This window comes from Oncorhynchus clarkii, chromosome 31, assembly GCF_045791955.1.
Source record: "Oncorhynchus clarkii lewisi isolate Uvic-CL-2024 chromosome 31, UVic_Ocla_1.0, whole genome shotgun sequence".
Classification (NCBI taxonomy): Eukaryota; Metazoa; Chordata; class Actinopteri; order Salmoniformes; family Salmonidae; genus Oncorhynchus; species Oncorhynchus clarkii.
In genome coordinates, this window is record NC_092177.1 from 16,125,849 (window position 1) to 16,196,381 (window position 70,533).

General features: G+C 43.4%; 6 protein-coding genes across 8 annotated transcripts in view; 4 read left to right on the plus strand and 2 right to left on the minus strand.

Moving 5' to 3' along the window:
- Positions 1-1,154: 1,154 nt before the first annotated feature.
- Positions 1,155-20,546, minus strand: LOC139391213 (phospholipase A and acyltransferase 4-like). The gene is made up of 6 exons (XM_071138831.1): positions 20,392-20,546; positions 4,448-4,547; positions 4,085-4,193; positions 2,958-3,094; positions 2,016-2,147; positions 1,155-1,813 (listed from the first exon to the last, which is right to left on the minus strand). The coding sequence occupies exons 2-6, from the start codon at positions 4,460-4,462 to the stop codon at positions 1,682-1,684; spliced, it is 525 nt and encodes a 174-aa protein (XP_070994932.1). The 5' UTR covers positions 4,463-4,547; positions 20,392-20,546; the 3' UTR covers positions 1,155-1,681.
- Positions 20,547-20,608: 62 nt separating this feature from the next.
- On the plus strand, positions 20,609-24,617 carry LOC139391210 (integrator complex subunit 5-like). Its single transcript, XM_071138823.1, has 2 exons — positions 20,609-20,806; positions 21,033-24,617. Exons 1-2 carry the CDS (start codon positions 20,727-20,729, stop codon positions 24,004-24,006), a joined length of 3,054 nt encoding a protein of 1,017 aa, XP_070994924.1. The 5' UTR covers positions 20,609-20,726; the 3' UTR covers positions 24,007-24,617.
- A 324-nt stretch (positions 24,618-24,941) lies between these two features.
- LOC139391211 (neutral alpha-glucosidase AB-like) lies at positions 24,942-47,035 on the plus strand. Its single transcript, XM_071138824.1, has 22 exons — positions 24,942-25,213; positions 26,222-26,332; positions 26,539-26,647; positions 26,813-26,940; positions 27,279-27,458; positions 28,498-28,573; positions 31,697-31,775; positions 31,995-32,091; positions 34,238-34,418; positions 34,576-34,729; positions 39,232-39,467; positions 39,643-39,769; positions 39,901-39,980; positions 40,056-40,196; positions 43,301-43,499; positions 43,729-44,037; positions 44,157-44,233; positions 44,353-44,427; positions 44,595-44,708; positions 44,807-44,919; positions 45,020-45,120; positions 45,354-47,035. Exons 1-22 carry the CDS (start codon positions 25,194-25,196, stop codon positions 45,461-45,463), a joined length of 2,817 nt encoding a protein of 938 aa, XP_070994925.1. The 5' UTR covers positions 24,942-25,193; the 3' UTR covers positions 45,464-47,035.
- Positions 47,036-48,234: 1,199 nt separating this feature from the next.
- LOC139390438 (pre-mRNA-processing factor 39-like) lies at positions 48,235-54,613 on the plus strand. Of its 2 annotated transcripts, XM_071137563.1 has the most exons (14): positions 48,235-48,310; positions 48,884-49,125; positions 49,343-49,468; positions 50,222-50,340; positions 50,528-50,695; positions 50,905-51,067; positions 51,251-51,355; positions 51,497-51,763; positions 51,869-51,995; positions 52,080-52,351; positions 52,587-52,771; positions 53,272-53,346; positions 53,500-53,677; positions 53,763-54,613. In XM_071137563.1, exons 1-14 carry the CDS (start codon positions 48,247-48,249, stop codon positions 53,835-53,837), a joined length of 2,166 nt encoding a protein of 721 aa, XP_070993664.1. In that variant the 5' UTR covers positions 48,235-48,246; the 3' UTR covers positions 53,838-54,613. The 2 variants fall into 2 exon arrangements, with proteins under 2 accessions (XP_070993664.1, XP_070993665.1); XM_071137564.1 differs by lacking the exons at positions 53,272-53,346; positions 53,500-53,677; positions 53,763-54,613 and adding an exon at positions 52,925-53,036 and having other exon boundaries at positions 48,254-48,310.
- LOC139390439 (UBX domain protein 1) lies at positions 54,551-58,426 on the minus strand. Its single transcript, XM_071137565.1, has 10 exons — positions 58,359-58,426; positions 57,638-57,700; positions 57,480-57,533; positions 57,231-57,361; positions 56,988-57,072; positions 56,607-56,798; positions 55,965-56,016; positions 55,728-55,847; positions 55,350-55,533; positions 54,551-55,100 (listed from the first exon to the last, which is right to left on the minus strand). Exons 2-10 carry the CDS (start codon positions 57,694-57,696, stop codon positions 55,060-55,062), a joined length of 918 nt encoding a protein of 305 aa, XP_070993666.1. The 5' UTR covers positions 57,697-57,700; positions 58,359-58,426; the 3' UTR covers positions 54,551-55,059.
- A 5,241-nt stretch (positions 58,427-63,667) lies between these two features.
- Positions 63,668-70,533, plus strand: part of LOC139390440 (EH domain-containing protein 1-like) — an 11,091-nt gene continuing 4,225 nt past the window's right edge. Inside the window, exons 1-4 of one of the 2 annotated variants that reach the window (XM_071137568.1) lie at positions 63,668-63,733; positions 64,041-64,465; positions 67,274-67,371; positions 68,672-68,913. In XM_071137568.1, coding sequence (XP_070993669.1) covers positions 64,077-64,465; positions 67,274-67,371; positions 68,672-68,913 — 729 coding nt within the window. In that variant the 5' untranslated portion in view covers positions 63,668-63,733; positions 64,041-64,076. Of the gene's footprint in view, positions 63,734-63,986; positions 64,466-67,273; positions 67,372-68,671; positions 68,914-70,533 lie in introns of those variants that run through there. The other variant, XM_071137567.1, reaches the window with a different exon arrangement.

Sequence of the window (70,533 nt, forward strand, 5' to 3'; positions counted from 1 at the left end):
ATGAGGGGGAAAGGGACCAAATTATTAAGGTGAGGCACATGGGCTACTAACAGATTACTACACAACATACACTTAGTATTACTTTCTTAGCTACGGCATACAAATCTCCCTGGCATATTACATCATTTATGCAGCCGCATAAAATACATTTTTGGACTCACCTTGTTGTGCTGTGCTCACTTGAACAGGAAGGTGGCGCGGCGGTCTTTGTGGGAAAATTTTGTCATCAAAGTCTGGCATTCTCTGGATTTATGGGGCTTTCAAGACAACTGGGAACTCTGGGAAAAAAAACAAGGTTGAATCATGACTTCAGTGATCTTCAGATCAGAGCTCTAGAAAGAGGCCAGAGTTCCTGACTTGGAATTACAAGTTGGATGACCGTTAAAAACATATTTTCCCAGTCGGAGCTAGTTTTTTTCAGAGTTCCCAGTTCTATTGAACTGACTGACGTCTGAGATTTCCCAGTTCTGAGTTTCCAGTTGTTTTGAACGTGGCAGAAGTCATGCTGAATTGAGAGCATGGCCAATGTAGTACAACTTTTCTGGCCCATGGTGTTGAATGTTTATTATTTTAAGCTTGGAAAAGAGACCCTTAAACCCAGACTTGGACCACATACCCACTCCACTGAATAGCAGGCTAGTGATTGCTTAGCCACTGATTCCTTTTTTTTTTTTAAGTATGATGTTGTCATGATCAGTCCAATCAAAGCTACGGTAGATACACCGTGATTTGACATTTTTATCTGTGGCCAATGACCTTGAGCCTTCTTGGATGGGCACTTCTAATGTAACTCTATGGCAGCACCCAAGGGGTTTGAATTTTAAAGATCTAGCCGTAGATTTTGCAGTGAGGTAGTGTCCCCATGAGTGACAGAACACCGAGCCAATCATGGCGCAACTAGAGAACATTACCAACCCCTACGCTCCGTATTTTCTGCTGGCTACCCCACCACCACAGAAAGCACTGAGCTAGGCTGAACCACCTCCATTTTGGAGCTGCCTTACTCAAGAAAGCAAAAAAGAGACCATGTTTGTATTTTGTTTTATTAAACTCAATGATTCTTTAAAAATTATTATTATTTTTTTTTTGACAATGTTTGCAAACTGATATGTGATACGTTTAATTGCCAAAATAACATGTAAAACAGGCACACGTTTTTTAAAAATATATGTTATTTTTTTATTAGCTAAACAGGTGGGGGCTCAAGACAGCCCACTGGACGTATCCACTCCGACCCTAACCAGGAGTAGTTCTGTGAGTCCTAAAGTCAATTGAATTCATGATAGAAATATCAGAACTTCAGTGGAATACCATTTTATCCCATTATTAAAAGATCTCAGTCTAGATAAATATGTTGAAACTTTAGTAGGGAAACTTCATAGCTTATAAGTAAATGATAATTTTTTTGTTAAATCAGCTAGAAGCCTGCAAGGCTAGGACACCTCCAAGGCTTTAAACCTCGGAATTATAACAAGACACTGTTCCTCGTTTCCTTTGTGCTTTCAAATCACGTCTGTGTAATTGTAAAAGTTTTTTAAAAAGATGTACGGAAATACTCAATCCTCCCTTCTGAAAACAACATAATTATTCAAGTGACGAGGGCAGTAGTACTGTAGTTGAATAATTAATCTATATCAGGCCTATTGGTGATTGGCTGCTCAGGAAGCTATCATACAGGTGCTCACTTATATTCTCCCCCTTTATCCTTCTTTTTGCTTCCACCTCCAAAGATGGCTGCCGCGATACCTGCAACAGCAAGGACTCCAAAGCCCACCATTGCGGCCATTCCCACTGTTTCCACAGCCTGCTGAACCTGGCAGAAAAATACATTAATTTGAATGAATGACTGATTCAGAAATAGTCATAGATGCTTTGAATGTATAACAACAAGTAATCCAGTTACTCTACACTCTCTTGACACACATTCATAGCTTGAGAATGTCATTATGGCTCACAAGATAACTCTATGCTGAGCACAGTACACCTATTGATGAGCACCAGTCCAGTGTACCTACCTGTCGAGACTCAGCCTTCCCATATCTCAGCTCTGTGACAAAGTGCTCACAGTTCCCCTTGAAGACACAGAAGGGCAGCTCCTGGTCCACATAGGCCTGGGCGTCCTTCAGTATCTCACAGATGGGTCTGACCTATAATAATATAATGCATGACATTTAGCAGATCAGTTTATGCTAAGCAATTTATGCCATTTAGCAGACGTTTTTATCTTAAGCGAACTTACACTAGTGCATGCATACATTTTCATTTGGTTGGCCCCTGCGGGAATCAAAACACTATTCTGGCATTACAAGCACCATGCTCTATCAACTGAGCCACATAGGATCACACAGGCACCTTATTCCCAGCGGTAGAAAAAGTACCCAAGTGTCATACTTGAGTAAAAGTAAAGATACCTTAATAGAAAATGACTTAAGTAAAAAGTGAAAGTCACCCAGTAAAATACTACTTGAGTAAAAGTCTAAAAGGTATTTGGTTTTAAATGTACTTAAGTATCAAAAGTAAATGGAATTGCTAAAATGTACTTAAGTATCAAAAGCAAAAGTAAACCATTTCAAATTCCTTATATTAAACAAAACAGACAATCATTTTATTTTTATTTATTTATTCACAGACAGCCAAGGGCACACTCCAACACTCAGACATCATTTACAAATGAAGCATTTGTGTTTAGTGAGTACGCCAGATCAGAGGCAGTAGGGATGACCAGGGATGTTCTCTTGATAAGTACTTTTGGGTTTCAGGGAAAATGTATGGAGTAAAAAGCACATATTTTTTTTAGGAAAGTAGTGAAGTAAAAGTAAAAGTTGGCAAAAATATAAATAGTAAAGTAAAGTACAGATACCCCCCAAAAATACTTAAGTAGTACTTTAACACAGTGCACTATGTTTGGCCAGGGCCCCATGGGGTGCTATTTTGGGTCGCAACAATACTGTACTTACCTGGTAATCCTGATCAAGCTGGTTGTTGATGCACCACTGATCATGCCCCACCACGTCCCAGATCTTTTCCTTCTTCACCTTAGCCTTGTCACTGAGCACAGACATCAGGCTGTTGGAACTGGCTCCAGGGACCTCGGCTGGGGAGCAAAGAGACATGGGAGAAGGAGAGGGAAAAATTCCAAGGGAGGGGGTGCACAGACAAAACATGTCATAAAACATATCATCAGTGCCAAAGATGAGTTTAAAGTTGAGTTTTGTCACATTAGCTTTTATCAGAAAGTATTCACACCCTTAGACATTTTCCACATTTTTGTTGCATTACAGCCTGAATTTAAAATGGAAAAAATTGAGATTTTGTGTCACTGGCCTACAAACAATATCCCATAATGCCAAAGTTTTTTCTTCACCTTTCAGCAGAACAATATTCTAAAACACAGGGCCAAATATACACTGGAGTTGCTTACCAAGGCGACAATGAATGTTCCTGAGTGGCCTAGTAGCAGTTTTGACTTAAATCGTCATGAAAATCTATGGAAAAACTTGAAAATAGCTGTCTAGCAATAATCAACAACCAACTTGACAGAGCTTGAGGATTTTTTGAAAGAATAATGAGCAAATATTGTACAATCCAAGTGTACAATATCTCTTAGAGACTTACCCAGAAAGACTCACCACTGTAATCGCTGCCAAATGTGTTTCTAACATTGACTCGGGGACGAATACTTCTAATCAAAAAACAGTGCATTCAGAAAGAATTCAGACCTGGACTTTTTCCACATTTTGTTACGTTACAGACTTATTCTAAAATATCAATCTACGCACAATACCCCATAATAGCAAAGCAAAAACAGGTTTTTAGAAATGCTAGCAAATGTATAAAAATAAAAACTGAAATACCTTATTATTATTTTGCATCTTCAAAGTGGTAGGCATGTTGTTTAAATCAAATGATACAAACCCCCCAAAAATCTATTTTAATTCCAGGTTGTAAGGCAACAAAATAGGAAAAATGCCAAGGGGGGTGAATACTTTCGCAAGCCACTGTATGTAGGCTACTGTATATAAATTGTTGAGTGCACTATATCTTCTAAAATAAATATTTGATCGTACTCAATAGTATAACTCACAGGGTGGGGCCAGGTGAACGACAAAACCGTCACCAACGTACAAAGTCCAGTGTTGGAAGTTGCATCTGAATATCTCTATCAGGTCCCCTGGCTTTGGCTTCTCATCGTACTGCCAAGGGAGAAATAATAAGTAGGATTTAGCAAATCTGTGTATTGCCACATACAGGGGTGTTGTTGCTAGACACCCTCTTGTTGAAGTATGCAACCGCCAACCAACTGCCAAGTATGCCGTTCTGAAAGGGAAAGTGCTCAGATCTCGTCGTGCAAACACTACTTTGTACAAACAAAATGTAAACATTTGCATAAAAACAGATTACACAGAGACAGTGGACACAATCAACATTTGGATTGGACTTGACTTACCAATGTTGGAGCCATGGTTACCGTTATTTCCTTTCCACAGTTTTGATTTCCCTTTTGCTTGTAAATAACTTTACGTTTTTCCTGAGCTTTTATCTCGACCCTGTAAAGTCAGAACAAAATCTATGGGTTATATTTAGGGGGCCTGTTTTCCTAAGACATTAGCTAACAAAATATTAGGCATTCTATTGGCTAATAAACTAGATACTGATCTAATTTCACTATGTTCTGGTGTCTATAAAAAATCTGTGGAGTGTATTCATGGATGCCAAGGAGAGCCAGGCTACACCAAAAAAAAAAAATATATATATATATATATATATATATCATTTTCAATTACTTTTGTCTCTCTGTTTCAGAATTTTTCTTCAATTCATTCCCAAGAGGCTGAATGTATCTATGGAGCCAGATAGCTGCCAAAAGCTAAAACGTACGTATCGTTAGGATCGTAAGGAAATCGATATGTAAATGGTTAGGATCCTAAGAAAAGCCATGTGTGAAACAGAAAACGTAACCGTTAAATTAGATCTGTAAACGTACAAACCCTACGATACGACTATGGATGAACATTTACACGTCTCATTAGATGTGTAAACGTACAAACCCTACGATACGACTATGGATGAACATTTACACATCTCATTAGATCTGTAAACGTACAAACCCTACGATACGACTATGGATGAACATTTACACGTCTCATTAGATCTGTAAACGTACAAACCCTACGATACGACTATGGATGAACATTTACACGTCTCATTAGATGTGTAAACGTACAAACCCTACGATACGACTATGGATGAACATTTACACGTCTCATTAGATGTGTAAACGTACAAACCCTACGATACGACTATGGATGAACATTTACACGTCTCATTAGATCTGTAAACGTACAAACCCTACGATACGACTATGGATGAACATTTACACGTCTCATTAGATGTGTTAACGTACAAACCCTACGATACGACTATGGATGAACATTTACACGTCTCATTAGATGTGTAAACGTACAAACCCTACGATACGACTATGGATGAACATTTACACGTCTCATTAGATCTGTAAACGTACAAACCCTACGATACGACTATGGATGAACATTTACACGTCTCATTAGATCTGTAAAAGTACAAACCCTACGATACGACTATGGATGAACATTTACACGTCTCATTAGATCTGTAAACGTACAAACCCTACGATACGACTATGGATGAACATTTACACGTCTCATTAGATCTGTAAACGTACAAACCCTACGATACGACTATGGATGAACATTTACACGTCTCATTAGATCTGTAAACGTACAAACCCTACGATACGACTATGGATGAACATTTACACGTCTCATTAGATGTGTAAACGTACAAACCCTACGATACGACTATGGATGAACATTTACACGTCTCATTAGATGTGTAAACGTACAAACCCTACGATACGACTATGGATGAACATTTACACGTCTCATTAGATCTGTAAACGTACAAACCCTACGATACGACTATGGATGAACATTTACACGTCTCATTAGATGTGTTAACGTACAAACCCTACGATACGACTATGGATGAACATTTACACGTCTCATTAGATGTGTAAACGTACAAACCCTACGATACGACTATGGATGAACATTTACACGTCTCATTAGATCTGTAAACGTACAAACCCTACGATACGACTATGGATGAACATTTACACGTCTCATTAGATGTGTAAAAGTACAAACCCTACGATACGACTATGGATGAACATTTACACGTCTCATTAGATCTGTAAACGTACAAACCCTACGATACGACTATGGATGAACATTTACACGTCTCATTAGATCTGTAAACGTACAAACCCTACGATACGACTATGGATGAACATTTACACGTCTCATTAGATCTGTAAACGTACAAACCCTACGATACGACTATGGATGAACATTTACACGTCTCATTAGATGTGTAAACGTACAAACCCTACGATACGACTATGGATGAACATTTACACGTCTCATTAGATGTGTAAACGTACAAACCCTACGATACGACTATGGATGAACATTTACACGTCTCATTAGATGTGTAAACGTACAAACCCTACGATACGACTATGGATGAACATTTACACGTCTCATTAGATGTGTAAAAGTACAAACCCTACGATACGACTATGGATGAACATTTACACGTCTCATTAGATGTGTAAAAGTACAAACCCTACGATACGACTATGGATGAACATTTACACGTCTCATTAGATGTGTAAACGTACAAACCCTACGATACGACTATGGATGAACATTTACACGTCTCATTAGATGTGTAAACGTACAAACCCTACGATACGACTATGGATGAACATTTACACGTCTCATTAGATGTGTAAACGTACAAACCCTACGATACGACTATGGATGAACATTTACACGTCTCATTAGATGTGTAAACGTACAAACCCTACGATACGACTATGGATGAACATTTACACGTCTCATTAGATGTGTAAACGTACAAACCCTACGATACGACTATGGATGAACATTTACACGTCTCATTAGATGTGTAAACGTACAAACCCTACGATACGACTATGGATGAACATTTACACGTCTCATTAGATGTGTAAACGTACAAACCCTACGATACGACTATGGATGAACATTTACACGTCTCATTATATCTGTAAACGTACAAACCCTACGATACGACTATGGATGAACATTTACACGTCTCATTAGATCTGTAAACGTACAAACCCTACGATACGACTATGGATGAACATTTACACGTCTCATTAGATGTGTAAACGTACAAACCCTACGATATGACTATGGATGAACATTTACACGTCTCATTAGATGTGTAAACGTACAAACCCTACGATACGACTATGGATGAACATTTACACATCTCATTAGATGTGTAAACGTACAAACCCTACGATACGACTATGGATGAACATTTACACGTCTCATTAGATCTGTAAACGTACAAACCCTACGATACGACTATGGATGAACATTTACACGTCTCATTAGATCTGTAAACGTACAAACCCTACGATACGACTATGGATGAACATTTACACGTCTCATTAGATGTGTAAACGTACAAACCCTACGATACGACTATGGATGAACATTTACACGTCTCATTAGATGTGTAAAAGTACAAACCCTACGATACGACTATGGATGAACATTTACACGTTTAATTCTTACTTTACGTCTCCCTTTACTCGGGTTACACATCTTTTTTATACGCACAAACGTGTGACATCTGCAAAGGACATGAACCGGATGTAGCTAGTCAAAGATAGCCAGTCAATCAAGCAACTCTAGCCAAGACTTTATAGTTGATTTGCAGCTTCCGGTTTCATTTCCAGAATAAAAGTCTAGAGCATTCGATAAGGGCGTTATAACAGTAGATGACGTAATACAGGCTTGGGCCTTCAGCAAATTACTTGTGTGAGAATTGTATTATAAAGACACAGAAGACCCTTGTCTAAAATAAACGCCTGAGCTGCAAAATAGAAAGTAAATATGATTTAGGCTAGGCCTATTCCACTATCTAAATATGCCATACTGTTGTGTGTTATTTAACAGTCATATAATTGCATCATTTATTTTTTATAGCCGCGTGGGGGCTACTGTGGTGATCATGTACACTTTTTCCAGTATTTGGGAGCACGGACTTGTAGGCCTTATACTAGGCATTTTGACTGTTGTATTTGCGAATTCCACTCTGTATGTAGGCTTGTAGCCATTTGCATTGCACAACCCCATCACGCAGAGGCTATATCCATATCAATAAATTAGGTTAAAGAAATATTGATTAAGTCTTAGCTATAACCTGTCCTGAGCTAAATAGCCAAGGGATCCCAAATGGTCAAGACTATGAATAGCCTATTCTTATTGCCAGATTGGTTTTCCCTATCCTATTAGCCACTGCATGTGCTTCTTCAACTATTTAGTTTCAAATGTATTTAGAGGCCTGTAAGCTGGGTCCTCTTTTTAAGGGGAGGCCTATAATAAAAGCAGTAATAAAACACAAATAGAGTACTGCAAGACACCAGTACCCAAAATTAAAGCCTAAATTGCAATGCCTACAGGTTTGTAGATAGGCCTAAATGAAACATTGAAATATTAGTAATATAGAATGGAGAATTTTAACTTGAAAACATGCAGGATACCTCTTTCCGGTTTCCCAGACTTCTGTTTTTTGTATACTGTGTTATGCTTGTTCTCATAGTACTCCTCACAAGTTTTTATTGTTGGTGAGATGAAATTGCCAAAACTTGGAAAGGTATTATTGTACATCAGAATTGCAACACAAGATTTGTTCAAGACTAAACGTTTTCTCCGTAATCATAACATGGTGTTTACATGTTCACAGATGAAATTTCACATTTACGTTTCACGCATGGCTTTTCTTACGATCCTAACAATTTACGTATGGATTTTCTTACGATCCTAACGATTCATACGTTCAACCTTTTGGTAGCTATCTGGCTCCATATGTATCTCACCGGAGAAAGCATGTGAGCGACCAAAACAGTGCCCCTCTGTCTCTTTATGTGTAGGTCATCTATCTGATGCTGTCTGGTCCAAACGAGTATGACATTGTTGCCGCCCATAGCATTGAATGGAATGCAAGGGAAGCATGCGTGCATTGGGCTTACCTTGATTTTAAAAAAGCATAAAAAATTAGCCAATCAGCGTTGAGCTAAACTGAGCGAGCTCAACTGTGAATGGTCTTGGCGCACCAAAAGAAAGTGTCAAGGGAAGCCAGCTTTGATATTGGTGTCACTCCTATCAAATCACATTGAGCATACGTCATTGACAGAAACAACTTGAATTGTTGCATCTTGTTGTGTTGTTGTCGTCTGGTGGCTAGCTAGCTAGCTAAAATTGTCCCTTTCCTAAATTAGCCATGGATGGAGATAGAGATTTGAACATGTGGTTTAACTAAATTCTCCTTACTGGCCAATGATTGTAACGGTGATTCTGATCCAACCATTAATTCATACATTGTTGTGCCCCTGGCCTGAGAGGATGGAAGTTCAATATGTAGATAGCTGTAGAAGGCTAATGTTAACTAGCTGACGTTGCCCATGAATGGAAGTTAGGCTAGCAAACAACCATTTTAGCAAGGTAGCCTAGGACAACAAGAAATAAAAGCCTGTCCTGTATGACAGAGTGATAGACTGTTTTGTCAACATGAAAGAGAGGAGGATGGCATTGGAGTTTCTCGACAAGTAGGGTGTAAACATATTTTTCTACTTGCACAAACAGAAATCCGAACCATGGACAGCCGCATCTTAAATATATATAGAGAGAGAGCGAACAGACACAGAGAGCATGGCAACCTGAGTTCTTCTGCAAAAAGATAGAATTTAGAGTTGGATAAATGTAAATAAACTTGCATTTTTTCACTAGGACATCAAAACCTTCATTCCAAATCACAATTCCATACCTAAAACCTTAATTTTGAACAAAATTACCTGAATGGACTATTACTAGCAAGAATTATCAAGAAGAAAAAAAACTTCTAACAAACCAAAACCTGCATAAGAAACACAGCGGAATATGGAAACACCATCTAGCAGAAAACTAGGTGAGTAATGTTCAGTCTGAACTTACTTCTGAAGCCAAAAATTAAAACACAATCTCTTGGTAATTTTATTATATAAAGCTTAATAAATAAGGCTACGAAGCTGCTATGAAAGAAACTGACTGAAATTCACACAGAAGTGTGAAGTGAGAGGTGTGAAAATTCTTGAGCCTAACAATGGCAGGAGAGTTTCCCGTCCCATTGGTGCAGAGGTAACTGTCCACAAAATTAGGTGGAAACTGAAATGCACTTCCTAGCCTCCTGCCCAATGTATGACCATATTAGAGACAAATATTTCCCTCAGATTACACAGATCCACAAAGAACTCCAAAACAAACCCAATTTTGATAAACTCCCATATCTACCGGGTGAAATCCCACAGTGTGCCATCACAGCAGCAAGATTTGTGACCTGTTGCCACAAGAAAAGGGCAACCAGTGAAGAACAAACACCATTATAGATACAACCCTTATTTATGCTTATTTATTTTCCCTTCTGTACTTTAACCATTTGTACATTGTTACAACACTGTATGTATATATATACACGTAATTTGACATTTGTAATGTCTTTATTGTTTTGAAACTTCTGTATGTGTAATGTTTACTGTTCATTTGTATTGTTTATTTCACTTTTGTATATTATCTACCTCACTTGCTTTGGCAATGTTAACACATGTTTCCCATGCCAATAAAACCCTTGAATTGAATTAAAATATAGTACCCCCTGGATTCATCTCTATTTTTAACTGATATGCAGCCTTCAATTGTAAGTTACATCAATAAGAAACAATATTGTTGCTTTGATCACATCAGAAGATATCCTCCTCAGAATCTCCAAAATACAATAGCCACAGGACAACTTTATTCTGCCGTCTTAAAGGACCATTCGCCGTCACTCACACTGTTGGGGCGAGTGACTCTGAACTTACTATGGCTAGCCCCAAGTCGTTCTTGTTTCTCTGGTGCTTTATGCTATTTGCCTCATGACTCCTGCGTGTGTAACAGTATAGCTTCTGTCCCTCTCCTCGCCCCAACCTGGGCTCCGACCAGGGACCCTCTGCACACATCAACCACAGTCACTCACGAAGCATCGTTACCCATCGCGCCACAAAAGCTGCGGCCCTTGCAGAGCAAGGGGAACAACTACTTCTAGGTCTCAGAGCGAGTGACGTCACCGACTGAAACACTATTAACGCGCACCACCGCTGACTAGCTAGCCATTTCACATCGGCCACACGTGCTTTGTTGACTATGAACTTTCTTGTTTACCCAACCGTGGGTTCTAACCACCTCTCGCCAGCTTTGTATTCATGTTACCTGATGAAATTGCTTTACAATATGATCTTGTGCATGTATACCCAGGCCAATTTACTGTTGCTAACCCCAATTCTGGTTTCTGCTCTGATTTCTGCTTCACGGATTTCTGCTCTCGTAAAAGCCTGGGTTTTCTGCATGTTAACACTAGAAGGTTTTAACATAAAATGGATCAATTGAAAGTGTGGGTTCACAGCTCCAATCCAGATGTGTTGGTCATTACTGAGACGTGGTTAAGAAAGAGTGTTTTGAATACTGATGTTAACCTTTCTGGTTATAACCTTTTTCGGCAAGACAGACCTTCCAAAGGTGGAGTGGCAATCTTTACCAAGGCCACCTTCAGTGCTCGTTTGTCTCCACCAAGTCTGTCCCCAAACAACTTGATTTCCTGGTTTTACGCATTAAATGTTCAAATAACTCTTTGTTGACTTGTTGCTGGGTGTTATCGGCCACCGTGATCCCCTCTGTCGAAGACACCTGGACCAATTTTCAGTGGTATCGTTAACAAATACGCACCCGTAAAGAAAACTATCATTAAAAATAGGTTCAGTCCCTGGTTCGACCGTGATCTGTCAGAGTTACTCCACCTCAAGAATTCCATTTGGCAAATCGCTTGGCACACGCATACTCAGACTGACTGGCTTTCGTTCAGGCAAATTAGAAATAAGTGCACTCAGGCTATCAAGAAGGCCAAAGTTAGTTACTTTAAGGAGCAGTTCTCTCTCTGTGGGTCTAACTGCAAGAAGTTCTGGAAAACGGTTAAAGACCTGGAGAATAAACCCTCCTCCTCACAGCTGCCCATGTCCCTTAATGTTGATCACATATGTCAGAGTCAAGGCCCGCGGGCCACATCCGGCCCGCAAGAAGGTTTTTTACGGCCCCTGGGATGATCTTGATTTATTATTAGAACCGGCCCGCAGCAAGCCGGCAGCCCGCAGATCTTTTACACGCACCAATACTACATTTCCCACAATGCAAAGGTGACGCACCGAGCAGTAGGCTGCTTCATTTCAATATTTATTGGCACAGCAGTCGTCAGCATCACAGTAAAATTAACTTTCAGATACCCATCAAAAATGGCAAAACGGAAGGTGGATACTGAGAACCGGGGGTTTCAAACAAGGTGGGAGTCAGAGTATATGTTCACGAAGGTAGCTGGAAAACCTGTGTGTCTTCTGTGTGGAGAAAGTGTGGCGGTACTGAAAGAGTATAATCTGAGACGACATTATGAAACGAAACACGCGGACAAAAACAAGAATATGGACATGGAACAAAGGCTACAAAAGGCAGAGGAATTAAAACGAGGCCTCAAATCTCGACAGGCTCTGTTCAAAAAAGCCAAATCACAAGGCCAGGCTGCTGTCAAGGCCAGTTTTATTTTGGCAGAAGAGATCGCTAAATCAGCCCGGCCATTTACGGAGGGGGATTTCATCAAAAACTGCATGATTAAAGTTTGTGACGAAGTTTGCCCAGAAAAAAGGCAACTCTTTTTAAATGTGAGTCTGAGCAGAAACACCATTGCCGAGAGAGTAGACCAGTTGTCCATCAATCTAAAAGAGCAGCTTGTGAAAAAGGGAAAAGATTTTATTGCATATTCCTTGGCTGTGGATGAGAGCACCGACATTTCTGACATTGCCCAGTTGTCAATTTTCATCCGCGGAGTGGACTCCAACCTAAGCGTGACAGAGGAGTTTTTGGCTTTACGTCCTATGCATGGCACAACTACGGGGCATGATTTGTATGAAGAGGTGTCAAGATGTGTAAATGAGATGGAGCTGCCTTGGGAAAAACTCGTGGGTTTGACAACCGACGGAGCACCTGCGATGTGTGGACACAGGAGCGGACTGGTGGCGAAGATACGGGAAAAGATGCAAGAGGAAAACGCGACAGGTGAGCTGACAGCTTATCATTGTATCATACACCAGGAAGCGTTGTGCGGTAAAGCCTTGAAAATGGAGCATGTAATGAGCATCATCACGCGCACAGTTAACTTTATCAGAGCCAAAGGTTTGAATCACCGCCAGTTCAAGGCATTTCTGACGGAGTTAGAAACGGAGCATGGTGATTTGCCTTATCACACAGAGGTGCGATGGCTAAGCCAGGGAAAGGTGCTTCAAAGATGTTTCGAGCTTCGTGAGGAGATTTGTCTGTTCTTGGACAGCAAAGGGAAAGACACAACACAACTCCGAGACGAAATGTTTCTGTGTGAAATGGCTTTTCTGTGTGACATTACGAGTCATCTGAATGCAATAAACTTGCAGCTGCAGGGTCGGGATCGTGTCATCTCTGATATGTACAGTACAGTGAAGGCATTTAAAACCAAACTGACTCTGTGGGAGACGCAGATGCGGAAAGAAAATTTGAGCCACTTTCCCAGCTGCCAGACCATGAAAGAGAAGCTCTCTACCAGTGCGTTCCCGAGCACACAGTTGGCTGATAAAATAGGTATGCTTGCCGCTGACTTTCGACGCCGATTTGCTGACTTTGAAGCACAAAAAAGCAGGTTGGAACTGCTCGGTAACCCATTTGCTGTTGACGTGGAAAGCTCACCACCAAACCTCCAAATGGAGTTGATTGACCTCCAATGCAATGATGCACTGAGGGCAAAATATGCGGCAGTGGGTGCTGCGGAGTTCGCCCGTTTCCTCCCCGGCACAATGCCCCAGCTGCGCATCCAGGCTGCTCAAACGTTGTCTATGTTTGGCAGCACATACCTGTGTGAACAACTGTTTTCTTTGATGAACCTGAACAAAACATCACACAGAAGTCGACTTACTGCTGAACACCTCCACTCAATTCTGAGGATTTCTTCAGCTCAGAGCCTTACCCCGAACATTGATGAACTTGTGGAAAAGATGGGACACCACCAAGTATCACCCTCAACCTCAAACAAGTGAACATTTCTGTGCAATCACATATTTAGAGTTTTTACTCAGTTCAAGTTTAAAAGTTAAAATTTAATATTTGTTTTCACTGCATGTTACTTCTCCTTAAACAAAGTGTTGTTTTTGATTAATAGATTTTTGCACTTTATTTTTTTGTATTTCAATCCAATTATATTTTAAAAATATTTCAGTTGAGTGGATGATAGAAAATTGCTATTATTGTTTTTTCTTTGAAGTAAATTTAGCCCACTTTTGCTAAAATAGAAAATATAGTCTACTGATGGTGCCTTGAATACCGGTTTCTTTCATTTAATGTTCATGTTATGGGGATATTTATATAAAGGAAATTTGTCTTTTGTGTCTGTTGAAAATTAAAGATTACTGACAGAGCCATAAGAAAATATTGCTTTATTTATCTGATCATATTGTAATATATTTGTTAGGTTTTCAGTAGGTTCAATTAGGTTCACTAGACTATATGCGTCATTTAAAAATTTTTCAATTAACATTCGAACAGTCCGGCCCTCGTCTTGTAGCTGATTTTTTTATTTGGCCCTCCGTCCATTTGACTTTGACACCCCTGATGTTGATGATCTGGTTGTTACTGACAAGGAGCACATGGCTGAGCTCTTTAATCACCACTTCATTAAGTCAGGATTCCTATTTGACTCTGCCATGACTCCTAGAACTATTCAACATTTCATCATATCCCACCCCTTCTAATCCCTGATGCTGCTTCATCTTTTTCCCCTGCCACGTTTCAACGTTTCTCCCTGCAGGCGGTCACTGAGTCCGAGGTGCTAAAGGAGCTCCTTAAACTTGACCCCAACAAAAACATCTGGGCCAGATGGTTTAGACGCTTTCTTCTTTAAGGTTGCTGCCCCTATCATGGCCAAGCCTGTCTCTCCTCTCTAGAGAGGTTCCCATTGCTTGGAAGGCAGCCACTGGGCATCCTTTATTTAAGGGGTGAGACCAAGCTGATCCTAACTGTTATAGGCCTATTTCTATTTTGCCCTGTTTATCAAAAGTTTTGGAAAAACTTGTCAAAAATGAACTGACTGGCTTTCTTGACGTCTATAGTATTCTCTCGGGTACACAATCTGGATTCCGCTTAGGTTATGGATGTGTCACTGCAACCTTAAAGGTCCTCAATGATGTCACCATTGCCCTTGATTCTAAGCAATGTTGTGCTGCTATTTTTATTGACTTGGCCAAAGCATTTGATACGCTAGACCATTCCATTCTTGTGGGCCGGCTAAGGATTATTGGTGTCTCTGAGGGGTCTTTGGCCTGGTTTAACTACCTCTCAAAGAGTGCAGTGTATAAAGTCAAAACATCTGCTGTCTCAGCCACTGTCTGTCACCAAGGGAGGAGCCCCAAGGCTCGATCCTAGGTCCCACGCTCTTCTCAATTTACATCAACAACATAGCACAAGCAGTAGGAAGCACTCTCATCCATTTATATGCAGATGACACAGTCTTATACTCAGCTGGCCCCTCCCCGGATTTTGTATTAAACGCTCTACAACAAAGCTTTCTTAGTATCCAACAAGCTTTCTCTGTCCTTAACCTTGTTCTGAACAACTCTAAAACAAAGGTAATGTGGTTTGGTAGCAAGAATGCCCCTCTCCCCACCGGTGTGATTACTACCTCTGAGGGTTTAGAGCTTGAGGTAGTCACCTCATACAAGTGTCATACACTGTCCTTCTCTCAGCACATATCAAAGCTGCAGGCTAAGGTTAAATCTAGACTTGGTTTCCTCTTTGGTAATCGCTCCTCTTTCACCCCAGCTGCCAAACTAACCCTGATTCAGATGACCATCCTACCCATGTTAGACTACAAAGACGTGATTTTATAGATCGGCAGGTAAGAGTGATCTCGAGCGGCTAGATGTTCTTTACCATTCGACCATCAGATTTGCCACAAATGCTCCTTATAGGACACATCACTGCACTCTATACTACTCTGTAAACTGGCCACCTCTGTATACCCGTCTCAAGGCCCACTGGTTGATGCTTATTTATAAAACCCTCTTAGGCCTCAGTCCCCCCTATCTGAGATACCTACTGCAGTCCTCATCCTCCAACATACAACACCCGTTCTGCCAGTCACATTCTGATAAAGGTTCCCAAAGCACACAGATCCCTGGGTCACTCCTCTTTTCAGTTCTCTGCAGCTAAGGACTGGAACGAGCTGCAAAAAAACACTCAAACTGGACCGTTTTATCTACATCTGTTCATTCAAAGACTCAATCATGGACACTCTTACTGACAGTTGTGGCTGCTTCACGTGATGTATTGTTGTCTCTACTTTCTTGCCATTTGTGGTGCTGTCTGTGCCCAATAATGTTTGTACCATAGTTTGTGCTGTGTCATGACTCTCCTTTGAGGATCCAAAGATCAGGTTACAGTGGATCAGCGTCTACAGAGCCCTCTCACCCGCAGAGGGGGGAAGGGATTGATGTGGGGGGTTTTATGACACCTCATGTCGATCAAAAATTGTGGGCAGCAGACGACTCCTTTTGGTCTCTAGTATGGGTGAATGGAATGTCTCTTTGTTACAGAAGATGTTGCCACCCACAACATCCAACAAGGAACACTGGGACAATATATTTCAACATCTGAATGTTGGGAATGATGAAAGATGGAATTTGGAAAATTATTGTCTATTTTACCATGTCATTAAAAATGGTATAAACACGTTATAACGAAAAAAATTGTAACTTCAGGAGCTTTTACACTGTGTATATCAGGTTTACATCCTTTACGTGGTGTAGAAAATATCAACGATGAAGAGAATGTTTTTGTGATGATAGGATTGTGATTTTAGTTCTCTAACAAGATCATAGTAATTATAATACTTTGCCTCTTAACTAGCCACGCCCCAGGGAGCCCAGCGAGCATGTCATCGTGATGAAAATGCCCCTTTTACCCAGAAGGTATAAAAGATTGAGTTAAGAATTAACATACCAGACTAAACGGACCGTAAGCTGCAGCTAGGTCACGACCAATGAAAATCAACCTGACGTGGAAGAAGACGAAGTAGCCTCTAACAGTCAATGTTACAGTTGAGTAGCTATATCTAAGAAAGGGAATTTGAGTATGAACATCTGGTTACTCTTTTCAAATCATCACCGACTGCACTGCTTTCATCACCACTTGGGATCATTGACACGGCTGATTAGCCGTCCTCAGAAGACCACTCTTCAAGAACAAGTGCAAGTAAACAGACAACTAAGAAGGGCATTGTGACCTGTTGTGAACGATCAGAGCCTTACACCTGAGAACGAAGGAGAAGGCCCATCCAAAGGAGAAGGCCCAATCTAACCCTTTTCACGAAGGCCTGGGTCCAACAGAGATACACGACAAAGACCTTCAACACGTAAATACATGCATTACTTCTTACCCAAAGGGGCAGCAGTTCGGGGCAAGGTATTAGGGTTACTGTGAGCATAGTTCCCCAAAGTATCCAAGTGTTGTCTCTCTTTCTCTTTAACTCTCCATCTTTTGTAACAACTGTCATATTGTGTTAGTCCGCCAGGTACCTGTCATCATATTAAGTTTCTAATCAATAACCTATACTGTGTGTGTGGGTGCCTGTGTGTATCCTGTGTTTTTATTTAGTGTGTTAGTAAATAAATAAATAAATCAATTTATGTGGTACAAAATTATCAGTAAGACTCAGGTTTGTGCAGATTCAATAAGTCAGAATGAGACTGATATGAGGTAATGATTAATAAGTGACTGTTTTTGATATATATATCCTTTAGGTAATTCGGGAGATGGTAACTCGTTAAACAATTTCTCCCGTGGTGCCCCAAAGTCCTAATGAGTTAATTGTTACGTGATTAATTTAATCTGGTAAGAATTAGACATAGTAGGTAATTATTCGATAAATAACAGTCATCACATTAATGAGAGTCACGTCACAACTAGAGGTCGACCAATTAATCGGAATGGACGATTAATTAGGGCCGATTTCAAGTTTTCATAACAATCGGAAATCTGTTTGTTTTTTTACACCTTTATTTAATCTTTATTTAACTAGGCAAGTCAGTTAAGAACACATTCTTATTTTCAATGACGGCCTAGGAATGGTGGGTTATCTGCCTCGTTCAGTTAACTAGTCCAGCGCAATAACAACCTGCCTCTCTCTCGTTGCACTCCACAAGGAGACTGCCTGTTACGCAAATGCAGTAAGCCAAGGTAAGTTGCTAGCTAGCATTATACTTATCTTATAAAAAACAATCAATCATAATCACTAGTTAACTACACATGGTTGATGATATTGTCTAGCGTGTCATGCATTGCGTATAATCTGACTGAGCATACAAGTATCTAAGTATCTGACTGAGCGGTGGTAGGCAGAAGCAGGCGCGTAAATATTAATTCAAACAGCACTTTCTGCGTTTTGCCAGAAGGTCTTCCTTGTGCGTCAAGCATTGCCCTGTTTATGACTTCAAGCATATCAACTCCTGAGATGATGCTGGTGTAACCGAAGTGAAATGGCTGGCCAGTTAGCGCACGCTAATAGCGTTTCAAACATCACTCGCTCGCTCTGAGCCTTGGAGTGGTTGTTTCCCTTGCTCTGCATGGGTAACGCTGTTCGAGGGTGGCTGTTGTCGTTGTTTTCCTGGTTCGAGCCCAGGGAGGAGCGAGGAGAGGGACGGAAGCTATACTGTTACACTGGCAATACTAAAGTGCCTATAAGAACATCCAATAGTCAAAGGTTAATGAAATACAAATGGTATAGAGAGAAATAGTCCTATAAATCCTATAATAACTACAACCTAAAACTTCTTACCTGGGAATATTGAAGACTCATGTTAAAAGGATGTTCTGAGCAAGGAATTTAAACGTTAGCTTTCTTACATGGCAAATATTGCACTTTTACTTTCTTCTCCAACACTTTGTTTTTGCATTATTTAAACCAAATTGAACATGTTTCATTATTTATTTGAGGCTAAATTGATTTTATTGATATATTATATTAAGTTAAAATAAGTGTTCATTCAGTATTGTTGCAATTGTCATTATAAAAAAATATATATATATATATTTTTAATCGGCCTATTAATCGGTATCGGCTTTATTGGTCCTCCAATAATCGGTATCGGCGTTGAAAAATTATAATCTGTCGACCTCTAGTCACGACCGCTGCTAGCTACCATGTTGTGCTGCTACCATGTTGTGCTGCTGCCATGTTGTGTTGCTACCATGCTGTGTTTTTATGTGTTGCTGCCATGCTGTTGTTGGCTTAGGTCTCTCTTTATGTAGTGTTGTGGTGTCTCATGTCGTGATGTGTGTTTTGTCCCATATTTTATTTTATTTATTTTGAATCCCAGCCCCCGTCCCCCCAGGAGGCCTTTTGCCTTTTGGTTGGCTGTCATTGTAAATAAGAATTTGTTCTTAACTGACTTGCCAAGTTAAATAATGGTTAAATAAAAAATAAAAAACATAATATATATCTTGATTGGACTAAATTGTTTTTGGTATCTTTTAGTTGTCACTGTATTAGACTAAGCAAAGGTGATTTGATGATGTTGAAATGGTGTTGGAATAGTGGAGGCAACTCCTGTTTTATTTGCAACTTGTGGTAAATGTCTGTGGTAAATGAATAGTTGTTTAGTGGTCCGAAAATGTCGGAAACATTAACTTGCTTGAGGTCATGTAACTGTCTATTACATGCAATATGCTATGTGGACTAAACCGAACAGAGGTTGCTATCCAGTTTTGTGATAAAACAAAGGTTTGGGTGAATTTATTCTTCAACTGTCTTATTGTCTCTGGCTTTAGGCCTAAATAACACTGTGGCAACATATTACTTAACAGGTTATAGAGCAAACAACACAATTATCACAACACATAGGTTGTAATATGGTTTTTTTTCTGGCTTCCTCAGTGATTTTACCCACGCACCGCTACTGTAAAAAAACATTAATTATGCAAGAAAATAGCTTGCTACTTTAGCTACGTTATTGTAACTGACCACAAACGGCACACAACATAGACTATGTTTGCATGCTGTCAAGACTTTCGATCCCATTTAGCTAGCTAGATATTTGTAATTCTCACAAGTACTTTAGTCTAGATAATCACTAAATACTTGACCCTTCTTATAACTTACAGTAAGTTCCGTGTCGTTGCTACGATGTTGATTGCTTTACATCGAACACAGAAATAACTTTAGACGTCAACGATCAGCTGACTCGAAAAAAAGCAAACCAATCCGAGGGCGTATCTCCTGGCAGCGTACGTGCTGACGTGATTTCCAAGTACAGTGTCAGGCCAGTAGATGGCAATAAATTACCCCTCGAAAGACAATGATAGAATAAGAAAATAATGACTTCCGGTTTTGGAGCGCACTTGTAACAAGCTACGAATAATCAACTCTACACGTCAAATATGATGATATAAGGGGAGAGTTCTTCATGTTCTATTTTCAGTTTGGGAAGTTGAACGATGTGTGCGGTGTTTGACGGGACTTCCCTGACAGTCACCATGCAGCCCTCTCTCACTCACACACCGCAGAATGCATTTAGGTGAGTTGCTTAGCATAGCTAGCATGCTAGCTAGCTAGCCAGTAGTTGTAGCTATGTGGCTGCTTCCCTACTGTACCAACAAGTTATAAGGCTGTTATTGTGCTAAGGTGCTAGATGCAGTGGTCAGCATTTTTCAAGCATATTTATGAAATATTATAGTCTGAGAGAAAATACAATTGATACCAATTGTTTTTAGAGAGAAACTTAACTTTTATCGTGTGTGTAGCCCCCAGGAACTGTCCCAGGAGATAAAATCCTTCATCAGTGGCGTGGACCAGACCCAGGGTCGTAAACTCAGCGTCCGTGAGCATGCCCGCTGTGCCGTGCGTCTACTACGGTCTGTGCCTGCCTGTCGCGGGGCGGTCCTCGAGCACCTAAGGGGCGTGTACAACGAGCACGTCTCAGCCTTTCTTCACAATCTAGAGACAAACGGTGATGGCGACGGGGACTCCAACCTGGAGGATGTCATCACGGAGGTCCATGGCGTGCTGGCGGAGTTCATTAAGCTCAACCCCCGAGCCTGGGCTCCCCTTGTCTCAACCTGGGCTGTAGACCTGCTGGGGCAGCTGAGCTCCAAGCATGCTGGCCGCAGGGCAGCTCCCCACTCCTCCAGCCTCAACGAGCTGCTGCAGCTGTGGATGTCCTGTGCGGCTACACGCTCCCTCATGGAGGCTTATACCCAGTGCCTAGCGGCCATGATAGCCTGGTGTCCTGACCAATGTGTGGACGCTCTCCTGGACACCTCCGTGCAGCACTCCCCCCACTTCGACTGGGTGGTGGCTCACATCGGATCCTCCTTCCCGGGCACCATCATCAGCCGTGTCCTGGCCTGTGGCCTTAAAGACTTCTGCTCCCACGGGACGGCTGACAAGTGTCAGGGAGATAAGAGCAGCCGAGTGCCTAAGATCGGCTCTGTGGTGGGGATCCTAGGCCACCTGGCGGCGCGGCACTCTGACAGCATCCGGCGGGAGCTGCTGAGGATGTTCCAGGAGAGCCTCAGTCCCCCGACTATACCCCCCAGCTCTGGGTCCACCTCCTTGGAGCACTCAGCCCAGCTCCGTAGAGCCACAGTGCCCTTCCTTCTCCAGCTGGCGGCGCTGTCTCCTTCTCTTCTGGGCGCCGTATCTACAGAGCTGGTGGAGTCTCTACGGCCTCCAGTCTTGCTCCAGCTCCAGGCTGTTCTACAGGGCCTTCCCAGGGACGAGCTTGACAACATGCTGGGGCTGGCTGTCCACCTCATCGCCCAGAGCCCTGCTGGAGGGGCACGCATCCTCCGCTTCCTAGCTGACACGGCCACTCCCGCCTCTGTCATCATCTCCGGCCCCACGTCTTCCCCTCACGAGGGGGTCCGGGAGGCCTGCGACCTCCTCCTCCAGATGCTCCTGCTGCACCTCCACAAGCTGGTCTACACCCGCTCAGAAGGGGATGACGGCTACTACAGCCGCCCCCACTCTCCCTCCTCCCAGGCGCCCCGTGTGGTCCCCTTCCTAGAGGAGCTGCAGTCCCAAGTGGGAGAGCTCTGTGCTGAGATGCTGAGACTGGAGAGGAAGCGTCATCTCTGGCTGCACCAGCTGCTGTGTCTGCTGTGTCTGCTGTCTGTATACGGGGGCCCTAGCGTGGCCACGGAGGCCCTCTGTCAGCTGCTCACCCTGGCCCGGAACCCAGACCAGCTGGCCCTGGCCTGGCAGCTCCACACCCCACTGTCCGCCTGCCTGCCGGGCCTCATCCCTGCCGCAGTGACCCGCTGCGTGGCCCAGATCCATACACACACCCTGGGACCCAGGCAGCTCTGCCAGCTCCTTCTCAACCTGGGCTCTGCCATGCAGAGTGTACAGGAGGAGGAGAGGAGGGGCCCAGGAGAAGGCATGGGAGGAGGAGGTGCTAGTCCTCAGTCCTCCATGTCAGTGCAGGTTGGAGCAGCGGTCTCAGGACACCTCCATGACTTCTGTCCTCTGCTCCTCCACAGTGACCCGGCGGTATCCCACGCTGCCGTGTGGCTCCTGTCCCGCAGCCCCCTCCCCCGTGCTGCCCTGCCTTCCCACCTGTTGCTTGTTTGTCGAGCTGCCGTCACACACTTCTTTCTGGCACTGCGGAGGAGAGGAGAGACAGGGAAGGGGAGAGACGAAGGCCAGGGAGGAGAGGCGGTGAACTGTTCGGTGCTCCTCCTGTCCCGTCTGGTAGGTTACTCCCCTCTAACCCTCAAATGTGTCCTGCAGCACCTGGTGGAGGGAGCTCTACATAAAGGAAACACTGACTTGTTCGGAGGGCAGAGTGAGGACATTGGAAGGGACACCCCCATCTCCCCGTCCCTGGCCCCTGACCGGGTGGGCTCCCTGCTGGACATCAACTGCAGGTTCGGCACCACGGTCAACTTCTCTGGCAGTGTGTGGTCTGTGTTCCATGCTGGGGTGATAGGGAAGGGTCTGAAGCAGCGCAGTGCTACGCCTCACCCCGACGCCGCCAGTGTCATACAGAATGTCCAGACTCTGCTGGCTGTCACCGTCCAGTGCTGCAGTGCACCCTCCGGGAATGGCGGCAACGGTGGAGGCACCCGACACCAGCCCTCCGTTCCAGACGAGCCGCCGCCCATCAACGCTGAGGCGGCCAAAATGATGGCAGTGACGCTGGTGGAGTATATCTGCCCCGACGTGGCCAACGGGGAACTGTCATGGCCGCCAGAGGAACATGCACGCACAACTGTAGAACGTGACATACACATCCGCCGCTGCTTCGAGGCCCACCCTGTCCTCTTCCCTTTACTCCATGTTGTGGCTGCCGGGCGTCCTGCTCTCTGTTACTGTTCTGCGGTGCTCCGGGGCCTGCTGGCCACTCTGCTGGCCCACTGGGAGGCTTCGAGGGAGGCTTTGGCGATGGACTCCCCGTGGCACCTCCAGGCCTCATGCATGCTGGTGTCCTGTATGGGCGAGGGCCAGCTGCTGCCCCCTGTGCTGGGCAACGTCCACGAGGCTTTCCCCTACCTGACGCCGTTCGAGGTGAGGCTTCTCCTCCTGGCTGTGTGGGAATATGTAAGGGGTAACGGCCCCATGCCACAGAAGTTTGTCTTCAGTGCCGAGAAGGGCCTGTTCTGCCGGGATTTCTCGCGGGATGGAGACGTGGCGAGATACGTAGCACCCATTCACAGTGTCCTGCATAAGAACATTGACCGGCTGGGGCATCTATGCTGGCGTTTCCAGCTCTGAACAAGGGAAGGAGAGAACTGATAGAGGGATGGACAGGAAAAAGGTGCAAGAAGTGGGACGGTTGGAATTGTTTGTGAAAGATGAGGATGGGGGTGGTTGGTGATCGGGAATTGTGGAGATGTTGCTTTGCTGTTTTCTTGTTTGTTGCTCTAACTTGAATCTAGATCTGTATGCACTGAAGCATAGTTGAGCATGTTATATCTACTGTTTATCTTTCTCCTGTTTTGTATCATTTTTATAGATTAAATATAATTGTTTATGTAGCTGTTACTGTAGGGGGATAAAAACATGTAGTATACCATAAATAAATTAGCAGAAAAGGGAGTGATCATAATTTTGTTGTTTTAAATATCTGGCCTTTGAACTTGACTGTCTACATTTCGAGCTACAGCAGTTCTGAATTTCAATTCAACTTATTTTTTCTTGAATTGAAACAGAAGTACAACTTTGTAATGAGAAGGTACATCAATGATAATGTAATCATTTTACATCAACTAACACAGCCTGCAGGTATATGATGAATCACACAAACATTCCATGAAATGTCTTTACATACAGCACAATTTATGTTTGAACCAGATCTCCTAATAAATGTGCAAGAGTGCAGCAAAGCTGAGACTGTTATTTTGTCAACCTAGAGGGGAATTCTATCAACACTACACCTTTGACACTTAATGGGCCATTTTCAATTCATTAATTGGATTTGAATTAATCTGAATTGACCCCAAATGTGCATGCCATTCTAAACAGAGCCATACATATCTGTAAAAGATCATTGTCTCTGACTTCCATATGCTCCGTGCAAATGTTTCACAATGTAGTTTTATAGTGGTAGAGCCTGTAAGTGTGTTTGTCCCTGAAGGAAAAATAAGCAAGTGCAGTGCAACCATAGAGAATTGCTCCAGAACTGACCACCTCAAGCTGACGTGTCCTTGTCTGAGAGGATAAAGAAATACAAGGAGGGGATAAACGGTGAATAATTCCAGAAGACTCATAAATACAATATATCAGTTTCAAATCTAAATGCCGATAAAAATTGAATATATATAATAAATAAATACTGAAAATAATCCACCAATATCGAATTTCGTCCTATATATTTAAAGACTACAAAAAAATATTGTTACTCCACGATATTTGTTAGTTTGAGTGAAACCGGGGTGGGCCAAGGTTGAAACTAAACCAAGATGGCCGCCTTCGTAGTAAGGTAAGACAAAGCATTTCTGCGGTTAAATTATACATTTAACTAGTGGTTTCGAAAAATATTTCGCATGCACAGTGATTCGCTTGCAATATCCAGGAGTAGACAGGTTGAGTTATCTTTTTACTGTCTCTAGCTAGCAGCTCGAGCCTTTAATTGAAATAGCGGCCTGACAGCGCTCTCTAAGCAGCTAACGTTAACCTTTTGGGATGATGATCTATCTAGCTGGATGATGATCTATCTATCTAGCTAGATGATGGACATACATTGGTAACTATTTCGATCGGTGAAATATCATATGTGCGTATCTCTGTCCTACATCTTGTATTACGACGGGGATTTAGGTAGCTAGCAGCCGGTGTTGGCTAACTAGCCAGATTTGACAGGACCAAATCGACGTTAGCAGTTAGCATGCCAGATTAATAGCTCTAACAGCATTTTAGGACGCAGCGAGCGCAAATGACAAGAAGCCATGTTAGCCAGATAAGTTTGCCAAAGATGGCCTTTCTATTAACATGCATACTAGCTAATTAACATATATAGCTAAGTTAACTAGCTATAACGTTAGTGATTCATAAAACAGTTAGACGAGGTTAATCAACAACAGGATATGGTACCCGGAAGCAGCAACTTCGGGTCCTTGAGTACAACATATATTTTTGTTGTAACCCCAGACAAAAACACTTGATTCAACTTGTCTGAATCACTTCAAAGGTAACGCGTATCTCACATGTGGGGTACAACATTCATGTTGTGAAGGGTGTGATTGCTATGATGATTTCCTCCTTTTAATGTGGTGATTGTAGTCTAATCGGGTGCACCAGTTGACCAGTAGAATCAGGTCTGCTTGTCTTGGGGCACAACAGTGTGCTGTTGGGAGTACTCGAGGATCTCAGTTGGAATATGTTTATGACTTGTTGTCAGCGTTATCTATCACTGTAACGTTACAGAGCTGAATGTATGTAGTATTTTTCCACTTAACATTTACTTCCAATTTTCTGTTTCTCTCATCAGCCCTCTCAAGATGGGGCCTCTGTTAGTGTTGTGGCTGGCTGGCTGCCTCAGTGGGACCTGGGCAGTGGACCGGGGGAACTTCAAAACCTGTGACCAGAGTGCATTCTGCAAGTGAGTTCTAGATGATACGCAGCTACACCACTTAGCACCTTCATAGAGATTGTACACAGTCAATGAGAGTAGACTGTCAGTCTAAGTAACTGATGGTAACGTGTAAGTCAACAAGTCTACCTCCATTCTCTTCCACACTTATGGTCCAGTGTTCACAATATGTACCTTAATAAACATATTTTAACTCTGTGTGTTTGTGCACTCAGGCGTCAGCGAGCGTTAAAGCCTGGCCAGTCCCCATACAGAGCCCTGCTGGAGACCCTGGAGCTCACCAACACCAAACTCACACTGCAGCTCATCAATGACAACAACAAGGTTTGTTAGACACACACAGAGACTTTAATTCACAGATGATGTAATATGTTATTGTACATCCATCCATACATGTATTAACAGGTGTGCTGAAACCCCTTTGGGTCCTGGTCTCGTCTTTTTTAACCCCCCCCCCCCCCCCCCCCCACCTCTCCCCCGCTCCCTCAGGTGCGTCTGCTGCTTGAGCTCTATCGTCTCCAGGGCAACATGACCAGGGTGAAGATAAATGAATTGAAGCCACTGAAGCCTCGTTTTGAGGTCCCCGATGTGCTCATCAATGACCCACCCACAGAGCCGTAAGTCTCATAGGGAGCCATCTGGAGTAGTGGATGGGTGACATTGAGCCATGTGGATGGGGAGAATTAAAGAATTGGTTAGGACAGAGACCAGCAATGGAGTTAAAAGGAAATGTAGTTAGTGGAGGAAGCAGGCAAACACTACCTGAGGGCATGCAGTAGATAAATTGCCTGGCTCTCAGTTGATAATATCATAACCTCCAGCACCAAGAGAGAATACATCTGTGAATAGACAGTGGAGACAAGATGGCACAGAATAATTTATTTGTTGGGTGTTTTCTGTTTCTTCCACCCATCAATTTACCTATTTCACACATCTCGTTCTCCCTCTCCTTCAGTTTGTCTCTCCTGTCTCGGGATGAGAACGGGGTGGTTCTGTCTTTGGGGGCAGACTCTCAGCGGCTGATCGTCAGCGCTAAGCCGTTCCGATTGGACATCATGGAGGGGCGGGAGGTTCTTCTGTCACTTAACTCCCGTGGCCTGCTGGCCTTCGAGCACCTCCGGATCCGCAAGGATACGTGAGTCACACCCACATCCCACGCACCCCTCACATCCCACGCACCAACTCACATCCCACGCACCAACTCACATCCCACGCACCAACTCACATCCCACGCACCCCCTCGCATCCCACGCACCCCACACACCCCTCATGTTTCTTTGTTTTCTTGCTTTTTCACTGCTTGTTATTGTGTTCTCCATTTCATTATTATTTTCCTCCATTCTGTCCCGTTCTTCTCTTCTACCTCTCAGCATCTCCTATAAGATAAAAACCAAAGTTAATAGCATGTGGGAAAACATCAAGTGGGTATTCTCTAGGTAAATTCCTTCACCTTTGTAGGTTTGTATTTGTCTGTGCTGGCAATGTAGGAGTATGGAATTGAGTTGTAGTTTAGACATCCAAGAAGTTTAGACATCCAAAAATGACATGACCAAATGGCTCAAGGATGTGGTGACTTGGGCTGGTAACATTTTCTGAAATATTTTCCTGTCTAGGCATGAAGGCCAGTTCTAGGCTCACTACCATTTGGTCTGCTCTTTACCGGTCTTCAGAGGAGATGCTCACATGCCTTTTTCCTCCCACATTTCCACATTTCTCTTGACTTCAAATGTCTTCATGATACAGCCATTTCACCACACTGTTGACCCAACAGTCATGTCATATGTAGAGGCGGCATAGTCTAATCCCATAGCACTGAGTAACCCACGATGTCTCTCCCCTCAAGGATTGTTTGTTCTGGTCAGTGTGTGCTTTCACAGGGGTAGTATGTATGTGTAAGGCAGGGTACCGGTAGTCACTTGGGGGTTAGTCCCTTGGTGTTTACATCCAAAATAACCACAAGTTAGGGAATTGTTCTCCTCTTGTTCGCCTTTGTCATTAGAGTGAAATTTTAAAAGGTTAAGTAGGTTGACACTAACACTATTTTGATTCTAGTGCGAAGGCTGTGTGGGGTCATGATTTTCCTGTTCTCTTTTCCATATGTGCCTCTTGTTCCATTTGGAATTTTTATTTACTCAGTTGTCAGCAGGTTGTCTCTCTCTCTCTCTCTCCCACAGCAAGGTAGACCCAGAAGGAACTGAGAATAAAGAAGAAACTGAGGCTGCCAACGAACCGGCAGAAGGAGAGGAAGAGGTATGGGAGGGGTAACGAAGGATTCCCCCAGGCTTTTGATCAGGATCAGTAAACTGAACAAAAGATGCAGTTAAAGGTTTTTTTAAATATTGCTTTCTTTTGTAACTTTACTGCCCTGCCCTTGGGCTGAAATCAACCTCTTTCTGTTGTAACCTTACTGCCCTTGGGCTGAAATCAACCTCTTTCTGTTGTAACCTTACTGCCCTTGGGCTGAAATCAACCTCTTTCTGTTGTAACCTTACTGCCCCTGGGCTGAAATCAACCCCTTTCTGTTGTAACCTTACTGCCCCTGGGCTGAAATCAACCTCTTTCTGTTGTAACCTTACTGCCCCTGGGCTGAAATCAACCCCTTTCTGTTGTAACCTTACTGCCCCTGGGCTGAAATCAACCCCTTTTTGTTGTAACCTTACTGCCCCTGGGCTGAAATCAACCCCTTTCTTTTGTAACCTTACTGCCCCTGGGCTGAAATCAACCTCTTTCTGTTGTAACCTTACTGCCCCTGGGCTGAAATCAACCCCTTTTTGTTGTAACCTTACTGCCCCTGGGCTGAAATCAACCCCTTTCTGTTGTAACCTTACTGCCCCTGGGCTGAAATCAACCCCTTTTTGTTGTAACCTTACTGCCCCTGGGCTGAAATCAACCCCTTTCTTTTGTAACCTTACTGCCCCTGGGCTGAAATCGAACCCTTTCTGTTGTAACTAGAGATTAAATGGTATGAGAATTTCATATCACGATTATAGTGACCAAAATTATCACGGTTAGCAGTATTATTGCGGTATTGTTAAAACGTGCAGAAAGTACTGATACTCACACACACTGAAATCATTTCACCAAGTTTTATATTGAAAACCAACAAACAATGAATTAGCAGCACTATGCACTTTGTGTGCATAAACATTAAATAATATCATTAAAGATGGCACTATGTGGCCATGAGGTAAAAGTTTCCCTTGTGTAGGTTTTAATGAACACAACCTTAAGTAAGCAAATCAAATGTGCATATAAAAGCAACACAAGTAAAGCAATGTGAATGTAAGAACAATACAACCATATGTAAACACATCCAATGTTCACCTCTCTGCTGACTTGTTGAGGTAATCTTTCTCAGCAACTCAGCCAGGCCTTTCCCCTCTGATGCCGCTGTAGGGGTGGTGGAGGTGCTGCTGGTGCTTTGTGGTTCTTCCCTGACTTGTGCAGCTGCCAGCTTCAAGGCCTCCTGAACACGGCTGTCAGTGTCAACTGTTGCAGCCTCAGGCTCACCTAAAAAGCTCCCTTTGAAGCAGGGGTCATTGAAACAAGCCATGTGCCTGACTCTTTGCCTAATGTGTATCTGTTGTTAAGCTCTTCTCTCATTACCCTTTTCATCTCCTTGGTCAGGGATGGATCCATATCCTTTTCCACCAGAACATCACGGGTGATGTGGTTCAGGACAGGCTTGATGGCTGACAGTGACAGACACTCATGTCTGAGGCAAGTGCATCTGTAAACTTGCTCAGAGGTTCAAGGAGCTGGCACAGTTGCTTCCATGACACTTATGTCGGCATCCATGGCCATCAGGTGCCATGTTCCTCTTTCTCCAGCCAGTGTCACACAGGCTGGCTGCTATTGGCTGAGGAAACGCTCCAGCATCTTGTATGTAGATCCCCATCCGGTCACCACATCATGGATCAGAGCCTTCTGTGGCATGTTAAGGGCAGCTTGCTTTTCTCTCAGTTCTCTCCTTCCAGCTAAGTGAGAAGCCTTGGACCAGATGACAGCAGGCCTTGACTGTTGTGTCAACTCTCTGAATTTTCAGAGCCTTTGAGATGGCCAGGTTCAAATGATGGCCAAAGCCCCCAAGCCACAGATCTGGGAACTCTTCAAAAGCCCTGGTCATGTTTGTTGTGTTGTCTGTGGTTATGCAGACCAGGTCTTTCTTGCTGATCCCCCACTCTTCCAGCATATTCTCAAACTGTGAGCCGAGTGATCTTCTGGGAAGAACTGTGTCACTGGGTTTGCCTGCTGCACTCCCGCTCTGTAAACAAGGGAATAGCACATGTATTATTATTGGTGTTACATTATAATTATTCACACACAGTCTATCTTCTGTGTTGCATTTGAGTATATGTAAAGGCCTCATCCACAATTTACATAAATACAAATGAGTGTTAAGAAGACAGTGGTAGTTATTGCAATGAGCCCAACAATTGACATAAATACAGGAGTCTTGTACAGGAGTATATAGTGTTTCTCCTTTTGGAACACTTTTATAACCAAGTCGATGACTGACGGATTTTAATTGAACAAAATGTTGGTTGGGTGATTAAACTGCATAACGTGTTATCGTGTGCAATGGGCGAATAGTCTGCAGACACACGGCGCATACAGCAGAAGAACAACGTAGTGTTTTTACAAGAGTAGGAAACACTGACATTTTCCGTTTACATTATTGACAAGCTATTAGCAAGTTAGACAGACACCATGACATTTTCCCCCGTTCAAAGTCCCTACATCATGCATTGAGCTAAAACGTAACTTACTTTGCATTCGCTATAAAGTAGTGGGTGGTGGTTACGAAGATGACTCAATAGATTTGAATTGTTGCCCCCTTATATGCATTTTTTGTTGTTGCGTATTCTGCAGACAGGGTGACCATCTTCGATTAAGTTTCCCTCAGCACTCTTGTAAAACCCAAAATACGACCACACTTCAGATTTGGTCCTCTTAGACGGCAGAAAAATCTCCCGAGCGCTGTCACTGCCTTCCGCCATGTTTTGACACAAAACAAAACCCACGTTGCATGCTGCGCCAGACTGTTTGTAACTTTGGTTGATGTCGGACAGTGTTTACCGTGAGTTTTTCAAACCGTGGTAATCAAACACGGTTTTAATGATTTATTTAAAATTTGAAACGGTAATACTAACCTTCGGGAATTTTACCATGGTTTATCGTGAAGCCGGTAACCATTTCATCCCTAGTTGTAACATTACTGTCTCTGGGCTGAAATCAAACCTCTTTCTGTTGTACCATTACTGTCACTGGGCTGAAATCAAACCCCTTGTTGCTTTTCCCATTCTCTCTCACACCACAAGGCTCCTCTGCAATTATTTCCATCTGTCTCCTCTTTTGTTCCTTCCTTCCTAGAAGGCGAAGGAGGATGAGAAAGTGGAAGATGGAATGTGGGAGGAGACATTCAAATCGCACACAGACAGCAAACCCAATGGTACGTATACTTTTCTGTGGACCCGTAATTTCAATTGACAGGTGAAAGAGGCGGCTTGCAGTTGAGTACTTGGTATTCTGATCCTGAGTACACACCGCTCATCTCCTGGAGATATTATTTTATTATTGGATGAGTTTTATGACTTGCGTTAGGCACAGTGACTAGTCAGTGTTGATGTGTTTTTCTGAGTGCATCTTGATTGGCTGTTATCTCTCTTAGGCCCTTCCTCCATCAGTCTAGACTTCTCTCTGCCAGGGGTGGAGAACGTCTATGGCATCCCAGAACACGCAGACAGCCTCAAACTCAAAGCCACTGAGTAAGTGACTGACATTGACCATGACATTGGTTAATCCGCCATCGATAAAAGACAGTACTGTACAGCCGTATTCATCGGCCTGGCCTAGGTTTTCGACTCAACAGCCACATTCTTATCGGCAGACTCAACAGCCTTGGTTTCTCAAATGACTGCCTCGCCTGGTTCACCAACTACTTCTTAGAGTTGAGTGTGTCAAATCGGAGGGCCTGTTGTCCGGACCTCTCGCAGTCTCTATGGGGGTGCTACAGGGTTCAATTCTCGGGCCGACTCTTTTCTCTGTATACATCAATGATGTCGCTCTTGCTGCTGGTGATTCTCTGATCCACCTCTATGCAGACGACACCATTCTGTATACATCTGGCCCTTCTTTGTGTAACTGATGTGAAACGGCTAGCTAGTTAGCGGTGGTGCGTGCTAAATAGCGTTTCAATCGGTGACGTCACTTGCTCTGAGACCTTGAAGTAGTGGTTCCCCTTGCTCTGCAAGGTCCGCAGCTTTTGTGGAGCGATGGGTAACGATGCTTCGTGGGTGACTGTTGTTGATGTGTGCAGAGGGTCCCTGGTTCGCGCCCGGGTATGGGCGAGGGGACGGTCTAAAGTTATACTGTTACATTGATGCTGTTGACCCGGATCACTGGTTGCTGCGGAAAGAGGAGGGCGCATGTGCAGAGGGACCCTGGTACACGCCCGGGTATGGGCGAGGGGACGGTCTAAAGTTATACTGTTACATTGATGCTGTTGACCCAGATCACTGGTTGCTGCGGAAAGAGAAGGAGGAGGGGACGGACGTAAAGTTACATTTGGACACTGTGTTAACTAACCTGCAGACAAGCTTCAATGCTATACAACACTCCTTCCGTGGCTTCCAACTGCTCTTAAATGCAAGTAAAACTAAATGCATGCTCTTCAACCGATCGCTGCCCGCACCTGCCCGCCTGTCTAGCAAAGCTACTCTGGACGGTTCTGACTTAGAATATGTGGACAACTTCAAATACCTAGGTGTCTGGTTAGACTGAACTCTCCTTCCAGGCGCACATTAAGCATCTCCAATCCAAAAATCTAGAATCGGCATCCTATTTTGCAACAAAGTCTCCTTCCCTCATGCTGCCAAACATACCCTCGTAAAACTGACTATCCTACCGATTCTTGACTTCGGCAATATCATTTACAGAATAGCCTCCAACACTCTTCTCAGCAAACTGGATGCAGTCTATCACAGTGCCATCCGTTTTGTCACCAAAGCCCCATATACTACCCACCACTGTTACCTGTATGCTATCGTTGGCTGGCCCTCGCTTCATATTTGTCGCCAAACCCACTGGCTCTCCAGGTCATCTATAAGTCTTTGCTAGTTAAAGCCCCGCCTTATCTCAGCTCACTGGTCACCATAGCAGCACCCACCCGTAGCACGCGCTCCAGCAGGTATATCTCACTGGTCACCCCCAAAGCAAACATCTCATTTGGCCGCCTTTCCTTCCAGTTCTCTGCTGCCAATGACTGGAACGAATTGCAATCACTGAAGCTGAATACTCATATCTCCCTCACCAACTTCAATCATCAGCTGTCAGAGCAGCTTACAGATCATTGCACCTGTACATAGCCCATCTGTAAATAGCCCACCCAACTACCTCATCCCCATATTGTTATATTGTTTTTTTCCTCCTTTGCACCCCAGTATCTCTACTTGCACATTCATCTTCTGCACATCTATCACGCCAGTGCTTAATTGCTAAATTGTCATTACTTTGCCACTATGGCCTATTTATTGCCTTACCTCCCTTATCTTACCTCATTTGCACACACTGTATATAGACTTTTCTATTTTGTTATTGACTGTACGTTTTGTTTATTCCATGTGTAACACTGTTGTGTCGCACTGCTTTGCTTTATCTTAGCTAGGTCGCAGTTGTAAATGAGAACTTGTTCTCAACTGGCCTACCTGGTTAAATAAAGGTGAAAAAACAACAACATTGAGACAGTAGTTAACTAAGAACTAGTGTATGTATTTTCTAACGGTGCAGGACATCCTTATATGCATTTGATTTGATCTTTTTCAACATTGTGGGTTGAAGATTTTTAAATAACACGAAATGACAGACTATATGACAATGCAATAATATATATATATATACTTATGCGTTTTCCAGTGGAGGGGATCCATACCGGTTGTTTAACCTAGACGTGTTCCAGTATGAGGTGTTCAACCCTATGGCCCTGTACGGTGCCATCCCTGTCATGCTGTCTCACAGTGCACAGCGCACCATGGGCATCTTCTGGCTCAACGCTGCTGAGACCTGGGTGGACATCAGCTCCAACACCGCCGGCAAGGTAAGACCGACACACACACACACACAGTCAATCCTCTTTCTCCAGGTTCTGAGTGAGACAAACACATCTGAGCCACCCTGTGTATAGACATTGAAGGGTACAGTCAGAGAGAACACACACCCTCTTACCCCTATGCTGGTTCTCTCTGGTGGTGCAGACAGTGTTTGGCCAGATGCTGGACTACGTTCAGGGCTCCAGTGAGACGCCACAGACAGACGTGCGTTGGATCTCAGAGAGCGGCATCATCGACGTCTTCATCATGCTGGGACCCACTCCCACTGATGTCTTCTCCCAGTACGCCTCACTCACAGGTCAGACTCCCACTACAGAAACCCAGTTCATATTCCCAGTCCACCAGTCTATTTCCACTTCCTTCATCACCCTCACACACCTAGTCTCTCTAGGCAGACGGTTTTCTTCCGGCAATGTATCATCGCTCCAGCTAAAAGTTCTGGCATCAATTGGGACCGAGAGGACCAGTCACATCGCTGCCGTATCCGCTTGTTGCCCTAGCTACAAATTAGCATAATTCCCACCTGAATTTCAAGGTCCGCTTAGAGTTGTCTATCTGAAGAGCAGGTTGGCATTTATTGAGATGACTCATGTACTGTAGGCAGCTCTGCAGGGTAGTTAAAAAAAAAAGTATTGTTATTATTTGTTAACCATTTAAATAGGCGAGTCAATAAAGAAAACAATATTTGTATTTACAATGCTTTTCAAACCCTACCCTAACCCGGACGATGATGGGCCAAATCAAATCAAATTTTATTTGTCACATACACATGGTTAGCAGATGTTAATGCGAGTGTAGCGAAATGCTTGTGCTTCTAGTTCCGACAATGCAGTAATAACCAACAAGTAATCTAACTAACAATTCCAAAACTACTGTCTTGTACACAGTGTGAGGGGATAAAGAATATGTACATAAGGATATATGAATGAGTGATGGTACAGGGCAGCATAGGCAGATACAGTAGATTGTATCGAGTACAGTATATACATATGAGATGAGTATGTAAACAAAGTGGCATAGTTAAAGTGGCTAGTGATACATGTATTACATAAGGATACAGTCTGATATAGAGTACAGTATATACGTATGCCTATGAGATGAATAATGTAGGGTAAGTAACATTATATAAGGTAGCATTGTTTAAAGTGGCTAGTGATATATTTACATCATTTCCCATCAATCCCATTATTAAAGTGGCTGGAGTTGAGTCAGTGTCAGTGTGTTGGCAGCAGCCACTCAATGTTAGTGGTGGCTGTTTAACAGTCTGATAGCCTTGAGATAGAAGCTGTTTTTCAGTCTCTCGGTCCCAGCTTTGATGCACCTGTACTGACCTCGCCTTCTGGATGATAGCGGGGTGAACAGGCAGTGGCTCGGGTGGTTGATGTCCTTGATGATCTTTATGGCCTTCCTGTGACATCGGGTGGTGTAGGTGTCCTGGAGGGCAGGTAGTTTGCCCCCGGTGATGCGTTGTGCAGACCTCACTACCCTCTGGAGAGCCTTACGGTTGAGGGCGGAGCAGTTGCCGTACCAGGCGGTGATACAGCCCGCCAGGATGCTCTCGATTGTGCATCTGTAGAAGTTTGTGAGTGCTTTTGGTGACAAGCCGAATTTCTTCAGCCTCCTGTGTCTGTGTGAGTGGACCAATTCAGTTTGTCTGTGATGTGTATGCCGAGGAACTTAAAACTTGCTACCCTCTCCACTACTGTTCCATCAATGTGGATAGGGGGGTGTTCCCTCTGCTGTTTCCTGAAGTCCACAATCATCTCCTTAGTTTTGTTGACGTTGAGTGTGAGGTTATTTTCCTGACACCACACTCCGAGGGCCCTCACCTCCTCCCTGTAGGCCGTCTCGTCGTTGTTGGTAATCAAGCCTACCACTGTTGTGTCGTCCGCAAACTTGATGATTGAGTTGGAGGCGTGCGTGGCCACGCAGTCGTGGGTGAACAGGGAGTACAGGAGAGGGCTCAGAACGCACCCTTGTGGGGCCCCAGTGTTGAGGATCAGCGGGGAGGAGATGTTGTTGCCTACCCTCACCACCTGGGGGCGGCCCGTCAGGAAGTCCAGTACCCAGTTGCACAGGGCGGGGTCGAGACCCAGGGTCTCGAGCTTGATGACGAGCTTGGAGGGTACTATGGTGTTGAATGCCGAGCTGTAGTCAATGAACAGCATTCTCACATAGGTATTCCTCTTGTCCAGATGGGTTAGGGCAGTGTGCAGTGTGGTTGAGATTGCATCGTCTGTGGACCTATTTGGGCGGTAAGCAAATTGGAGTGGGTCTAGGGTGTCAGGTAGGGTGGAGGTGATATGGTCCTTGACTAGTCTCTCAAAGCACTTCATGATGACGGAAGTGAGTGCTACGGGGCGGTAGTCGTTTAGCTCAGTTACCTTAGCTTTCTTGGGAACAGGAACAATGGTGGCCCTCTTGAAGCATGTGGGAACAGCAGACTGGTATAGGGATTGATTGAATATGTCCGTAAACACACCGGCCAGCTGGTCTGCGCATGCTCTGAGGGCGCGGCTGGGGATGCCGTCTGGGCCTGCAGCCTTGCGAGGGTTAACACGTTTAAATGTCTTACTCACCTCGGCTGCAGTGAAGGAGAGACCGCAAGTTTTCGTTGCAGGCCGTGTCAGTGGCACTGTATTGTCCTCAAAGCGGGCAAAAAAGTTATTTAGTCTGCCTGGGAGCAGGACATCCTGGTCCGTGACTGGGCTGGATTTCTTCCTGTAGTCCGTGATTGACTGTAGACCCTGCCACATGCCTCTTGTGTCTGAGCCGTTGAATTGAGATTCTACTTTGTCTCTGTACTGGCGCTTAGCTTGTTTGATAGCTTTGCGGAGGGAATAGCTGCACTGTTTGTATTCGGTCATGTTACCAGACACCTTGCCCTGATTAAAAGCAGTGGTTCGCGCTTTCAGTTTCACACGAATGCTGCCATCAATCCACGGTTTCTGGTTAGGGAATGTTTTAATCGTTGCTATGGGAACGACATCTTCAACGCACGTTCTAATGAACTCGCACACCGAATCAGCGTATTCGTCAATGTTGTTGTCTGACGCAATACGAAACATGTCCCAGTCCACGTGATGGAAGCAGTCTTGGAGTGTGGAGTCAGCTTGGTCGGACCAGCGTTGGACAGACCTCAGCGTGGGAGCCTCTTGTTTTAGTTTCTGTCTGTAGGCAGGGATCAACAAAATGGAGTCGTGGTCAGCTTTTCCGAAAGGGGGGCGGGGCAGGGCCTTATATGCGTCGCGGAAGTTGGAGTAACAATGATCCAAGGTCTTTCCACCCCTGGTTGCGCAATCGATATGCTGATAAAATTTGGGGAGTCTTGTTTTCAGATTAGCCTTGTTAAAATCCCCAGCTACAATGAATGCAGCCTCCGGATAAATGGTTTCCAGTTTGCAAAGAGTCAAATAAAGTTCATTCAGAGCCAACGATGTGTCTGCTTGGGGGGGGATATATACGGCTGTGATTATAATCGAAGAGAATTCTCTTGGTAGATAATGCGGTCTACATTTGATTGTGAGGAATTCTAAATCAGGTGAACAGAAGGATTTGAGTTCCTGTATGTTTCTTTCATCACACCATGTCACGTTAGTCATAAGGCATACGCCCCCGCCCCTCTTTTTACCAGAAAGATGTTTTTTCCTGTCTGCGCGATGCGTGGAGAAACCTGTTGGCTGCACCGCTTCGGATAGCGTCTCTCCAGTAAGCCACGTTTCCGTGAAGCAAAGAACGTTACAGTCTCTGATGTCCCTCTGGAATGCTACCCTTGCTCGGATTTCATCAACCTTGTTGTCAAGAGACTGGACATTGGCAAGAAGAATGCTAGGGAATGGTGCACGATGTGCCCGTCTCCGGAGTCTGACCAGAAGACCGCCTCGTTTCCCTCTTTTTCGGAGTCGTTTTTTTGGGTCGCTGCATGGGATCCACTCCGTTGTCCTGTTTGTAAGGCAGAGCACAGGATCCGCGTCGCGAAAAGCGTATTCTTGGTCGTACTGATGGTGAGTTGACGCTGATCTTATATTCAGTAGTTCTTCTCGACTGTATGTGATGAAACCTAAGATGACCTGGGGTACTAATGTAAGAAATAACACGTAAAAAAACAAAAAACTGCATAGTTTCCTAGGAACGCGAAGCGAGGCGGCCATCTCTGTCGGCGCCGGAAGTAATTGTGCGCTGCCCTATGGGACTCCCGATCACGGCCAGTTGTGATACAGCCCGGGATCGAACCAGGGTCTGTAGTGACGCCTCTAGCACTGGGATGCGGTAGACCGCTGCGCCACTCGGGAGCAGGGTAGTCACTAGCTGGAACGGTCAGCTGGCATGGCCACAGTCATAAAATAAGATTTTTTTACCTTAACCATAATGCTAACCTGAGACCTAACCTTAAATTAAGAACAAAAAAGCTAATTTGTGTTTTCAGGAATTGTTAATATATATAGATCTCTCTCTCTATATCCGCTCAACTCTGCCTTCAGGACAAGATTCGTCCCAATAAACGTCAACCAACGTCTTGGGAGGCCACTCCCCAGAATATTTTTCTCCCATTTCAAATGTCATAGAACCTGACATCCTCCCCAGACCTTGTGCCTTTGCATATAGGTACCCTTCCCTCCCCTGTCTGCGCTGGTCTGCCACCAGGATCCGTCATAATACAACTATCTGCATATGACCACCCAGCTCTCTCCCCCCACCAGGTACCCAGGCCTTCCCTCCCCTGTCTGCACTGGCCTGCCACCAGGGTCCCTCATAATACAACTGTCTGTATATGACCACCCAGCTCTCTCCCCCCACCAGGTACCCAGGCCTTCCCTCCCCTGTCTGCGCTGGCCTACCATCAGTGCCGCTGGAACTACAACGACCAGGAGGATGTGGCGGCGGTGGACCAGGGCTTTGACGACCACGACATCCCCTACGACTTCATCTGGCTGGACATAGAGCACACGGACGGCAAGCGCTACTTCACCTGGGACCCTCACAAGTTCCCCCAGCCCAAAGACATGCTGCAGGGTCTTTTAGACAAGAGACGCAAGGTGAGCACATTAATGTGTTACAGCTGTCTGGCCAGGGCTCCCTTGTAGTAGACGTTTCTGGGTTCTATCGACTGGATGAATGGAGAAAGTAAAAGGTTCTGAGACACGTTGACAAGTCATCTCGTTTCATTTTTGCTATTTTCCTTCTCCCTCATGTTCTCCCTGTACGATTTAGATGGTGACCATTGTGGACCCCCACATCAAGGTGGACAGCAGCTACAAGATCCACAATGAGATCCGCTCCAAAGGCTTCTACGTCAAAAGCAAAGATGGCGGAGACTATGAGGGCTGGTGCTGGCCTGGTAAGAGATGGCGAAATTGGTCTGACCCACAATCAAAGAAAGGGAAGGAAATGAATTGCAGCTACACATTGCATAAAAACACATTGCAATTACTCAACATCTCCCTCTAATCTTTCCTCATTCTATTGTAGGTAATTCTGGTTACCCAGACTTTACCAACCCTGAGATGAGAGCTTGGTGGGCCAGTATGTTTGCCTACGATCAGTATGAGGTAAGTCCATTCTGCCCGGGTTTGACCTATGTCGTTCTATTGATGAAATATCTCTTCCCCCATCTCTGATCTCAGGGTTCCATGGAGAACATGTATACATGGAACGATATGAACGAGCCGTCAGTGTTTAATGGACCAGAGGTCACCATGCATAAAGATGCCCTGCATGGGAACTGGGAGAACCGTGACCTCCACAACCTCTACGGATTATACGTGGTGAGTGTTTGCCTGTGTTGTATGTGCACATCTTCACTCTAGTAGAACTTGGACTTGCAATGGTAGACTTTTTCTTGAATAATAGAGTCGCACATGATATATCTAACCCAGTAATGTATTGGGTGAAACACCGTCTCTGCATAATTTTGCCTTCAGGGTGATAACCTGATTCAAGCATTCATGACATGTAGACAAAATATGCAATTAGTGCAACCATTGACAATAGAGAAGGGTGTGTCATATTTATTAAGTTGATTAGAATGAATTGAGTGAAACTGTTAAAAGACAATAGGTTAGAATATAATACAGTGCCTTGCGAAAGTATTCGGCCCCCTTGAACTTTGCGACCTTTTGCCACATTTCAGGCTTCAAACATAAAGATATAAATCTGTATTTGTTTGTGAAGAATCAACAAGTGGGACACAATCATGAAGTGGAACGACATTTATTGGATATTTCAAACTTTTTTAACAAATCAAAAACGGAAAAATTGGGCGTGCAAAATTATTCAGCCCCCTTAAGTTAATACTTTGTAGCGCCACCTTTTGCTGCGATTACAGCTGTAAGTCGCTTGGGGAATGTCTCTATCAGTTTTGCACATCGAGAGACTGAAATTTTTTCCCATTCCTCCTTGCAAAACAGCTCGAGCTCAGTGAGGTTGGATGGAGAGCATTTGTGAACAGAAGTTTTCAGTTCTTTCCACAGATTCTCGATTGGATTCAGGTCTGGACTTTGACTTGGCCATTCTAACACCTGGATATGTTTATTTTTGAACCATTCCATTGTAGATTTTGCTTTATGTTTTGGATCATTGTCTTGTTGGAAGACAAATCTCCGTCCCAGTCTCAGGTCTTTTGCAGACTCCATCAGGTTTTCTTCCAGAATGGTCCTGTATTTGGCTCCATCCATCTTCCCATCAATTTTAACCATCTTCCCTGTCCCTGCTGATGAAAAGCAGGCCCTAACCATGATGCTGCCACCACCATGTTTGACAGTGGGGATGGTGTGTTGCTTTTACGCCAAACATAATGTTTTGCATTGTTGCCAAAAAGTTCAATTTTGGTTCTGACCAGAGCACCTTTTTCCACATGTTTGGTGTGTCTCCCAGGTGGCTTGTGGCAAACTTTAAACTACACTTTTTATGGATATCTTTAAGAAATGGCTTTCTTCTTGCCACTCTTCCATAAAGGCCAGATTTGTGCAATATACGACTGATTGTTGTCCTATGGACAGAGTCTGCCACCTCAGCTGTAGATCTCTGCAGTTCATCCAGAGTGATCATGGGCCTTTTGGCTGCATCTCTGATCAGTCTTCTCCTTGTATGAGCTGAAAGTTTAGAGGGACGGCCAGGTCTTGGTAAATTTGCAGTGGTCTGATACTCCTTCCATTTCAATATTATCGCTTGCACAGTGCTCCTTGGGATGTTTAAAGCTTGGGAAATCTTTTTGTATCCAAATCCGGCTTTAAACTTCTTCACAACAGTATCTCGGACCTGCCTGGTATGTTCCTTGTTCTTCATGATGCTCTCTGCGCTTTTAACGGACCTCTGAGACTATCACAGTGCAGTTGCATTTATACGGAGACTTGATTACACACAGGTGGATTGTATTTATCATCATTAGTCATTTAGGTCAACATTGGATCATTCAGAGATCCTCACTGAACTTCTGGAGAGAGTTTGCTGCACTGAAAGTAAAGGGGCTGAATAATTTTGCACGCCCAATTTTTCCGTTTTTGATTTGTTAAAAAAGTTTGAAATATCCAATAAATGTCGTTCCACTTCATGATTGTGTCCCACTTGTTGTTGATTCTTCACAAAAAATACAGTTTTATATCTTTATGTTTGAAGCCTGAAATGTGGCAAAAGGTCGCAAAGTTCAAGGGGGCCAAATACTTTCGCAAGGCACTGTATATTAGGCTGTTATCATATGGAAACATAATTAGATATTTTACATAATATTAGCATCAACATACATTGTTTAATTAAATTGCACATACCACCCTGCATACCACTGCTGGCTTGCTTCTGAAGCTAAGCAGGGTTTGTCCTGATCAGTCCCTGGATGGGAGACCAGATGCTGCTGGAAGTGGTGTTGGAGGGCCAGTAGGAGGCACTCTTTCCTCTGGTCTAAAAAATAAATAAAAAATATCCCAATGCCCCACAGCATGATTGGGGACACTGCCTGATTGGTGTCCTGACTCTCTGAGGTCATTAAAGAGGTCATTAACGATCCCATGGCACTTATTGTAAGAGTAAGGGTGTTAACCCCGGTGTCCTGGCTAAATTCCCAATCTGGCCCTCAAACCATCACGGTCACCTAATAATCCCCAGTTTACAATTGGCTCATTCATCCCCCTCCGCTCCCCTGTAACTATTCCCCAGGTTGTTGCTGTAAATGAGAATGTGTTCTCAGTCAACTTACCTGGTAAAATAACGGATAAATTAAAAATTTAATTAAATTTCATTGTTTCCAATGTCATATTTGTTCCATATAATAATTTGGTTCAAGCATAATGCATAATAAGCATCACCAACAGGGGGAACATATTGAGTGTACGCTGATAAGCTGTAGAAAGAATACATTTTAAGCAATAAGGCCCAAGGGGATGTAGTATATGGCCAATATACCATGGCTAAGGGCTATTCATTTGCGTGACGCAACGCAGAGTTTCTGGAGACAGCCCTTAGTCGTAGTATATTGGCCATATATCACAAACCCCCGAGGTGCCTTGTTACTATTATAATAAACTGGTTACCAATGTAATTAGACCAGTAAAAATAACTTTTCATAACCGTGGTATATGGTCTGATATACCACGGCTGTCAGCCAATCAGCATTCAGGGTTCAAACCACCCCATTTATAATAATAATTTATTAGACTTGTTCATAAAGACGAGAGAATAATTGTTCATGAGAAGGGCCTGTGATCAAAGTCAATATTCAGACTACTAGGGGTCAATGTTTTTAGACAGGATATCCAGTAAGCCTCCCTCTGTAGTAGTAGGACCTCCATTTTACCTCTACTTTTTTTTGACGAAATGACTGTTAATGTTTCTACCGAGCTTTGCTGCTTGAACTTGCAGTAACCACCTCTTCCCTCAGCAAAGGGCCACAGCAGAGGGACTGATTGAGCGCTCAGGGGGAGTGGAGAGACCTTTTGTCCTGGCCAGAGCCTTCTTTGCTGGCTCCCAGCGCTACGGTGCTGTGTGGACAGGTGATAACGCTGCTGAGTGGGAACATCTGAAGATCTCCATCCCCATGTGTCTCAGTCTGGGCCTGGTTGGTGTCTCTTTCTGTGGAGGTGAGTCTGACTCAATCTTAGCTAATACCACTATTTTCCCCTCTACTAAAAGCCACAGCTAAGCAATTAATACATCAGAAATATTTTGCTACATTTTATTTTGGTGTTATCTGCTTTTTTATATGACTTGTTTACATTACATTATTACCGTTCGTTGCCTGTTTGTTTACATCTCACTACATTGTTATCTCTGTACCACTCCTAATCCTCCTCTCTCCCCCTCTCCTAGCTGATGTGGGTGGCTTCTTCAAGTCTCCCAGTACTGAGCTCCTGGTGCGTTGGTACCAGACAGGGGCGTACCAGCCCTTCTTCCGAGCCCATGCCCATCTGGACACCCCCCGCAGGGAGCCCTGGCTGTTTGGCCCCGAGAACACTGCTCTGATCAGGGAGGCTGTCCGCCAGCGTTACGCCCTCCTGCCCTACTGGTACCAGCTGTTCTACCACGCCCACCACTCTGGCCAGCCCGTCATGAGACCTCTGTGGGTGGAGTATCCTCAGGATACGGCCACGTTCTCCATGGATGACCAGTTCCTGCTTGGTGAGTGAGATCCTGTTATTCCCTAGTATAGGTCAGTGTCAATAGATATTCCTGTCTTTACGTACCCTTTATGACTGATACCATGACTGAGTCACATTCCTTCTATCCTGCTGTTTCAGGGAGAGATCTGCTGGTGCACCCCGTGACTGAGGAGGGGGCTAGGGGTGTTACTGCCTACCTGCCTGGAAAAGGAGAGGTGAGTCTCTCTCAGGAACTGTCATAACATTATGTCACTATTATAACAGTCTTATGTAGATTATATGTCAGCCGTCTAATTGAAACCCTCTCCTAGCTGCTCTGTTCTGTGTCCTTCAGGTCTGGTTTGACGTCCACACGTTCCAGAAACACAACGGAGCCCAGAACCTCTACATCCCTGTCACCATCAGCTCTGTAAGAAACTCTACAACACACTCACTAACAACCAGTCAGTCACGCCCAGGGGGCTACATGCTTAGTTAAACAGTCACATACAGTTAAGACCATATCCTGAAAGTTCTGTTGAGAGAACTGGGTAAGATTGGAAAGACACTCCCTGACTGACTCTCTCTCCTTACCAGATTCCAGTATTCCAGCGCGGTGGTTCCATTATTCCCAGGAAGGCCCGGGTTCGAAGGTCATCTTCATGCATGGAACACGACCCCTACACCTTATTCGTTGCTCTCAGCCCCAAGGTAACACAAACACACACCTTGTCACTTATACTGTTGCCCCAAATTTGGATGGGTTCAGGATTTGACCTTTAAACATTTTCAAATGTTATGTCTGTTAGCGATTTGCCCAGGGTGAGCTCTACATAGACGATGGCCACACCTTCAACTTTGACAAACAGAAGCAGTTCATCCACAGAAGATTTTCCTTTGCCAATAACGCCCTGTCCTCCAGGTCTGTCAAATAATTTCTCTCACATATTCTGTTTATTTTTGTTGTTACTCTCCTTGATTTTTGTCTATGTTGAATGTAACTGAATTCTCTCTCCCTGCAGGAACCTGGCCCCTGGCTCTCAGTTCACCACTTTTTCCTGGGTTGAGAAGATTGTCATATTGGGGGCCAGTAAGCCCAGCAAGGCCACTCTGAAGACACCTGGTGAGTTTTTCCAGTGTCTTATTCATATTATGGGTTAGTGTACCAAGTTAAGATGCCAGTAAGTCATTGTGTTTGAATATTTCCTGTTTTCACACCCAAGTAGGCAATTATGAGATGGAAACAGTTGGCCAATAAACTGTCATTCTTTGTGGTTATTGATTACTGTGTGTGTATAATGGCAGGTCTGTCTCAAATGACTGTTATTGATTTATTCTGATGTCTTTTCTCTGTAGATGGCAAGGAGAGTCTGCTGGAGTTTGAGTTTGATGCCTCCATGTCGGTGTTAACCCTTCGCAAGCCGGGTGTCAACGCAGGGCTGGACTGGACTGTGGTGCTTCAGTAACAATGGAGAAGGGGGAGGACGACGATGACTGAGCGAGAGATGGAGGAACTTAGTGGACACGGGTTGCAATTGTAACGCACCAAGCAAGATATTTGTCCAACTGCTTTAATGTGGTACACAGACTGGACAGGGGATAGAGGACTATCCAAACACACAATATTTCATACCAAGCTTGCATACAAACACTGCCTGTAGATCTAAATCCGTGTCTCTTCCATGTCCATCTTGCGTTCAGTCAAACTGACAGTTGGTCAACTTACTGAAGGGTTGCTAGGTAGATTTATTGTTAGTTGCATTTTAGGGAAATTCTTCACAGTTCAAATCATGATGTTGTAGTGAATGTTTGGAAGTACTCAAAGACATTCAAGTCTGATGGATGATTATTTTAGGTTTTCCGTCAAGTATGCTTTAGATGTAAGCGATCATTGAATAAGTTTGCTGACAACAAAATGAAGACACTCATTCAGAGGCTGTAGTGTAGTTAGTATGTGTTAATAATTCCATATCTGGCCGTGTCTTATGACTTTAAATTCTTATTTCTTCTTATTTCATGTTTTCATTCCATTACCCCCTGTAATTACTGAAGAGCAATCAACAGGATAGCCAAACCGCTCCCTTTACTTTCAACTCGTGCCACATTCTATTTAGTTTGATTAGAAACTCCACCAAGCAACAATGCAGCACTGATCCAAGACGATCTGTAAATGTCGTGGCATTTCTCTTCTTATTGCCATAAGGTGTATTGAGTCTTACCTCTGATATCCCTAATTTAAGGTTACTCATTCCTCCTAATTTATCCCCAAATTAGTTTCTGATAAGATTGTGTGCACTTACATCAGTCATTACTATGCCATGTTTTTATGTACTTGTGGTAAAAGACAAACACATGGTCAGTAACAACTTAATGGAAGAGGATTTGGCTTTTTAAGTTTGCTCATATTGGAATTATTCAGGGGTTAGGACCACTGACTTTGTGGAAACTCATCTTAATAACATGTTTCTGTTCTGACTTGTTCAATTTGTTTACTTGATTATCAAATGCACTTGAGAGGAAGGTGAGAGCTTTTTTTCCCCAGATTGAACTCAAAGCAGTTAGGGTCAGGCATTGGGGTTAATTTGTGGGTTGGGGTTCACGGTCCAGTGTCTTCAGTGTCTCTTGCTCTTAATATTTTTCATAAAATTTGTCAATGTATTAAATGTGACTAAGGAAATAAATTAATGATATATTCAGTTAGTTTACAAAGATGCAGTTCACTCTGGAGACAAGGGACCGTTCCTGGTTGATAATAGCACCTCTTTATGGGGTTGTTGCGTTCCCTACTGTCCTTGGCGACAAAACATTTTAGAATAGTTTTTCTTGATTTATTTTGTGGTTGAGAATTAAAATCTTACTGCAACATTCTCAGCAAGTGTGTTGGAACCAGGAAGGAAGGAGGCCAGTTGTATGTGATAAGATGGCAGACCAAGTGAAAATAAATTTGACCAAATGTGAGAGAGCATTGTTGTTTTTAATCAAATGAATTCATGCAGCTTACGTAGATAGGGGTAATAATAAAGTAACTACATTCCCAATCAAATGTCTGTTGATTTATTGTACATAAGAAATATATTTTGTAAACTTAAAGCTTTTCAATACAATTGTGTCTCGAATACGAATTTGGACTACAATAATACCGGACGTTTTTAAGAAAGGCTGGTTTATATTATTCCTATGAATATTTTCTGTGAAATATGTCAACTGACCCTAAAACAACGCTCGGTGCCAATTTTATTCGGTCAATGCTTTTCGGGAACCTAGGAACATATCTACTATCCTAAACCGTAACCCAGATATGCAACATCACGAGACTTCCGAAAACACTTGCAAAATTGACCCAACAGACCCGCCAGGGTTTGGGGTTTGAGTTGTCAATGAGAGAAGTGAAAAATTATTCCTTAAGATGATTTTCTCGAAATCTAAAAGCACAACCTAGATTCGAGCCAATTAAGTAGTTGAACATGTTATTTCTCCAACCTCGTGAAGTGACATGTTTTAATTTCCGTCAAAAACAACTTTATATCGAAGGAGTTTTGATTTGACGGACTGCACATGTGCAGTTCGACGGGAGACGACCTTTAGACCCGATTACTTGTTTCACCACAGGTGGCCGGTGGCACCTACATTAGGGAGGACGGGCTCATATTACTGGCTGTAGCGGAATAAATGGAATTGAATCGAACACATTAAACACAGTTTCCATTTGTTTGATACCATTCCAAGCCATTATTAAGAGCCGATCTCCCTTCAGCAGCCTTGCGGTAGACGTCATGAGCTTTGCTAGCCAACGTCGCAATGACATCGCCTACAAGTGTGATCGGGGATTTCTATTGAATAAGCCGTTTTAGCCTATATTCATACTGCACGGTTTGTGCCGCAAATTTAACACCGACTCTAACCTTAACCCATTTTAAATGTCAACTTCAATGGAGTAATGGGGAGTATGGCCGTCCCAAGGACCCCGGATAGCACGGACCAATGTTACCACAGCCACAAAGTCTAAATGGGCTATATCGTCAACGTTCATGAAAACAAACATATTTTTAGTCTAAATGTAAAGTTACGGTTAGTCATTAGGTTAGCAGAGTGGTTAAGGTTAGGGTTAAAATCTAAATTTTAAAGAATATAAATAGGGTTTGGGTTAGAAATTGGTGGGGTTATGACTTTGTGGCTGTGGTAACTAGTGACTACCTCTTGCAGAAGGTACTTGTCGCATAGGAGTGACGTTATTCTGTCATTTTCAAACATGGCGGCCGAAGGCTCGGATTTAGAAGACCTGAGCAGCAACGGGCTAATGGAGGGTCCTTCGGGTTGTAAAAACATAAAATAATACAAATATATTGATGAAGCTATTCAATAGTGACGTAGAGATCATATGAATAGTCGTTTGTAACTTCACAGGTCAGCTAGCAGTCGCAAGGACGCATGTGAAACGATGGCTAGCTTTCTAACTAGCCGACATGGCTAACATTAATTTCTGGTGCGCAAACTGGCGAAACAGAAATTGTCTTTCCACTAGCTAGTACCAGAGTAAATCAACTAGCTAGTACTTGTTAGCCCGAGTATTTTGTTATGGTATGTTAATCTGATCTAACGACTGTAGAAGCAGACATAAATCGCTGTTCCCCTGCAGAATTTCGGAAGTTTATGCCGTTTGTTGACATTGTCGACGTCATGATCTCTGTGTAGTATGTTGAAATCCTAATGAATGAATGGCTAAAAACACCATCAGTGACTGAAATTTCCTTTATAATGGCATTAATTTACATTTAGTCTGCAAATGACATCTGCTTATGTATTATCGAGCAGGCCAGCCATTTCTTTGTGTTATAGATAAAACAGTTTTCTTCCCTGTGTAACTTTCTCAATTTCTAATTTGAAAGCTCCGGAAGCCACGGAGGCTGTCCAACATCCAACAGAGATGGAAGAGGTATCAGAGGGAAATGGTGGAGAAGAGGCTTCAGAAGCAGCAGCTGCGACAGCATACAACATGCCTCTGGTGGAGAATGAGGAGGAAGAGGACGGAGAGTTGCCGGCGGACTTTGACCGACTCTGGAAGCTGGCCCATGACAATCCACAGGATTTTTCTAGCTGGACTGACCTGCTGCAGTACAGTGAGCAAGAGGTGAGAAGAGCTGAGGGGACAGACAAGATTCCTATTGGCATTTTGACATAACCAAAGATCTTCTGCATGAATAATTAATGCGTAGCTAACCGTACCACTGTTGTTAAGGAATGCAGTGTTGAAGTTGAAACCAACACTTCACATCAATAATGATGACAACTAAACTCATTGTTACTTAGTGAATTTGCAGCTAACCCAGATTTCTAATGTTCCCCAGAGTCACATGACAGCATCACGTCGAGCGCTGGTTGCCTTTCTGGCGCGTTACCCCCTGTGCTACGGATATTGGAAGAAGTTTGCCGACTTGGAGCGACGTGCAGGCTACACCAACAAAGCTCAGGAGGTATGATGAAGAAGAGTGTTTGGTAAAAGTGACACGGATGTGTGTCTTGTAGTGCTAAGCGATTCGTGATTTTTTTTTTTAGATGTTTTGGTTAGATTATTTAAAAAACAATCACTGTTTTCGATTTCTCTTTCAATAATGTTTTTAAACATTAAATGCATTATGAAATACCTATTTAATGGAAATTTGAAAGCCAAAAATAGCAAACATTCAATTGCCAAAACATTGTAAATATTCATTGTCTCTGTCAGGTCCATATAGAAAAAAAGGAAATTACTATGGGACTCCCAATCACAACCGGCCATGATTGGGAGTCCCATAGTGATTGGGAGTCCCATAGGGCGGCGCACAATTGGCCCAGCGTCTTCCGGGTTCGGATTATGCCGGGGTAGGCCGTAATTGTAAATAAGAATTTGTTCTTAATAACTGACTTGCCTAGTTAAATAAAACATTTGACTAATCTCTGTGCTCCCCATACTGAACTGTCAGTAGTCATCCTATTTAACTAGCCTGCCTAAGTATGCTGTCTGACAATTATTTTACTTGTTTTTCAAAGTAGATAAGCTATACTTTCCTCTCTCTCCTCTCTCTCTCTCTCTCTCTCTCTATATATATATATATATATATATATATATATTAGCCATTGACTTAACAAAGGGCACATACCGCAGTGCTACATTCTTTGAAAGTCTTTGGCACTAGGAAATTATGTAAGTGAGATGATTGCTTCATAATGTTTTTGTGTTGTTCCAGGTGTGTGTTCAGGGTCTGAAGGCCATCCCTCTGAGCGTAGATCTGTGGATCCACTACATTAACCTGCTACTGGGCACGCTGAACATGAACCTGCCAGAGTCCTCTCAGTGCATTCGCAGGTATACACTCTTAAACTCAGTGTCACACTTATACACATTTGTTTACTTCTTTTGCTAGCTTTACATTCAACTCTAGCCAGAACACCACCTTTTTCCATACAGTACTTATTGTTCAACGTAATGTTTTAACAGCCTAAACTATGTTTTATATCAATCTGATTGACTGATTCTTGTCTCTTCTCCCCAGTGCCTTTGAAGAGGCGGTGGCAGCGGCAGGACTAGACTTCCACTCTGACCGTCTGTGGGAGCTGTACATCGAGTGGGAGAAGGAGCAGGGAGACATGAAGGCTGCCACTGGAGTCTACGACAGAATCCTCAGAGTCCCCACTCAGCTGTACAGCAGCCACTATGAGAAGTGAGACTGTACACAGTCACAAACAGTACATTTTCTCTACTAAGAGAAATAGTAGAGCTTCAAATCAGTCAAAATTATGAAATGTTAACATTTTATTAAATTCTAGATTTTGATAATTGTATGATTATCATGCTCACTTCTTAATGCGGACCTCTTATTTGCTGACCTGGTGAATCTTATCCACTCTCTCCATACCTCCTCTCTCACAGATTCAAGACTCATCTTAATGCTCATGCGCCCAAGGACGTCCTCTCAGCAGTGGAGTATGAGGGGTTGCTTGAGGAATCTAAACAGATACACAAGACTGAGAAGGCTGAGTTGGCTGAGGGGGAAGATGAGTTACCGCCTGGGGAAGAGAAGGAACCTACAGAGGTGGTTTACAAATGACAAATCCCTGCTAGTGTTGGAGAAGATTTAACATGAATGTCAGATGCAGCCAAAATAGCAGATAGTGGAGACAAGTTGTGGAGTGAGGTTACGGTGTAGGAGCTAACTCTGTTAAACAAATTTAAAAGTCTGTCATTATAACTGTCATGTTATGGTTCACCCAATCAGGAAGAGGTGATTCCGAAGATGCGAGAACTCCTATTGGCTCGCAGGGAGAAGGTGTACCAGGACCTTGAGGGAGAAGTCAGGAAGAGGTGGAACTTTGAGGAAGCTGTGAGTTAACCCGGACAGACAGACACACACACACATCCCTTCTATGTGCAACTCCGAAGTTACGATTGAAGTGTGATACTTTCATTGGTTGGAAACATTGACTTACCTTCTCTTCTGTTCCCATTCCTCCCTCCATTCCAGATCAAGCGTCCTTATTTCCACGTGAAGCCTCTGGACCGGACCCAGCTGAAAGCCTGGCACTCCTACCTGGACTGGGAGCTCACCCAGCTGGGAGGGGGGGGTGAAAAGGAGGTGGAGACCGAACCAGACTCCATGGAGGGCCAGGAAGAGGAGCAAAAAGAGGGGTCAAAGAGCAGTGGGATCATTGCTGGGGGTGACCGGAGGGTACGGATCCTGTTTGAGCGCTGTCTGATTGCCTGCGCGCTCTACGAGGAGTTCTGGACCAAGGTAAGGAGGGGCTGCAGGGGTGTGTGTGTGGGTGCGCATGTGTGTGTGTCAGTAACATGTTTGTATGTCAGTGTAACTAATATATGCTTTATGCATATTTCTCAGTATGTTCAGTACCTGGAACCTCAGAGTCTGTACGAGGCACGGGGAGTGTTCAGGCGAGCCTGTGAGATCCACCTGGCACACAAACACACCATGCACCTGCAGTGGGCCACTTTTGAGGAGAGGCATGGTGAGAGAGGAAGAGACATGAAACACAGGATATCATTACCCAGTGTTGTAGCTCACTCACACCCTCCTCCCGTCCTCCTCCCAGGTGATCTAACAGAGGCACGGCGTGTTCTAGAATCTCTGGAAACCTCTATCCCAGGATTGGCCATGGTCCGGCTGCGCAGGGCGGGGCTAGAGAGACGGGCGGGCCGGCTAGATGAATCAGAAGCTCTGCTCAGGGACGCGGTGGACCAAGCCAAAGAGACTCCTCACCTCCATGCATTCTACTCCATCAAACTAGCCCGGCTGTTGCTGAAGCTTTGCAAGAACCCCAGCAAGGCCCGGGGTGTCCTGCAGGAGGCGCTGGAGATTAGCCCGGTGAGAGAAGGGGGGAATTGAGGGAATAACAGCTGGAAGCTTTTAGTACAGAGGGGAAGAAGATCACTTGCTCTAACTTTTACATGAAGCCTTAACCTAAACCTCAGAGAAGATATCACTTATGGTTTGATGCCAGATCTCCCTTTCTTGATGATCTCTTGACCAAGCAGTAGGCTATAACTCTGTCCCTCTCTTTCCTCCCTTACTCTCCACCTATTCTCTCTCCCTTTCCCAGGATAACGGTAAACTGCACCTGAACCTGCTGGAGCTGGAGGTGTCTGGTGACCCCAGAGGGTCACCCGAGGGGGTGCAGCAGTGTGTGACTCGGGCGCTGGCCGCACCCCTCTCCCCACGGACCAAGATCCTCTTTTCCCAGAGGGGCCTACAGTACGCTGAGGACTATGGGACTTCTGTGCAAAGGTCAGGGGTCACAGGATTGTTTGTTGTTTTTAGATACAATCAGGAACCCAGAGAAAAATGAACATGTCAAGGCATTTTATTGAATGAATGAAACTGGGAGAAATGCAATTTACCATGTTTTAAATGTTACTGTTGCTGTCCTCTGGCCTGCAGTGTGCTAACAGTCTATGAAGAGCATACCATGTTTTAAATGTTACTGTTGCTGTCCTCTGGCCTGCAGTGTGCTAACAGTCTATGAAGAGCATACCATGTTTTAAATGTTACTGTTGCTGTCCTCTGGCCTGCAGTGTGCTAACAGTCTATGAAGAGCATACCATGTTTTAAATGTTACTGTTGCTGTCCTCTGGACTGCAGTGTGCTAACAGTCTATGAAGAGCATCACTTTACCATGTTTTAAATGTTACTGTTGCTGTCCTCTGGCCTGTAGTGTGCTAAGAGTCTATGAAGAGCATCACTTTACCATGTTTTAAATGTTACTGTTGCTGTCCTCTGGACTGCAGTGTGCTAACAGTCTATGAGGAGCATCAGAAGCTGCTGAAAGAGCTTGGCAACAAGAAGAGAAGGGCTGAGAACGGGTGAGGTTATAGCACATCTGTCAATATCATTACCAATAAAATAGTGTGATGAAGTGACTCAATATTGAGATTTGACAGTCAACCATGGAGAAGCAAATGTATAAACTTCATGGATTGGTTATTGACGCAGTTGTTGTATTGATTGATCTGCAGAGACAGCGAGGACCCAGAGAAGATGAGTAAAGGAGAAGACGGCTCCGCTGTGCCCGCTCCACCACCGGCCCCTCCCACAATGCCCCATGTTCCCATGACGACACCACCTCCACCCATGATGGGTGGGGACATGAGTGCGGCTCACGCAGGCTACGCAGGCTACGGAAGCTGGTATCAGGTACGACAGGGAAAGGGTAACCTCATAGGGTAAGATTTGAATACCCCTGCACTCAAGTGTTGATGAATGTTTTTTTCTCTTTCAGCAACCACAGTACGGGGGATACGGAGGCTACCAGCAACCCTGGAACTACAATCAGGGTTACTACCCTCCCAGCTAAGGGGGAAGAGAAATGCTGTGACACCATTGTTCAGTGAACTCACCACCACCTCACTTTAAATTCCATGGATGAGTCCAAATGGCACCTTATTTCCTATGTAGTGCACTATCTTTGACCAGGGTCCAGGTCAAAAGTAGTGCACTTTGTAGGGAATAGGTTGCCATTAGGGATTTAACTAATATCAGGAACAGGGGTGTGACGTCTACTACTCGTTTGGTCTTTGAAAATGTGCTCTTGTACATTGTTTTAACGATAAACTATTTTTGTATTCTCTTCTACATGCAGCCCCTTTCAATTTAAGCAAAACCCTCTCTCCACAGGTCCTGTATTATTTAAAGTCTTGCATCATTCCAGAAGTATAGGCTAGTCTTTTTTTCTAATGTACATAATGGTGTTTTATAGTATGAAGTCGGAGCTCTTTCATATACGAGCAGGTTAAGATCAATCTATTGTCCCTCGTTCAAAGCTTGAGGATCGCCATTGAAGTTTCTGCCCAGTTGAGTCCTCCAGACAGAAGATAGGGAAGCCATGTTGTATGCAGGTACCAGTGCCTCTGGTCAAGCAAGGCGTAATAAGTGGATGTACGCTGTGCTGTACCTAATGGACATTTCCAAAACTAACAGCATTGGTCATGTTTGGTAAAATTTTAGGAGTAGGAAACTGTTAAATGTTTGTCAAAATCCACTTAAACCAAACTTTTGCCTTTATCACTGTTTTTGAAAATGTAACTTTTTAATCTTCACTTTTAACATTGCTCAATAAACCATTTCAGTGCATCTTAATGTGAATTCGATGTATGTAGATTAAGTATCTGTTAAACTGATTTGGAGCCCTGGATTGTGCAGCTTCATAAAAAATAACAGATTATTCCTGTACATTTTGAGTTGTTGCATTCTCTGTGGAAAGTATGTTCAGTACACCACATTACTCTCCAAGTAAGTTTATTCAAGTTTGAGTGAGTATGCAATAACACCACTGTAAAATAATTTAACTTTGAAAAACTACAATTTACAATGCAGTGGACAGTGTCAACGAGCCAGGTCTAACTTTAGGCCCCATGATAATCAATACAGTCATCCATTTTGTGTTGCCATTAAAGATTCAGATTAAAGTTCAAAGTGTTTGTTGAAGGAGAATCAATCCATAGTTGACATCCTGGTCTCTGTCCTGTTGGGGGTGATAAATGATGTTGGCTCATAAAGCATCTTATTACTTCAGGTCCTTATTTCTTTGCAACGACCAGCACAGCTGAAGGCACCAAACCTGAACAATGACACAAAACATTTAAGACCGTATCAAATGTTATTGGTCGCTACACAAACTAGAACACACCTTCAATCTCATATTAGATTCATCTATAACTGCAACACAGCATAGAAGAAAGCAATATGTATTTGGCTGGTTTTGACCTCTCCAGTCCTTTCAGATTAGTGCGGATGAAGGAGAGGAAGTCACTTTGGACTATTGTAACTGTACAAGCCCAGTAAGAGGGGCATCGTCCTGTCTGCTCACCCAACTCCTGTAGAGGTTTCTCCATGTCCAGTTCTGTGTAAACGCGGCGTGGGTACGGGGACAGCAGCGTGAAGTCCTGGCCCTCGGGGGCGTCGCCATTCATCTGGATGTAGACACGCACGGCAGCCAGCGGCTCCTGGGCCTTGAACACGGAGGTCAGTGCCGAGCCGTCAAGCATACGCACCTGCGGACAGGAGGATGAATGAATCAACTTTATTGACTGTTGAGACACCAAACGACGGTTGTCTAAAGATTATTGTGCAAACAAACTCATAAAAAAGATCTGTTGTATTACAACTGTTGTGTCAAATGCGTTGTACATTCGTTGTGAGTATGAACAGAATGAGAACTAAGCCATAGACATCCATGGCCCCTTACCTGGATTCTACACTCGTTATAGTCCTTCTTGGCGGGAGGCGGGCCCTGACTGGGCGGAGAGGAGGGAGGGCCCTCTGCTGAAGGGGAGGTTACAGCTCTACTAGAAGAACCACCTCCAAACTGGAGAAGAGAGGCGTAGAAGGGGTTAGTGCGTTCAACTCTTTCTATGAAAGACATGGAGACGTTATTTAGCAACAGTTCAGCATACGGGTCAGATGCTGTAGGTGCAGTCAGTACCTTAAGTGCTCTCTCCTCTCTGTCACGTGCTATCTTGTCTCGCACCCGCTGCCTGAGAGAGAGAGAGAGCAGTCATTTGATAAAAAAATATATATATATATATTTAACTAGGCAAGTCAATTAAGAACAAATTCCTATCTACAATGACGGCCTAACCCGGCCAAACCTGGATGATGCTGGGCCAATTGTGCGCCGCCCCATGGGACTCCCAAACACGGCCGGATGTGATACAGCCTGGATTCATACCAGGGACTGCAGTGCCTTAGACCGCTGCGCCACTCGGGAGCAAGGGAAGAGTTGTGGAGTGGGAATAGACCTAATTTGCACCAAGCCGTTTACAAGAAGCAACTATTGGCTGTGTCTGAAAACATTACTAGCTATTTTTGTTTCCTAAATTCCTCTCAAAGCTCATTGGAAGAGGTTTGAGGGAGGAACCTTGGATCCTCTCCTCCAATGTGCTTTGAGACAACAGCCACTGGCCATGTCGAGAGCATCAAATCCATCCGTGATGTATTGTGGGTAAATTGTGACTGACTAAATGATCTACAAATAATATAATAAGTATTTTGTAGATCAGATAATTGGCAGTCACCTGCAATTCTGACTGAAATGACTAACAAGCCCATTGACTTCATGGCTTACTTGGCCATTTTGTCGTCGTTCTTCTCTCTCTGGCGCAGGTCGACCATTTTCTTCATCTCATCCTCCTGCAGTTTCTGTTTGACCTGCAGCAGCTCCTGCCCCTGCCTCCTCCTCTGCTTCTCTCTGTCCACCTCTTCTGCTCGCTCCCTCTCTCTCCGCTCCTCCTGCTTCACCCGCATCAGATCCTCTAGCCTGGTTCACACACACGCAGGCAGACACGCAGGCAGACACACACAGGTTTCATTGTATGCCGTCTCTTTGTATTTCCAACAGAAGGCCTACCCTTTTGCTGATCTCATTGAGTAACACCTTTTGACCAAACCCCAGTTTCTGACAGAATAAGATAAGTGTGTAAACAGAGGTAGAGGTTAATTATCTGACCTCTTTATCTGCTCACGTTTCTCCTCCTCTGTCATTGGTTGTTTGGTATCCCCGTCATGGATCATCTGGTCACCCCCATCTGTAGCTAAAAGGTAGAGTTAACATATAAGAGGTGAGGGACAAGAAGACAATGTAAACCAACAACCATGTTAACCTATGTAATGGGAAGCCATAGTTATAACTCGATCATAACAATATAAGTAACCATAATACAAAATGCTGTCACGACAACTGACCACTTACCAGGGTCTGCTCCCTCTGCTGTGGGCTGGGCTGCTGGACTGGGCAGTTGTGGGTCACTTCCTCCAAGCACGTTCCCCACAGGAGGTACATAGGGCTCATCAATGTCTGGGTCACCCTCATGTTCCATCAACCTGTGGAAGAAGCATGATAGAAGAGACATCATGAATCAGTTATCCAATGTGAATAACTTAACTGAGGATGAAAAATGCTCAGAGACTAGCTCACCAATGCCCCTATCAGTTGACTTACCAGTCCATGGCCCGCTCTATGCCCTGGTTTCCTGTGTGTGCCACAGCCTTTTCCCTGCAAGCAGAAGAAATATGGACAGGATTAGAGTTGATCACATCATCTTATCATGATCTTTAGTTTGTAGAAGAATAGCCACATTAATTCAGTTAGCTACTTACGCCCTGTTTCTGTCAAAGCCCATTTCCAGCAGGCTGTCCAATGTTGTTTGTTCTGCCATCTTGCTGAGAATATGAAAGTGAAGAAGAGTTTCACTTTGTAGTCTGATACTGTAAGCAAGTAGCTGGGCACGTGAAGTAGATCCAAGGGCCACAAACATGTATCGTTATGTCTATATGATTGAGATTCAGGTTTAACCACTTACATGCTACCTGTATAACTAGGTTAGTTAGATGGGCTGTTACATAGATCCAGAATGTGCTGGCTCGCAAGTTGTGTAACGTTAAGTTAGCTAACGTACTTGTCTGGACTGAACTGGCTATGAAGTTAACGAAGCAGCATCACTTAGGCAACGTCCCGCAGGAAACATTTTAGTATCTACAGACCATCACATGAAAATCATTCATAAACCAAATAAGATTTGTCCAGTAACTTTGCCGTATTATCTGTGTTCACATATAGCTGGCTAGCGGGCTAACTAGCTGTAAACTGACGGTAGCTAGTATGATGGAGGAATGAGATGGCTAATTTCAGTTAGACTCTCCTGCTAGCTTGTAACAAGAACACTGTTTCCAGAGTAAATTGATGATGGCCTGTAAAATATATCTAGGGTGACTATTACATTGCACTTGTGAAAATGATGGCGCTCAACCATTTCATAAACGTTATTTTACTAAATAGCATTATTTGTTTGTGCAACATTAGCTAACGTTAGCAACTCACATTCAGAATCAGTCAACCCACAACACCGCTTTCTGACCGTACAGTCCACATGCAAGTACGGAGGCCCGACAGGATAAAAGAAAATGACCACATTTTCCAAACATTCTCATTCATAGCTCATTGCTGCCATCTAGTGGACCTCACGCATACCCTGTCTAGTGGACCTCACGCCTTCCCTATCTAGTGGACCTTACACATCCCTATCTAGTGGACCTTAAGCCTTCCCTGTCTAGTGGACCTTACACATCCCTATCTAGTGGACCTTAAGCCTTCCCTGTCTAGTGGACCTTACACATCCCTATCTAGTGGACCTTAAGCCTTCCCTGTCTAGTGGACCTTACACATCCCTGTCTAGTGGACCTTACACCTCCCTATCTAGTGGACCTTACACATCCCTGTCTAGTGGACCTTACACCTCCCTATCTAGTGGACCTTACATATCCCTGTCTAGTGGACCTTACACCTTCCCTGACGTCACCCTGAATTTAATTGCTGCTGCTCTATCGATCATGAAGAAGAAACAGTTGGCTGGAGCGATGTGAATGGGGTAGCCAGGTAACACTACACTAACAGAGTCTTTCTAACATTTTCTGAACACTGTGTGATTTATACACACACATTATAGTTTCATTATGGGTAATCTCCACTTTTGTTTGCCCCCTGTATTATATAAAAAGTTATATCTGATTCCTGAGCATGCTTTTACTGATACTATTTGGGTTTAGGGTGTGTGTGTGTGTGTGTGTGTGTGTGTGTGTGTGTGTGTGTGTGTGTGTGTGTGTGTGTGTGCGCGCCCATGTGTGTAGGCTTTGTGTGTTTGCTAAGGTTTTACTGTATGACTGTATACCTGTAGGTATTCAAACAGGATGCAGAGTTTATGGGCAGGGCCTGTTACATATTTACTGTACATATAATTATTCATTTATCTCTCCCTCTCACAGCCTTAAGCAGCCCTCACTCACTTCCTTGACCAGTCCTTTACTGAACTTCCGTTCCTGAGGGTGAGTAGGTTCAGTTTGTTTTCAAATTCTTATGTTTAAATCAACCTGTCTACATTATGAGATTAAGAAATTTAGTGAAGTGCAATAGATCATTCCATCCATAGTCAGTTTTATTTAGAACACTGGTAGCCTTTCATCTTGTGGTTTTCTCTTATTGTAACTGACAGGCACAGAGAAAGTCGGCTAATTTCCGAACTTGTTTCCGTACTTGATTTAACGTATTAAGTACTTGTAATTCTAAATGATTACACAATTATATTTTGTGATATGTGAATTCACTGATCAGACAAAGAAACTCAAATGAATGCAAAAATATAGAAAGAAAGCAACATGTAAGACAGAAAGGTGAACAACGTTGGAGGAGGCAGTGAGGGTCCAAAGTCACTCTTTTTTAAAATTGTTTTAGTTTTGCAAAGCTGGAAGGGTGGGGGGTAAAGATAAGTGAGTCAAAGTCTAGAGAGATTCTGGGAAGGACAGCAAAAAAGAGAAGGCCTAATATTTTGGAACTAGAGAAGGTCTAGGATGTATCAATACTAGTTCAATACTGTTTGAAATCCTCTCAATTCAATAAATGTAATTGAAATTCATTCATGAATGCATAAAAAAAGTATTTCATTGATTGAAGTTGAATAACTGAATCCCCTTTGCAGGACTCCCAGACTACCTATGTGCTGATTGATACCAACCCTTTGAGAACATTGCACTGGCGGGCACAATCACCATGCCCTTTAGTCATATTCTTTCATTCAGATAATCACCATGCCCTTTAGTCATATTCTTTCATTCAGATAATCAACATGCCCTTTAGTCATATTCTATCATTCAGATAATCACCATGCCCTTTAGTCATATTCTATCATTCAGATAATTACCATGCCCTTTAGTCATATTCTATCATTCAGATAATCACCATGCCCTTTAGTCATATTCTATCATTCAGATAATCACCATGCCCTTTAGTCATATTCTATCATTCAGATAATCACTGTGCCCTTTAGTCATATTCTATCATTCAGATAATCACCATGCCCTTTAGTCATATTCTTTCATTCAGATAATCAACATGCCCTTTAGTCATATTCTATCATTCAGATAATTACCATACCCTTTAGTCATATTCTATCATTCAGATAATTACCATGCCCTTTAGTCATATTCTATCATTCAGATAATCACCATGCCCTTTAGTCATATTCTATCATTCAGATAATCACCATGCCCTTTAGTCATATTCTATCATTCAGATAATCACCATGCCCTTTAGTCATATTCTTACATTCAGATAATCACCATGCCCTTTAGTCATATTATTTCATTCAGATAATCACTGTGCCCTTTAGTCATATTCTTACATTCAGATAATCACTGTGCCCTTTAGTCATATTCTATCATTCAGATAATCACCATGCCCTTTAGTCATATTCTATCATTCAGATAATCACTGTGCCCTTTAGTCATATTCTATCATTCAGATAATCACCATGCCCTTTAGTCATATTCTTTCATTCAGATAATCAACATGCCCTTTAGTCATATTCTATCATTCAGATAATTACCATACCCTTTAGTCATATTCTATCATTCAGATAATTACCATGCCCTTTAGTCATATTCTATCATTCAGATAATCACCATGCCCTTTAGTCATATTCTATCATTCAGATAATCACCATGCCCTTTAGTCATATTCTATCATTCAGATAATCACCATGCCCTTTAGTCATATTCTATCATTCAGATAATCACCATGCCCTTTAGTCATATTCTATCATTCAGATAATCACCATGCCCTTTAGTCATATTCTATCATTCAGATAATCACCATGCCCTTTAGTCATATTCTATCATTCAGATAATCACCATGCCCTTTAGTCATATTCTATCATTCAGATAATCACCATGCCCTTTAGTCATATTCTATCATTCAGATAATTACCATGCCCTTTAGTCATATTCTATCATTCAGATAATTACCATACCCTTTAGTCATATTCTATCATTCAGATAATCACTGTGCCCTTTAGTCATATTCTATCATTCAGATAATCACTGTGCCCTTTAGTCATATTCTATCATTCAGATAATTACCATGCCCTTTAGTCATATTCTATCATTCAGATAATCACCATGCCCTTTAGTCATATTCTTTCATTCAGATAATCACTGTGCCCTTTAGTCATATTCTATCATTCAGATAATCACTGTGCCCTTTAGTCATATTCTATCATTCAGATAATTACCATGCCCTTTAGTCATATTCTATCATTCAGATAATCACCATGCCCTTTAGTCATATTCTATCATTCAGATAATCACTGTGCCCTTTAGTCATATTCTATCATTCAGATAATTACCATGCACTTTAGTCATATTCTATCATTCAGATAATCACCATGCCCTTTAGTCATATTCTATCATTCAGATAATCACCATGCCCTTTAGTCATATTCTATCATTCAGATAATTACCATGCCCTTTAGTCATATTCTATCATTCAGATAATCACTGTGCCCTTTAGTCATATTATATCATTCAGATAATCACCATGCCCTTTAGTCATATTCTATCATTCAGATAATCACCATGCCCTTTAGTCATATTCTATCATTCAGATAATCACCATGCCCTTTAGTCATATTCTATCATTCAGATAATCACCATGCCCTTTAGTCATATTCTTACATTCAAATAATCAACATGCCCTTTAGTCATATTCTATCATTCAGATAATCACCATGCCCTTTAGTCATATTCTATCATTCAGATAATCACCATGCCCTTTAGTCATATTCTTTCATTCAGATAATCACCATGCCCTTTAGTCATATTCTATCATTCAGATAATCACCATGCCCTTTAGTCATATTCTATCATTCAGATAATCACCATGCCCTTTGGTCATATTCTTTCATTCAGATAATCACTGTGCCCTTTAGTCATACTGTTTCATTCAGATAATCACCATGCCCTTTAGTCATACTGTTTCATTCAGATAATCACTGTGCCCTTTAGTCATATTCTATCATTCAGATAATCACCATGCCCTTTAGTCATACTGTTTCATTCAGATAATCACCATGCCCTTTAGTCATACTGTTTCATTCAGATAATCACTGTGCCCTTTAGTCATACTGTTTCATTCAGATAATCACTGTGCCCTTTAGTCATACTGTTTCATTCAGATAATCACCATGCCCTTTAGTCATACTGTTTCATTCAGATAATCACCATGCCCTTTAGTCATACTGTTTCATTCAGATAATCACTGTGCCCTTTAGTCATACTGTTTCATTCAGATAATCACTGTGCCCTTTAGTCATACTGTTTCATTCAAATAATCACTGTGCCCTTTAGTCATACTGTTTCATTCAGATAATCACCATGCCCTTTAGTCATACTGTTTCATTCAGATAATCACTGTGCCTTTTAGTCATATTCTATCATTCAGATAATCACCATGATTTTATTGCCATAATAAGTGATACACAATCTGTTTTGAAAATTAGCAAAAAGCTAGATCAAAAAGTAACAACATGATGTATGTATCAATTTTGAAGCTCTGTGTTGTAATTCTCCTTGACCAACAGGAGGCAGTCTAATCTCACACTACATGACATGACTCCTTGAGACTTGTGATACAGTACTTAAATGGTTTACTGTTGAATATTGTGGGTTTATGGCTGTGTGATAAGGTGCAGTGTAGCTCCAGTGTCTGGTGCTCGCTGGCTGTAACAGTATCTCCATATGGAATAGCTCAGAGTTCCAGTGGAGTTGTTGTTATGGGCGGAGTGACACCTCTGGTCGTCACCCTGGATGCACGGTGTAGGCCTAAATCTACTGTATGTGACGTTGTCTATGTACTTGTATGTACTTGAATAGCACTTTCAATTCTCATGTATTTGTATAATGTTTCTTTTCACAATAAAGATACTGGTATTTATGGTAATTGTCTCTCCTTGTCACGGTATCTGGTCTTTAACACAGCCTACCACATATTTGGGCCAACAATGAACACGCACACACACACACAATCATACACACAGCAGATGTTTCTTTGGCTATCAGATGGGCCACTATAAAGCTGAGTCCATCTTTTAATGAATTGCAGAATAGGGAGGCCAAACCAGCAATGTGCAGCAGCTGTCACAAGACTGGGTGAGACGACGAGAAGTCAGGTATTAATTGGCTGTTACTTCATCATGATTCCTCACCATCATCTGAATGAGTTTGAGCAATCATAGGCCTACGCACTTCATTATTTCGCTGGGACATTTATTTTGACGTTCACATTCCACTTCCTGCGTTACTCACACACACGCAAGTGTCAGCCAGCCAGTAAACCGGTGAACGCGGCCTCAGAACACAAAAGGACAGGTAAAAAAGGACAGTTATCCCTCCTTTTAACGGATAGCGTGTGTTTTTTATTAAACGTTTAAGATAAATTACGGTCTCAACTCCTACAAAGATAGCTGTATAGATACATTAATTCTCAAGGTAATGGAGTGGGATTTGTGCTTGGCGGTTGATTGGCTACTAGTAATAACTAGCTGGGGCGTGTTTGGCTAGTCAGGAAGGAGGAACGATCAACACTTCAAGACCTCGCCTACTTTAGCTTAGCTCTACTACTGTTGTATGTGATAGAGTTGCGCTAGCTACTTCGCCATCTCTCTCTTGTTTTCAGATCGAAAGTGACACTGCTGTGTCAAACCAGCTCAACATGTTCCGCAGTAGGGACAAAAAAACGCCTGAACAGTTCCAGGATGTTTCGCAAGGGTTGAAAAAACTATATCGGACTAAACTCTTTCCCCTGGAGGACACCTACCAATTCCACGACTTTCACTCACCGTCGCTCGAAGATGCCGACTTCGACAACAAACCCATGGTTCTCTTGGTCGGTCAGTACTCGACCGGGAAAACCACCTTTATTCGGCACCTGATGGAGCAGGACTTTCCCGGTATGAGGATAGGGCCCGAGCCGACGACAGACTCATTCATAGCCGTGATGCACGGTGACCAGGACGGGATGATACCTGGAAACGCCTTGGTTGTCGACCCCAAAAAACCCTTCCGCAAACTCAACGCATTTGGTAACGCTTTCCTCAACAGGTAAATAAATACTCATGCCAAATTCCCAGGCCCCAGGGGAGCTTATGGCTGTCAGGTGACACCCATAAAGGAGGAATTTAATAGGATCTCTATGGTAACACCTCTCTCAACATTCCATAATACCTCCCTCACAAGCCTCTGCATGTAGGGACTCTTTGGAACAAAACGTTCCTCCTGTCATTCCCCTTTATTTCATCACCACAACAGATTGTAGTATCTGTTCCATCCACCATGCCTGTTAACCCACCTGTAAAAGTCAGCCTGCCAAGTTGAGACATCCTTTTCCCCTTGGGCTGTTTGAACAGTATAACAATACCTAGCCTAATCTAAACTATAGTCACGACCTAGTCTGGCAGCATTGTTTAGCCTGCAGCAGTATAACAATACCTAGCCTAATCTAAACTATAGTCACGACCTAGCATTGTTTAGCCTGTTTAGCCTGCAGCAGCACTGTAAGGTAAATGGAAAATAATGGTTTGTGTTTTGAGTAGACAGGCAAAAGTGTGTTATCTGTCTTCTCCTTAGTTGCATACTCCAGGGCAGGCTACAGTTGCCACATCAGTAGTAACAGCTGGCCAACTCACTGAGGCTTCTGCCTGCTATGAGGCATTAGGAAATCCTAGTCAAATTGCAGTGCTGATATGTTCTTTATGGTAGTGTGACAGCACAGTCAGTCAGCCAGCATCTAGGCTATGGCTTCTCAGGTCTCAGCTGGTCTTGTGTGTTGAGTTACTCATTATCATGACACATCAAAGTGATTCAGCAATCCAGACTGCTCTATGGCGCATTCTGACACCACAGTCAGTTGTTCAACGTGGCATTATGACAGCAATCCAGACTGCTCTATGGCGCATTCTGACACCACAGTCAGTTGTTCAACGTGGCATTATGACAGCAATCCAGACTGCTCTATGGCACATTCTGACACCACAGTCAGTTGTTCAACGTGGCATTATGACGGCAATCCAGACTGCTCTATGGCACATTCTGACACCACAGTCAGTTGTTCAACGTGGCATTATGACGGCAATCCAGACTGCTCTATGGCACATTCTGACACCACAGTCAGTTGTTCAACGTGGCATTATGACAGCAATCGATTAGTCTGTCTGTTCTGTGGCTTCAAACACACAATCCTTCAAGGTTGTATTTATTGTAGTGTCCTTTGCTGAAGTATCTTCTAGAGAGAAGGTCTATCTCTCCTCTGTGAGAGCTTTGCTGGCACCACAATACACAGCACTCAAACAGATGGTCTGATAACCCTGGCCTTGTCTCTCTCCATGTTGGAGAGACACAGACTGACTGACTACAGGTTTTAGAGGAAGTCCTGTGCTCAACTTGGCGATGATAGGGGATTTCCTCAACCCCAGATTAGCTGTGGTGCCTCACACACCGCCATATGCTAGCTCAAGACACATGGGTCAACACTGATGCTGGATTAAACTCCTCCTCATCCCTGTTCTAGGGTACTACATTACCCAGGATGCATATGTACAATTGATTTTTGTTGATTCATAGCCGTGAAGGTCAATGAGAGTCAATTGATAATTAGCCTTGCTTAGAGGCTAATTGATGAGATGAACAAGGCATCACAAGGCCCATGAGACGGGCTGTTTCACAACAAGACTGATGACTTTTGTAACCGAGAGGGAGTAGTAAGAGTCAGCGGGAATGGGTTGGGGTTCCGTTTTACTGAACTCAGCCTGTTATTTCAGGACACTGACTGACTGACTGCACATTACTGCATGCGGGCTTCCAGTAACATCTCAAAGTGAAATGTGTTGTAAAGTACGCAGGCCTACTTGTCTTGCACAGAAGTACACTCCACGTCCTCATCGCTCATACAATGAGTGGCAATGCTGATAGTATTTCTTCACTTTGGGAAGTTGAAGGTCTGCCTGGTGGGGGCTCGGGGTGAGGAGGGGGACAGCAGGATGTGAGTTACTGTTTGAGTGTGTGATGGAGAGAGATTCTGAGGTTAGCCCAATTGTGTGGAGCGTGGGGTGGAAAAAATTAGATAAACGGGAAGGCTTGGACAGAGTGCCACAGAAATGTATAACATACGAAAAGCTGAAGTGGAAAAATGTACGTTTTTGTTATACTTGGCAAATATTCTCGTTGTAATATGATACTACTCTACCACAGGATCTCCCACCCTCCCCCATATTTCTTTGACTTGTTGTTTGGCCTTAAAGGTTCTCTCTCTCCCCCTCTCCAGTTGTAGGATAGATCTGCTCTCCTGGCAAAATGTAGGTTAAGAGCTTAGTTCTAGTAGTCTTGTGACCTAATGCCTGTAGCATAATGTCCGGGAATGTCTGTTCCGAGGGAGCGGTGTCCGGGAATGTCTGTTCCGAGGGAGCGGTGGGACAGCAGAGTTCTGGGTTGAGAAGGAATAGAAATTGTAAAGTGTAACAATCCCCTTCTTTGTTCCTGCTTGAGGAAACTGCAGTTTTCTGTTTGACTGACCTTGCCCTCTCCAAACATGTGATTATATCTGTGTGTCATGGTTTGCTCCAACTTTGTTGAAAAACCTTTATGTTTGGGGTGACTAATGCAAGATGACAACATCATGTGTTGTATGGGCTTGGACAGTGAATCAAGGTTATTCTATGGACAATTGAATAAATTATTCAGCATTCAACTCAAACAGAAAACAGTTCTCTCCTTGTTTGAATTGAGCTTTGTTCCACTTCCAGTCAAACCATTCAGTTTCCATTTCCAGCAGTGACAGGTTGACTGGAAGCATAGTTTGGGCCTACATTAATGACTAGTTTAGTTTCAACATTCTCTCTCTCTCTCTCCTTGCAGATTTATGTGTGCTCAGATGCCCAACCCAGTCCTGGAGAGCATCAGTATCATCGATACCCCTGGAATCTTGTCAGGAGAGAAACAGAGAATAAGCAGAGGTCAGCCACACACAAACTAATATATCACCGTTATCTCAATAAATGTGTTAAGCCTGACAGTGTCAACCACTCAAAGAGGGTCAGAGGTAACACACGCCATTTAAAACTCACCTAAGAGGAGAGAATAGTATCAAATACTTATATTTTCTGTCAAGAGGAGTGCATCTAATCCAACTGTGTTGTATGACATATTGGTCCTAGGAAGGGAAGCTGACTAGAGATGACTGTGAATTTCCCTATATCCCCCTATTTTGCATTCTTCAGATATTGCTCAGCCAATATTTTCCTTATTGGCTGATTCTGCTGATTTTATAAAATCATCTTTTATTGGGTCAGTTTTTTTTCCCCCCCTACAAGTGAGAGGGAGAGGGATCCTACGAGGGGGGGCGTGATACTGGAATACCGCATTCCTACCGGCTATGATTCCACACACAGGGCTGACTGTATTGTTCATCAGCAGTATGACCGTGCTGGGGACTGGGTTAGAAGCAACACTTGGCATTGTGCGGCGATAGTGGGGAAGGCCTGAACATGGGTAGACTGTAGAGAGTGGTGTAGTTGTCATTGTGGGGACACTTGGTAGACTGTTTCCCCTGGTCCCCCCCTACGACACGCACGCACAAAGTCTCCCCCTGCAATGCATGTGCAGCAGAGCTGGTGCTGATTGTGTGGTCAGCTGCGTAGATTAGATTTTTAGACAGACTGACTGCATTCTTCTCAGATCAGATGACACCGGCACCAATCAAAACCACCATTCTCTCTTTATATTTCTTTATTTTCTTTTTAAAGAGCCTCGGCTCGCTGTGCCAGAACTCCCCAGGCTTCTGTTCAGAAAAGCAAAAGGCCTCTCTGTTCCAATTGTTTTTCAGCCTGTTTCCTGTTGTTTTTTTAAATAGGTCAAAGAGGATGGAACTGAATACGTTATTTATTTTTATATATGTATGTATAAGTATTTTACCCCCATTCCCCCCCCCCCCCCTAATTTCAATTACGATCTTGTCTCATCGCTGCATCAGCAACGTTTTGAAACACAATGTATATTGTCTATAGTTTCAGTATGTAATTGTCAATTATAGTATCATGCTCGTGTCCAACCCTCAGAATACATCACAATCCAAAACCCCAAACCCACTTTTCCTCTTTATTTTGTCTCCAACATCTCATCTTTCTCCTCAGTCTCATTTGGGGTTCCTCCTCAACATAATTCTTGCTGTGTGTGTGTGTGTGTGTGTGTGTGTGTGTGTGTGTGTGTGTGTGTGTGTGTGTACACCATAACCCTCCTCCCGTTGCATCTCTGAAGGGTATGACTTTGCGGCGGTACTGGAGTGGTTTGCGGAGCGCGTGGACCGCATCATCCTCCTGTTTGACGCCCACAAGCTGGACATCTCAGACGAGTTCTCTGAGGTGATCCGCGCCCTGAAGAACCACGAGGACAAGATGCGCGTGGTGCTGAACAAGGCTGACCAGATCAACACGCAGCAGCTGATGAGGGTCTACGGCGCCCTCATGTGGTCGCTGGGAAAGATCATTAACACCCCTGAGGTACATTTTTAAAAAAACATTCATTTAGACAAATGTGCGTCATAAATGGCACCCTATTCCCTATATATTGCACCTATTTTAAACAGGGTCCACATAGGTCTCTCAAATGGCACCCTATTCCCTATATAGTGCACTTATTTTAAACAGGGTCCACATAGGTCTTTCAAATGCTATTCTCTTCCCTATATAGTGCACTACTTTGCCATGGTCAAAATTAGCGCACTATTTTGGGAATAGGGTGCCATTTCAGATGCAGACAATATAAAATGCATATAGAGTTGCCTTAGTCATCAGACTACAGCACAAACATTAAGGATGTGAAGTGTACCGTCAAGTTGACCATAAAATCAACCAACTTATTTCCATTGTGGTCCTGCTGGGGCTGTGCCTGGCTACCCAGACTCCTTGCTACGGCCAAATGCTACCCCACACCCATGGATGTTAGTTTTTTCTCAATGAGTCTGGATCTGAGTACTTATCTATATCTCTATATCTCAGACACACAGTACCAGTCAAAAGTTTGGACACGCCTAGTCATTCAAGGGTTTTTCTTTATTTTTACAATTTTCTACATTTGTAGAATAATAGTGAAGACATCACTATGAAATAACACATGGAATCATGTAGTAACCAAAGCAACCAGCTTCATGAGGTGCAAGGCTTTTCCAACAGTCTTGAAGGAGTTCCCACATGCTGAGCACTTGTTGGCTGCTTTTCCTTCACTCTGCGGTCCAACTCATCCCAAACCATCTCAATTGGGTTGAGGTCAGGTGATTGTGGAGGCCAGGTCATCTGATGCAGCACTCCATCACTGCTTCTTAGTCAAATAGCACTTACACAGCCTGGAGGTGTGTTGGGTCATTGTCCTGTTGAAAAACAAATGATAGTCCCACTAAACCCAAACCAGATGGGATGGAGTATCACTGCAGAATGCTGTGGTAGCCATGCTGGTTAAGTGTGTCTTGAATTCTTAAATAAATCACCCTCAGTGTCACTAGCAAAGCCCCCACACACCACCACCTCCATGCTTCATGGTGGGAACCACACATGAGGAAGTCATCCATTCACCTACTCTGCATTTCACAGAGGCATGGTGGTTGGTACCAAAAATCTCACTTTTGGATTCATCAGACCAAAGGACAGATTTCCTCCTGTCTCTAATGTCCATTGCTTGTGTTTCTTGGCCCAAGCAAGTCTCTTCTTATTGGTGTCCTTTAGTAGTGGTTTCTTTGCAGCAATTTGACCATGAAGGCCTGATTTCACGCAGTCTCATCTCAACATTAACTGTTCAGAGGTCTGTTACTTGAACTCTGTGAAGCATTTATTTGGGCTGCAATTTCTGAGGTTGGTAACTAATGAACGTATCCTCAGCAGCAGAGGTAACTCTGGGTCTTTTCCTGTGGTGGTCCTCCATGAGAGCCAGTTTCATCATAGCGCTTGATGGTTTTTGCGACTGCACTTGAAGAAACTTTAGAAGTTCTTGAAATTTTACCGGATTGACTGACCTTCATGTCTTAAAGTAATGATGGACTGTCATTTCTCTTATTTGCTTATTTGAGCTGTCCTTACCATAATATAGACTTGGTCTTTTACCAAATAGGGCTATCTTCTGTTTACCAA

Excerpts from the sequence above, each read along its gene's own strand:
- LOC139391213 (XM_071138831.1), bottom strand. Across the intron at positions 2,148-2,957 it reads AGCTTGATCAGGATTACCAG|GTCAGACCCATCTGTGAGAT; the intron begins GTAAGTACAGTA and ends ATATTATTATAG. Across the intron at positions 1,814-2,015 it reads GGAAGGCTGAGTCTCGACAG|GTTCAGCAGGCTGTGGAAAC; the intron begins GTAGGTACACTG and ends TTTTTCTGCCAG.
- LOC139391210 (XM_071138823.1), top strand. The coding sequence starts at position 20,727 with ATGTGTGCGGTGTTTGACGGGACTTCCCTGACAGTCACCATGCAGCCC. Across the intron at positions 20,807-21,032 it reads ACACCGCAGAATGCATTTAG|CCCCCAGGAACTGTCCCAGG; the intron begins GTGAGTTGCTTA and ends TCGTGTGTGTAG.
- LOC139391211 (XM_071138824.1), top strand. The coding sequence starts at position 25,194 with ATGGCCGCCTTCGTAGTAAG. Across the intron at positions 40,197-43,300 it reads ACCTCTACGGATTATACGTG|CAAAGGGCCACAGCAGAGGG; the intron begins GTGAGTGTTTGC and ends CTCTTCCCTCAG. Across the intron at positions 44,038-44,156 it reads GGATGACCAGTTCCTGCTTG|GGAGAGATCTGCTGGTGCAC; the intron begins GTGAGTGAGATC and ends CTGCTGTTTCAG.
- LOC139390438 (XM_071137563.1), top strand. The coding sequence starts at position 48,247 with ATGGCGGCCGAAGGCTCGGATTTAGAAGACCTGAGCAGCAACGGGCTA. Across the intron at positions 51,764-51,868 it reads ACGAGGAGTTCTGGACCAAG|TATGTTCAGTACCTGGAACC; the intron begins GTAAGGAGGGGC and ends CATATTTCTCAG. Across the intron at positions 52,352-52,586 it reads AGGCGCTGGAGATTAGCCCG|GATAACGGTAAACTGCACCT; the intron begins GTGAGAGAAGGG and ends TCCCTTTCCCAG.
- LOC139390439 (XM_071137565.1), bottom strand. The coding sequence starts at position 57,696 with ATGGCAGAACAAACAACATTGGACAGCCTGCTGGAAATGGGCTTTGAC. Across the intron at positions 56,017-56,606 it reads AACGACGACAAAATGGCCAA|GCAGCGGGTGCGAGACAAGA; the intron begins GTAAGCCATGAA and ends TCTCTCTCTCAG. Across the intron at positions 55,848-55,964 it reads GAGAGGAGAGAGCACTTAAG|TTTGGAGGTGGTTCTTCTAG; the intron begins GTACTGACTGCA and ends TCTCTTCTCCAG.